Raw genomic sequence first — 72,089 nt, 5'->3', positions numbered from 1 at the left:
GAATGGAGAGAAGAAAGAAAAGAAATGGGAAAAAAGATAGAAAGACTGGAGAAAAGGGTGATAGAGTTGGAGGCAAGAATAGAGAAGAAAAGTAAAAAGGAAGAAAGAGAAAGAGAGGGGGGAGAAGGAGGGAGTAAGGGGTTAAGTGAGTCAATAATGGGGAAAATGAGAGACATAGGAAAGAAGTTAGAGTGGAAAGAGAGAGAAGAAAGAAGGAATAACATCGTGATAAGAAGAATAGAAGAAGGGAAGGAAGATATAAAAGAAAGAGTGGAGAAAATAATGAAAGAAATAGGAGCGGAAACGGAAATAGAATGGATAAGAAGGTTGAAAGGAAAGGAGGGAAAGGAAGGAGAAATGGTGGTTGTAAGACTAGGCAGCAGAGAACAAAAGAGACAGGTAATGGAAAAAAAGAGTCTGTTAAGAGGAAAGAGGGTGAGGATAGAGAACGACCTAACATGGGAGGAAAGAAAGATGAAATGGAGAATAATGGAAATTGCGGAGGAAGAAAAGAGGAAAGGGAACAAGGTGTGGACAAGCTACGGTAGGATAAAAATCAATGATGTTTGGTGGAAATGGGAAGAGGAAGAAAGAGTGCTCAAGAACTGGAAAGGAGAAATTAGAGAAGGAATGGAGAAAATGGAGGTGGAAGAGGGGGGCATGAAGACAAGAATGGAGGAAAAAAAGGGATAGAAGAAGGGAGAAGAGAAGAAGGAAGAAAAGGAGAAGGGAAGAAGAGTAGTAAGAAGAGAAAGGAGGAGGGAGAAAGGGAGACGGAGATAGAAAGAAGAAAGGAGCAAGAGAGAAAGGAAAAAGGAGAAGTAAGAGAGGAATGGAAGATAGGTTTTTGGAATGTGGCAGGGTTGAAAAACAAGGAAGAAAAATTCTGGAAGGAAATAGAGGATTGGGAGGTAGTGGTGATGATGGAAACATGGATAGAGGAAAAGGGGTGGGAGGCGATTAAAAAGAGGTTACCGAAAGGATATAGATGGAAGAAGCAAGCAGCAAAGAAGAGAAAGAAGAAAGGAAGACCGATGGGGGGAATGATCATGGGGGTAAAGGAGGAGAGGGGAAGGATAAAAGTATCAGGAATGGGAGAAAAGGCGGAGGGAATAATGATGGCGGATTTACAGGTAGGAAGAGAGAAGTGGAGGGTAATAGGTATATACATTAACGGGGACATGGAAAGGAAAATGGAGGAAATGAAGGAATGGATGGAAGAGAAAGAAGAAGACAAATGGACGATTTTAGGAGGAGATTTCAACGCAAGGACAGGTAGAAGGGGGGGAGTGATAGGAGGAGAGGAGGAAGAGGAAAGAAGATCGAAGGACAAGAAGGTAAATGAGGATGGGAGGAAGTTGATAAAAGAGCTAGAAGAAGTGGGATGGGGAATTTTTAACGGAGGGATTAGAGGGGATAGGGAGGGGGAGTACACATATACAGGAGGAAGAGGGGAATCGGTGATAGACTATGTGGTGGGAGAGGATAGAGTAAAGGAAAAGATAAAGAGAATGGAGGTGGGAGATAACATAGAGTCGGACCATCACCCTTTGATTGTAACGTTAGAAAGAAGAGGAGGTGCTGAAAAGGGGAAAAGGAAGGAAGGAAAAGGAATAAGAAAAAAGGGGAGATGGACGAAGAGGGGAGGAGAAAGAATAAGAGAGGAAATAGAATGGGGAGAGGGGTGGAAAGAGGGAATAGAAGAGGAGCTAGAGGAAAAAATAGGAAGGATAGAAGAGGAATTGAGAGAAGGAGAAAAAGAGAGTGGAGAAGGAAAAAAGAAAGGGTGGTGGGATGAGGAATGTGAGGAGAAGAGGAAAGAAGTGAGGAGAAAGCTAAGGGAATGGAGGAAGAAAGGAGGAGGAGGAGAAGGATACAGAAAAGAAAGGGCAGAATATAAGCTAATGTGTAAAGGAAAAAGGGAGGAGGAGAGGATAAGATGGTACAAGGAAGCGATAGAGGCAAGAACGGAAGGAGAGGTATGGAAAATTATAAACAGGGAAAGGAAGAAGAGAGAAGGAGTGAATGAGGAGATAAAAGCGGAGGAGTGGAAGGAATATTTCATGGACTTATTGGGAGGGGTAGAGGTTAAAGTTGTAAGAGGAGGAAAAGAGAAAAGGGAGAGGGGCAGGAGATAAGCAGGGGGGAAGTAAAGAGGATATTGGGAAAATTGAAGAAAGGAAAAGCAGCGGGGGAGGATGGGATACCGAGTGAGGTATGGAAATATGGAGGAGAGAGGGTAGAAGAGTGGGTATGGGAAATGTGCAACAGAGTCTGGAGAGGGGAAGGATGGCCGGAGAGGTGGAAAGAGGGGATAATAGTACCACTGTTAAAAAAGGGAACGGGGAATAGGGTGGAAAACTACAGAGGGGTGACTTTGATGCCAACGTTATATAAGGTGTATGTGGGGATTCTAACAGAAAGGTTAAAGGAGGAAATAGAGAGGGGGAATATGTTGCCGGAGAGTCAAACAGGCTTTAGGAAGGGAATGGGGGTGATTGACAGTATATATGTGCTAAACTACCTGATCAATAAAAAAGTGAAGAAGAAGGGAGGTAAGGTAGTAGCGGCCTTCATAGATCTGAAGGCGGCGTTTGACTCAGTGGATAGGGAGGTGTTAATGGAGGCGATGAGGAAGAGGGGGGTAAGAGAAGGGTTAAGTAGTAGGATAGAAGAGGTATACAAGGAAACGAGGAGTAAAGTAAGAGCGGGGAAGGAGGAAGGAGAAAACTTCTGGACGGCAAGGGGTGTGAGGCAAGGTTGTCCAATGAGCCCACACTTGTTCAATTTGTTGATAGCGGATATAGAGGAAGTGCTGAAAAAGGGAGGCTGGGGAGGAGTAAAGTTGGGAGGGGAAAAAGTGCACTGCTTGGCATATGCGGATGACATGGTGTTGTTGGCGGAGGAGGAGGAGGGGATGATACATATGTTGGGGAAAATGGAAAATTACATGGATAAAAAAAGGCTAGAGGTAAATGTGGATAAGACAAAAATAATGAGGTTTAGAAAGGGGGGAGGAAGAATGAGGAAAATGGAGTGGAGATGTAAAGGGAAAAAATTAGAGGAAGTGAAAGGGTTCAAGTATCTAGGATATAAGTTACAAAGGAATGGAGGACAGGAGGCGCATGTGAGGGACAGAGTGAGGAAAGCAGGAGCGGTGATGAGACAAGTATGGGGTATGGGAAAGAGAAGATTTGCAGGAGACTGGATGAAAAGAGTATGGTTAATGGAAAGGTTGGTGGGAACGGTGATGGAGTATGGGGCGGAAATATGGGGGTGGAAGGAGAGGAGAGAAGTAGAGGCAATGCAGGAAAGATGGATTAGGTGGACGTTAGGAGTAGATTGGTGTACGCCGGGGTATATGGTAAGAGAAGAGATAGGAAAGGATAAATTCAGGATAAGAGCAGGAAGAAGAGCGATAGGGTATGAGAGAAAATTAGAGGAGGGAATGGGAGGAAGTTTAGCGAGGAAATGCTATGAGGAGATGAAGGAGAGGGTAAAGGAAGGAAAGGAGAAAACGGTGTGGGAGGAAGAGAGGGCAAAATTTTTTGAAGGAAGGGGGATAGAAGAGAGGGAGATGGAGGAAAAAAGAGAAAGGGGGGAGGAAGTATATGAGGGATGGGAGCAGAAGGACAGAGAAAGGCAAAAGGAGGAAAGATGGGAGAAGATAAGAGAGTCGAGATACAATAGATGGTATGGAGAATGGAAGGAGGAGGGTTTACCGGAATACTTGAGAAAGGGATGGGGGGAAAGCAGATGGAGAAGGATAGTGAGGTATAGAATGAACAATGAAATGAGGGGGGCGAGATAGCTGGGAAGAGGAGGGGAAAAGAAGATGCAGACTATGTGGGATGGAAGATGAAACTTGGGAACATGTAATAGGAGAATGTGGGGGAGAGGGGAATAAGGGAAACTGGTGGGAAAAAATGAGGGAAATACTGCAAGAAGGAGGAGAGGGAGAAGGGTGGATGAGGGAATTAGAGAAAAAGAGGATGGAGGGGAGGGTGGAAGGGGAAGAGGAGGAAGGAGGTATGAGGAGAATGTGTGAAAGTATGAATGAGGTGTTGGGGAATGTATGGGGAACTGGAAGCCGAGGCGAAGCGAGGAATAGGTTAGGGACAGCTCTTTCTCTCTCTTAATTAGTAAATAGGTAGATTAAGTAGAGATAAGATAATTGTAAGATAGATGTAAGAGTAGAATGTAAGAGTAGTCTATAAGTTAAGATTGTAAGAAATTTGTAAGGTTTGGGTACGCTCCTCAAAAGCGCCTTTAATCCCTGAGGGGGCAAATAAAGTATTGAATTGAATTGAATGTAACATATATATTTTATTTTTTAATTCTACTATTTTATTTTATTTGTAAAACAGTTATAGTTTATTAATTATACACATATATTATAGTAAAATAATAAAATAAAATTATTACATTTATAAAACATAAATTAAATTATTACATAATTAAATAAAATAATTAAATTAATAAATAACACGAGAATTAATAAACATCGCAACCACATAAGATGGAATACCTCTAACCGTCATCACTGAGCATAGACTTGAATTTAATTATGAATTTGAATGGGAAAGGATACAGGTTTTGTACAAAGAAACTAATATCTGAAATGATACATATTAAGAGACAAAAAAATAGCTTGAATTTACAAACAGACACTGAATGCCTTCCTGACGAAGATTTAGATGTAATCAATAGATTATCAATAAACTGAAACAACATGTGTTCTTTTGTCATTAAGATTTATACTTGTATACAATGCCCTATAAACTAAACGTCGGCTTAATTTTTAACATTGCGCACAAAACATTCGTACAGACAAGTTAAGTCGGTTATATACCTTGGCAACGAACATCCCAGCTAACCATTTGCTTGTAGATTGTTAAAAATCGGGAAACAATTTTCTGCCAAATACAGCTGCAAATCCAAGGCTTATTGTGTCCTCAAGTGCGCCCCAATTGCAATCAAAAGTTGAAAGCATATCCTAACATTAAGTTGGGTGTAACGCCAAAGCAAATCTGTCACTAACAGTGCGACGACAGATTGTTGGAGAAAGACACGTGGAATTGAAAAACGACAAAATTAATTCTTTTTTCATTGAGGACTATAACCGGGATGAATTTGATTAGGAATCTTGATTTTTAGATCAAAGGGAGGAAGAAGGATTCTGTGATGATTCATGTGAATTGGAAGGAGAAGGAAGTTGTTCCCTAGATGTAGGGACAGGACGAGAGGGTACCCTTTTGGGCCAAATGTCGTTGTATTGTATGTTCGGATCCAAAAAGTTTATGGTTATTATTCGGGTCAATGACGTAATCATTGTTCCGGATCCTATACCGTACACCCGGTACACTTAACGCTGCGGGAGCTCCCGCAGAACTAGCCGGTATGTTTCTTGATTGCATATTTTGTGAGTGATTTGTAGACATGCTCGAGTTGTTCACTGAAAAAGGATCAATAATTATAAAATCAAAGTAAAGAATGAGTTTTTTATTATAAAATATTTCTTAAATTTGTCCCTATTTTGATTGTTTAATAGAGAGAAAAAGAAAGAAAGGAAAATGCATGCACGTTTATAAGTCCAAGAATTACTTCGGAAAATCGAGAAAATCGATAAGTATAGGATGTTCAGTTGACTTACTATTTATTTTGTGCGATAAAAAAATTGGTAAACAAAATTGGAAATTAATATGCTTGTTCTTATTTAGCTGGTTGAAAATTGACTCCGTTTGACAATTATTGCGATTCCATTCAATATTATTCTCGAAGATTCATATGTGGGTTCAACATTAGACTGGTAGCGAGTAGTTTGCGATGCATTTACAGACGAATAAAATATATTTGTTTTGAATTGAATGTGCCATAATAGCAGCCAGCATATCCATAATTTTTTTCACATCGAATGTTGCCTAATATAGTTAAGGAGTTTTAGATTGCAATATCTTAGAGCGCACCCAGTTTTTCTGAAAAATTTACATATTATAATGGAATAAATACATTAGTCTATAAAGTTAATATTATTATAATATATAATATATATTGAGAATTCTACAGTAGAGATAGTTTAAGCAAATTTTCAATTTCATCAATGAAGAAACAATATTTTACAAAATTTTTGGGCTCATTAATTATCTTATCAATACTATTTCTTAAATGTCGTTGTTGATCTAAATGAAATACATTCTTAAATAGTATTAAATTATCGAATGATTTATTGTGATAATGTTTATGAATGACTTAAGACACATAATCCGTAATTCTTTCAAACAATTTATGCCTGTGTCTATGAAGTTTATGTCTCTTTTATCTTTTTCTTCGTTCTGTTCAAAGTGTTTCTTGTTGTTTTGTCATACTATTTCTTATGAACATTCTTCGTAGAAGGTCATTTTGATGGAAAAAAGAACACATATATATCAATATATTGTTGAAAATCGTATTAAACATTGCCATTGCATATGTAATACATTTTCAGAGCAATAATTTTTTTTAAATTTATTATATTCAAAAATATTAAAAAAAATATATATATATATTTTGTTTTAATACAGAGAATATAACATATTGTATATATTTAATTTTAAATTATAATTAAATAATAAACATACAATACAATGGAGAAAACTATAATATTGACATTATAAATTTATTATTATGTAACTGTAACATTTTATTTAATTTATTAATATTTAATTTATTTCTATTTTTTATTTTATATTTGTATAAAACAGTTATAGTTTATCAATTATAAATTAATAAAATAATAAAATTAAGTTATTGCATTTATAAAATATATAACTAAAATCAAATATACATGCAAAATTACTAAATAATATATATACTATTTTTTTATTAAATATATATTGAAAGACTTTTATTCCTCTAATTCAGACTCGAATATGATAAAATTTAATTTGTATTTGGCATTTACTAACGTATAATTGAACACAAAGAATAAATGTGCGGAAACATCTTGTTTGCGAAATATTTAAATTTTAATTATCTGGTTTAAATATACATTTTTTAATATTTCTATTTAAGGGGAGGTTCTGGTCCAAAGGCCCGAAAATTAACGTAATTTCAGAAATTTTTTTTGAGCGAACGTAAATCTTTTTTGAAAAAACTGTTTGTGGCATTTATTAGTACATATTTGATAAATCATACAAAATTTTGTCGAGCAAAAATAATTAAAAATGATGGCTCCAGTCCTCACTGAAGAAAGCCGTGCGCGGCGATAGTGAATGTGCGCGAAGCACTCTACAGCCCTGTCAAGTGATTTGAAACGAAAAAACGAAAAATATTCTTAAACTAGATGAAATTCGGGGGGCCTTATAAATTTTCGATTTTTAAAAAACCCTTTAAAAAAAAATGGCGGCCATTTGAAAAAAAACCTGTTTTTCCTATTTTTTTTGGCTTTAACGTTAAAAAAAAATATTTAAAAATTTTTTTTTGAAAAAAACACTTCCTGAAAGCCCTCTAAATTGAATAAGCTTTAATTTGAGCCGTCAAACATCGAAATCGGTTCAGTCGTTGAAGCGGAATCGTGCTTCGCGCGCAAAAAAAAGGTGTTTCGAGAAAAACGCGTTTAAAGTTTGACGAAGAAAAATAAATAAATAAATAAATTAGATATAAAAATATCTTTTTGCCTACACATTTTCAAGACCCAAAGAATGAAAATAAAGCAACAAAAAAAAATTTTTTTTTGATCGATTTTGACCAGAACCTCCCCTTAAAAAGATATTAAAACCTTTTAAGAAATTTAAATTTTTAATTTAAAAATTTTTCTTATACTGCTTGTTATAAAATTTTTTCGTAAAATGCAAAAGCATATGAAATTAAAACAGAAAATATTACAATAAGCTTTTTAATCATATTAAATAGTTCTATTATATCAGTAACAAGTTTTCAGATGAATACATTTTTTTAAATTTCACATACTTAAAGTATTTGTCAAAATATCATAAATGTATAATATTTTACAAATTATAATTAAATTATATACTAACAATATTTAATAGCAAGTACAATTGACAAAACTGCATTTATTTATTCTTACAATTCAATTATAAAAAATACAATATTTAATGTTTATATTTTGTATTTAAAATACAATATAGTTTAACAAATTAAATAATAAAAAATTGCACATTGCTTCGCCATATTAATTCAATTATGGCTTTCTCATAGAGAAAGCTTAATTTGTGCACATTGATTGATCAAAATTTAATTTTACTCATTAAGATTCCTTATGAAGAAGCAAAATTATTATCCTCTTTCAATTATTGCTTCCTCATAGAGAAATCTTAATGAATGAAATTAAATTTTGATTAATCAATGTGCACACACACAAGTTAAGCTTCCTCTATGAGAAAGCTACATAATTGAATTAATATGGTGAAGAAGCAATGTGCAAATTTTAATTTGCACAATTTTTTTATTTAATGTTTTTTAATTATCTTAATTACGGAAATAATAAGCTCTAAATAAGTTAAAAAAATATGTAATCATAAAATATATTTTTTTAATGTTTGGTCAAATATTACCCCTTAATATGGAACCGTTTTGGTTTAAAAAATAAAATTAAAAATTTCGAAAATAATTAACATCTTTTGATCGGCTCAATCGATTTTAATAAAATTTTAATATATTGTAGATATCATTGACACACATTTATGGAAAATTCGGGAAAGGTTTCTGATGACAGAAACATTGATTTAAAAAATAAATAAATGTTCTTACTTTTTTCCTTGATTAATAAAAAGTGAGAACATTTATTTATTTTTTAAATCAATGTTTCTATCATCAGAAACCTTTCCCGAATTTTCTATAAATGTGTATCAATGATATCTTTTTGGTACAATTACGAAAAATGTTTTCTGAGAAAAATTTGCGAAATTTTGGTACCAATTATTTTAAGGCGTGTATGCGTGGGTGGGGATGTAAAACTTAAAAAAACCACTTATAGTAGCCATCCTTGAAAAATTTGCGAAATTTTGGTACCAATTTAATTAAGACGTGTATGCGTGGGTGGGGGTGTAAAACTTAAAAAAACCACTTATAGTAGCCATCCTCGAAAAATTTGCGAAATTTTTGTACCAATTCCGTGAAAATCTGCCAATAAATGTATAAATGCATGAGTGGGTGTGCGTGGGTAGATGAAAACTTGAAAAAACCACTCAGCAGCCACCCCCGAAAAATTTGCAACCATTTTGGTACCAGTTTCACGAAAATCGGTCCACAAATGCGGAAGTAGTTCGCGTACATACAGACAGACGAACGGTACTTATATATATAGATATAGATTTCTTTTCGTCTCAAATCACCTCTTAAAGTGCGGAGTAGAGAATTTTTCGGACACCCTGTATATTTCCGTATATATATATATATATATATATATATATTTATTGTTATATATATATATTATTGTTATATATATATATATATATTATTTGTTTTTTTACTCTCAATTTATATATATATATAAATATATAAATTGAGAGTAAAAAAACAAATAATAATCCTTAAGGTTCGCCAGTAATAAATAATAAAAATCTCTCCTCAAAGTTAAAAGTCGACCAGACTGGCAATCATTTATTATAAATAATTAGTTTAAATACAACGTTTCGGCTGTCATTGCAGCCCTTTTCAAGTAAATCTATAAAAAGTTACATAAATATAATTATAATTTTAATACACTTCATCGCTACACATAATTATACTTTCAAAAACCAAAAATATGCTACATACCAAATTAATACAGCTAATCAATTTCACTGCAAACCACCGACAATATTAAACATTGTTTAGATGAACAATGCAGAACTGACAGAAGTGAGCGCGAAATAAATAGATGTTAACAGTTAGCAAGAATCTTAGTCACTACGCGTTAAGAAAGTAGAGACAAACCTAATGTGTCTTTCGCTATTTAAAACGTCATAACAAAGTCAAATAAATAAATAAATAGGTAAGTATAAAAATAAAAATAAGTTAAATAGCGTCAAGAACACGATCATAAATCCCACTAAAATTCTCCGTATCTTTCTGTAAATTAATGCTTTTTACGTTGTTTTTTTATATAAAACATTTCTGCAATTTCTCTTTTTCTTGTTTGTTTTTCTTGATGCAAGATCACCGGAGAATCCCAACGGAACTCATGATTGTTGCAAGTCCGATGCAAACTAACGACTGAATGTAATGTCGTGTTTTTTTTTTTTTTTTTTTTTTGTGCTTACTTCTGTCAGTTTTGCATTGTTCATCAAAACAATGTTTAGTATTGTCGGTGGTTTGCAGTGAAATTGATTAGCTGTATTAATTTGGTATGTAGCATATTTTTGGTTTTTGAATGTATAATTATGTGTAGCGATGAAGTGTATTAAAATTATAATTATATTTATGTAACTTTTTATAGATTTACTTGAAAAGGGCTGCAATGACAGCCGAAACGTTGTATTTAAACTAATTATTTATAATAAATGATTGCCAGTCTGGTCGACTTTTAACTTTGAGGAGAAATTTTTATAAATTGAGAGTGTCAAACAGACAATAAGAGCCAAATCGCGGATGACAGTGCATTATCCCAACGAAACTAAATTTTTTTGTTAGGATTAAAAACCTGTGCACAAGGCACTAAATTTTACTTGGACACGGCCAAGATTTAAAATTGGAATAATCTCTACAAGAGATTTAATTCCATACATTCTCTGTTCCCCTCTTAAGGAAATAATCTTGGCCGTGTCCAAGTAAAATTTAGTACCTTGTGCACAGGTTTTTAATCCTAACGAAAAAATTTAGTTTCGTTGGGATAACGCACTGTCATCCACAATTTGGCTCTTATTGCCTGTTTGACACTCTCAATTTATATATATATTTATATTACAGAGCCTTGGTAAATTCTTAATATATATATATATATATATATATATATATATATATATATATACATATATATATATATATATGAATACTGTTGTCCGAGCGCAGCGGTAGCTGATTAACAAGACAATTATGAAACGGTTTAGAAATTATGTTTAAACATCTGGTATCTTTGTAACACTTTATGGCACTATATGAACATATAAAATTATATATGTGTGTGTATATAATAAGAAAAAAAAACTGCCAAAATTCAAATATTTCAAAATTTAATTATTACTAATTTAATTTTTTAAATATTGTATTTCATATATTTATTAAAAATTTTTTATTGTACGTACTATTCTGATTTCCAAAATATATTAACGAGGCGTTCTTATTGGTTTTCAGTAATTTGTGGCTATTAAATCGCAACGTGGACCAAGTCTTCTGGCCACACACCTTATAGAAATTTATCACTAGTAACGCCAATTTATCACTTATTTCGAGTACTTAATCAATTATTTCGAGTACTTAAATTATTGTATATCAGTATTTTAAGTACTCGAAATAAGTGATTAATTGGCGTTACTAGTGATAAATTTCTACAAAGGACTGTGATATATTATTAATAAAATTATTATTGCTTGGCCATATTTATAGTATATATCTGTACCAGATTATAATACAGAAATTAATTACTGCGAGAATATTTTTAATATGTAATAAATATATGACCACATTCGCAGCATAAAATAAGCCGTAATTATAACATATTATAATCTACATATAATAATTTACATTACTAGATAACACAAGCGCATGCTTCGCGTGCGCCAAATAAACATTTTCTTCGCAAGAATACATAATTTTAATTTGCTGTACATAACTTTAATTCTCGAATTTCTATTATGTACATATAATAGGACACATTATTTTTACATTACGAGGCACTCGAACGTTACGCACCTACCCTAACTACGAATATATCGCAACGTGCCAGCATCCAATCAGCATCGGAATAAAGAGGCTTCAACATTTCGATATATTCGAGTAATTGACTTAACATGCACTTTTTAAGGAAAGAAGGATTTATGTACATATATTCCACATTTCTGTCTTGCAAATTGCATGGTCCAAAGTTTAATTCGCCAAACATATATTCCTCGAGTGTATCTAATATCTACAATCCTTCAGTTTCGTTTCAATGATTTTCGTAGATAAAAATATTTTCCCAATAGGTAAAAGTTTCAGCGGGTGTCGAGAATATCAAATAATCCGGGTGTTTCTCTCTGGAACAATTCAGTATTTCTAGAGCGATATCATCTAATGATGAGAGCGATGCCATTATAGACGAATAACATACATTCCTTTCGTATTGAATCGCTTTTGCCATAATAATAGCTATCTTTTCCAAAATGTTCTCAGGATCTTCATATAACTTATTGTTTCTCATCAAATGTTCCCTCATATAGATAAGGAGTTTTAGATTGCAATATCTTTCAGTTAGATCGCAGCCAGTTTTTTTTGAAAAATTTGCATATTAACTGTGCAATAAATATTAGTCTATGAAGTTAATATTATTGTAAAATATAATATATATAGTTTATGAAGTTAATATTATTGTAATATATAATATATATTAAAAATACTACTGTAGAGATGATCTAAAAAAATTTTGAATCTTATTAATGAAGAAACAATATTTTAGAATATATTTGGGGTCATAAATTATTCTTTAAATGTTATTTTTTTAAATGTAGTTGTTTATCTAAATAAAACACATTCTCAAAAAGTATGCATATCGAATGGTTTATTGTCGTGATAATGTTTATGGATGATTTGAGACAGATAATCCCGCAATTTTTTCGAACAATTTATGCCTGTGTCTATGAAGTCTAATAAGTCTCTTTTATCTGTTTTTTTGTTCTCTTTAGAGTGCTTCTTGTTATTTTTGTCATGTTTGTAATGAACTTTCTTCGCAGAAAGCCATATTAATGGAAATTGAAATAAAAAATATATCAATGTATCGTTGAAAATCATATTAAACAGTGCTATTTCATATGTAATACTTTTTCAGGACAATCATTTTTTTAAAATTCATTATATTCAAAAATATTAAAGTATAAATATTTTCGTTTTAATTCAGAGAATATAAAATATATATCTTTAATTTTAAATTGTGTCTTTTATAAACTTAAATTGTATTATATTTAAATTTATAAAACAATCATGCAAAATTACTAACAAGGGACATGTCACAACTGTCCGGAACCGATTTGATTCTCCTTGAAATATGTTGTTAAATACACAAATCTAAAAGACACGTATTTTTTTATACGTGCGCAATTTGAGTTTTAAGGGGTGAAACACCCCTTTAAAGAATAACGGTATTTTTCTTTAGGATCAAATATCTGCTAAACTATAAGAGATATAAAGAAAAAACGTACAACAAATTTTAATGGCTTGAAGAGTACTTTAAAGTTATATGAACAAAATTTTTTTTTTTTTTTTTTTTTTTTAAAAAACCCTCACCACCTAATTTTTTTTTTCAAAATTAAAAATTTTGTTTTACCTAATTTAAAGCTTATTTTTTTCCAAATTCAACCATGTGTAATAAAGTTATGTTACGAAATATCATTTTCGAAAATTAATTATAAACGCTCCCGTATATACGCTCATCCGTGCTATGTGCGTAAGTAATTACCGTCGAACAATAAAATATATAAAAAATGTTTTTGTATAATTCTTATTTATGTTTTCTATGTATTTATAACTGCGTATTGTGTATATTTAGATTTAAAAAAAAATTTTTAAATATAATTAATAAGAATTTTTTAAATATACCCCCTGCTTTCTTATTATTTCTTTAATATTTAATTTCTTCTATAAAAATTAAAAACAATTATATTTTATAATAAAATTATTTTTTAATTGAATCTTGCGAATACCAATGTCGCAATATTTGGCATAAACAAATTTTATATCTTACGTTAAATGAATCATAAGATAAGATTATGTGTACGTGTTCCAGATAAGTTATAATTTTTACAATAAAATCTTTAATACGTTAAAATAAATAATAAAATAAGATTATGTGATGACGTATTTCTGATAAGTTAATATAAATTGTTCATGTAGCAGCATAATTCTCACAGTCGGTGTAGTCTTTTCGTTGTAATAATATCTGTGTAAACTGTTCTTTTATTGCAATAGAAAGCAAAATATAACATCTTTGAATATGATTATCAATCCGCTTAACGTTGTTAGACTTTTATTGGTGTCAATAAATTCAATATATTTAACAGAAACGCCAGTAACTGAAGCAGAAGTGGAATTAAAGGAAAACATTAAAAAAATATTACTGGATAGCGTTTTTCATTATAATGGGGTGGAAGTAACGGAAGAAATATATCTCGATTATGAAGAACCTTATAAATTACATAGTTTTGAAATAATTGAAGATGACGAAGAAGCATGGCATGAAGATAGTTTAAATTCTCATCCTCATTGTTCAAATGATGATACAAATTTTGATAGTTCTTATAAAAGACGAGCTGTTGAGTATTGGCGATTTCGGGACACTGATGAAAACAGTAATGACAGAAAAAGGAATCGTCCTCTAAGAGTAGTACAAAATAAATTTAGAAGAGTTTCATCTGAACGTCAGTTAAGGCGATGGGAAGAACAAATACAATCAGGTGGAAGTCGTACAGAAAAATTATCTTACATCTCCAAATTTACACATGATAAATTTACTGCAGCTGTCGAATCAGGATTCATGGTTCATGATATTGATTTAAAAAGATGGGCTTTACAAGCTCAAGAAGAAATAGGAAATTTAAATCCTATATTTAAAGCATCTCACAGTTGGATAGCAAGATTTAAGAAGTCTCACCGAATTGTTTCAAGAAAAGTTACGAAGTTTGTCACTAGAAGAACATTAGAAGATTCTGCTGATTTGCAAAATCAGCTGATGATTTTCTGGAAACAGTAAAACCTCTTATTGAACAGTTTGGATCTGAAAATATTTACAATTCAGATCAAAGTGGTTTCCAATTGGAACTTCACTCTGGAAGATCATTGTCTAACCAGGGAGAAAAGAAAGTAGAACGTGTCGTGCAATCCATATCATCAACAACCCATTCATATACGATACAACCAATAATATCCTGTAATGGCAATTTGTTGTCCCCTTTATTTATTGTATTAAAAGAAGCTAATGATAAATTTGGACCAAGAGTACAAGAAAATTTATTTAAAGCAGAAAATGTTATTGTAAAAGCATCGAAATCTGGTAAAATGACATCAGGTATTTTCCTTTTATAATTACTTTTTTTAACAACCTTATTTTATTTAACAATTTAATAAGAGTCATAAAAAAACTATTAAATTAACATTTATATTTTGTACAGATCATTTTAAAATGTGGTTAGAAGAAGCTTATTTCGCAAACATTGGTCCTAATAGCGTTCTTCTTATCGATTCATGGACTGGACATTGCCCCAATATGATTTCGGATTTAACACCTCCTGGAACACATATTACTACTATGATAATACCGAAAGGAACTACAGGGAAAATACAACCATTAGATGTTTATGGATTCAGAATTTGGAAAAATTTTGCTAAAAGATTTTCAGATGCGGTTTTACTGTTGGAAAGTAATATAAACTTACATGAACGAAATAATATAATAAAATTGCAATCTTTGATACATAATCAATTGTCATCCCCACGATATCAAAACTTATTTAAATATTCGTGGTTTAAAAGTGGTTATACGAATGAAAGACCAGACGAATTCGAAAATCCAGTACACTTTAGTTTAGACGAAACTTTAACAAAATGTGATATCGAAGGTTGCAATAATATAGCTGTAGTAAGATGTTCTTGGTGCAAGAAGTCATTATGTTTGAAACATTTTTTTGTCGAATATCATTATTGTAATGTGTATAATGAGTGAATAATATAAAATGCAAATACATTTTTAAAAAAATCTAAATATACACAATACACAGTTATAAATACATAGAAAACATAAATAAGAATTATACAAAAACATTTTTTATATATTTTATTGTTCGACGGTAATTACTTACGCACATAGCACGGATGAGCGTATATACGGGAGCGTTTATAATTAATTTTCGAAAATGATATTTCGTAACATAACTTTATTACACATGGTTGAATTTGGAAAAAAATAAGCTTTAAATTAGGTAAAACAAAATTTTTAATTTTGAAAAAAAAAATTAGGTGGTGAGGGTTTTTTAAAAAAAAAAAAAAAAAAAAAATTTTTGTTCATATAACTTTAAAGTACTCTTCAAGCCATTAAAATTTGTTGTACGTTTTTTCTTTATATCTCTTATAGTTTAGCAGATATTTGATCCTAAAGAAAAATACCGTTATTCTTTAAAGGGGTGTTTCACCCCTTAAAACTCAAATTGCGCACGTATAAAAAAATACGTGTCTTTTAGATTTGTGTATTTAACAACATATTTCAAGGAGAATCAAATCGGTTCCGGACAGTTGTGACATGTCCCTTGTAAGTAATAATTTTATATTTCTATTTAAAAAAAATTAAAATTTTTTAAAGAAATTTATGTGTGCCGCATTATGAATGCCGCATAGCATCTCTTAATTGGTTGAACGAGATTTTAAGACGATCTTAAATATAAGAACGGACTATAAATACCGCCCTGAAAAGTATTTGTCAAAATATCAATATTTTAATGCAGGAAATATTAAATATATAATAGCAAATGCAATGGACAAAACTGTATTTTATTTAATTTTTATATATTCAACAAATTAATAAAATAATAAAATATTGTAATTAAATTAATACTTTAAAAATAATTAAAAGAAATTAATATAAAAATAAAAAACAAAATTAATAATTTGTAATATATAATTATTTATTATATTATATTGTATTAAATTCGAAATAATTGTTGCGTTACTAATTAAAATATCTGTGCGACTAAGTGGAAGAAATCGCGGTAGATCGGAATTGGTAAGCATGTAAGATGACTTACATATTGTCTACCTTTCTTAACAAAGGTATTATCTGAGCGAAAGGTGAAGTTGTCCAGCGAGCGGCGAGCAGTGCTATCGTAGAAAAATATATGTTTTTGTTACTAAGAAACGTAAACAAATAAAGCTACTTGACTTTTCTTATCAGTTTGACTCAATATATATCATCACATTTCGGTTGATCAGTTAATAATATTTTTATATATTACAAATTTTTTATATATATTATGTTTAAATAAGTTAATATAAAATCCAAGGCGTACCAATGAAGATACAAGCAGTTGTTTAACAAAATTCAATTACCGAAGAAAACAAATTTTATTAAATTAAATTTTATTGAATAAATTGAACAATTGCAGGAAATGTTTTAAAGTTAAAGATACTTGCTCGCACTTTGTTTTTCTTCTGTCATATCTCTCATTTATCTGTCATACTCCTTCTTTTCCTACTTCTTTATTCAATATTTATTCAATATTAAAAATCATATTATTGATTATAGATTTTTATCTGTTTGTTTTATTACGTTATATTTTTAGCATATTTAATTTATTTTATTTTTTAGTAAAATATATTTTTTGCATAAGAGTAATTGATTCCGGCGGTTAGGGTAAGAACTTTACGCACATGAAAGATTACCTTTTTAAAAATATTTTTTCCCAAGGCTGGACATACTTGACAGTTGGATGGCATTTCTTCTATACAAATATGAAGCTAATAATATGATTAGTGCTGATGATATCACTGTAGCCGAGAATGATCTCTATTACAACATCACTTGGTAAACTCATTAACGTAGCCATTGCGATACACAAAAATATAACACAAGGAAGTAATATATATTAAAATAATCGCTAGAAACTATTCGCGTAATTAATTATCAACTTATAAATCTTATATCTCTTGTGACGTGGTCTTTTTGAGCCCGTCACAAGGGCGGACGCGCCCGGCCGGAAAGCGTCTGAGAGCGCTGTACTATTTTGTGTCTCGTGCGGGTGAGCAGCGACCTTTTCGCTAGCTCGCCCGCACTCTGTATCGGGATCGAGGTGGTAGGCCAGGAGAACGGCCATTGTTTTAGGGAGAAGAGGACCTGGACAGACGACGGAGGAACGACCTCGAAAGGGGAGGAGCGGAGACTGAGCGACCGGCCCGGTGAGTATTACGAACAATAACATATACGCGGTACCGAGAAAATAAGGGAAGCGATACTGCAGAGAAACTCGTTACAGCCTCGATGGGACGAACAGGAGCAGTCCAGAGCAGGGAGTAAAAGGCGCCTACATCCCCCGACAAGGATGATGCCCCTGAGGGGCCCGCCACCACGCCTCGAGAGAAACACGGAGATCTAACGGGATTGATCACCCCGGGACGACTTCCCTCAGCCAAGAAAGGTCGTTTGGAACATCAGCATACGGCCATACGAGGTGTGGACGGGACCGCCGAAAATGGACCTGCTGCATCGTCGCTCCCGAGGGCTGGGATTTGAATTTGGCGGCGGAAGTCCGCGACCAGCCGCGAGACACCGGAGTCGATACGAGGGTCGATTCCGGGTCCGGCGCGGGGCGCAACGCTGCCGCGAAACCTGGCAACCGGGCCGGGGTGGCGCGCATTGTCTTCCCCCTCCCCACCAGCGTACCTTCCGAGGTCCCGCCGGCCCGAAAGGAAATCACTGTTCGGCAAGCCGGTGTCCTGCGAGCACACACAAGGACGACGACCCACTACAGCCACCTGCGACGGCGAATAATTGTAAGGCCACCTCCTCGATCGTCCGGTAAGCGCGGAATTCGGCCGAGACCCGTGAGTTAATAGAGAAGTATAACGATACCGAGCAATTATGCTGTAAACAATTTAGTACCGAGAATTAGTTGAGAGACTCACGGGACTCGCGTCGATCTCCGCGTCATTAAGTTATTGCGTAAATCTTTGCCTTCTTCGCCTCTCCGAAGGGCACCGAAACGAGTCGACAGTCATATCGTAGTATATTATATTTGTAGCATTGTATCGAGTCATTAATTAACGAAATTTGAGAATAAGTTACGCTGGATTGGTATATGATCCATTCGATTCCGAGCCGGATACAAAGGGAGGAGAGTAACGATAATTAGAGATTTCGATAACACCCAGCGATCTCCCAACGGCTCGATAATAAAATTATAGCTACTTTGATTCACACCACTTATATACTATTAATTGAAAATATATTCTTATTTTATCCTATTTCTGAGTACAATCAATATCGAGATTTCCTCTCTCTCTCCGAGACTGCGATTCCGAATCTCCTTACGGAAAGAACCACGACACTCTACCCCCTGTTGATACCGAGCTACCGAGGCCGAGCCGTCGTGTCCGCTGATTATTAGTTGAGCTATTGTTGAGTGGTGCGGCCTGACCGCACCTGGCGCCCAAAAAGATACGATACCGAGCAATCAGTGATACCGAGCAAGTATTGAGAGAACGGAGAGCGGCACGACGAAGTTGCGCAGCAGTCCCTCTCGCACTCTCTCTCTTAGTTTGACGAGAGAGGACGGAGAGACGGTCGCACTCTATCAAATCATAAGAGCACAAAAGTGCGTGTATTTCACTGAACCATATACTATACTGGAATGCTCCCTCAATAATAAGCAGCCGATCACTCGAATCACTTCGGAAGGTTAATGGCAAACATATCTATATCCTTCTCCAAACATCTTCTGATTGGTAATTTAGCTCGAGTGGGGCTACGTCAGAAAAGGACTGATGATATACTCTTATCTCTTTTGTCCCGTTCCTCCCTTTGCGTGAGCATTCCAGTATATGGTATATACAAGGAGTCTTGTTTGAATTATAACAGGCTAATATCTTTTCGAAACAAGGTTTTAGAAAAATATTTTAGACAAAAGTTGTATGGTTTCGAGCAGGACATAAAATAAGATGATCAAAAGTAATAGTTTACAAGATATTTTTTTAATTAAAATGAAACACTTTACATAAGTCATTGAATTTATGTGTATAGTAGGTACATATGTTTTTCATATATCTAACCTTGATTTATCCCTTCCAAATCACATCCTTTGAAATTCCTGCTTAAATACATAAAGGTCTTAGAAACTATAACATTTTCGCGTCATGCGTGTCATGTGTACAAAAGGAAAAAGAAACTGAGAAAGTAACACATTTTGCATTTGATATACACGTTTAAGAAGAAAAAGAAATAGATGTTTGCAGAATAGCAGAACACACACATACACACACTCACACATGCACTCTCTGTGTGTGTGTGTGTGTGTGTGTGCGTGCGTGCGTGCGTGCGTGCGTGCGTGTGCGTGCGTGTGCGTGTGCGTGCGTGTGTGTGTGTGTATACACACAATATATATACATATATTACTCGTCCTGTTAGGTAAACAAATATATCTTGCTTGCTGTACACAAAAGCATGTTTTAAAAAAATTCTCTTATAATTTTAAGTAATATATATACACATATTATATATAATCGCTTTTGGGAATATCATTATATCCTTAATATAAAAAAACAACACATGTGTTATAATAATTAACTTTGACAAAATTAATTCTTTTTTCATTGAGGACTATGACCGGGATGAATTTGATTAGGAATCTTGATTTTCCTGGGAGGAAGAAGGATTCTGTGATGATTCATGTGAATTGGAAGGAGAGGGAAGTTGTTCCCTAGATGTAGGGACAGGACGAGAGGGTACCCTTTGGGGGCAAATGTCATTGTATCGTATATTTGGATTTAAAAAGTTATGATTGTTGTTCGGGTCAATGACATAATCATTGTTCCGGATCCTATATACACCCGGTACACTTAACGCTGCGGGAGCTCCCGCAGAACGAGCCGGCATGTTTCTTGATTCCCTCGTTGATTTCTGCATATTTTGTGAGTAATTTGTAGGCATGCTCGAGTTGTCCACTGAAAAAAATGAATAATTATAAAACCAATGTAGAGAACGAGGTTTTGTTATGAAATATTTCTTGAATTTGTTTCTATTTTGATTATTTCCCATGCAGCACCAAAAGATTTCAGAAACATTGCATACAGACTTTAACATTGAAAGATTGCAACATTACATGGAAGTTATGAAATGTTACTGCAACATTACTTCAAGCTTGCAACAATATTGAAATCCGCCCTTGGAAATATTGTAATGTGATGTACGATGCTATGTTTTTGAAATATTAAAACGCATTGCTTTAAATATGTAAACTACTTCAAATTTAATATAGAAGTAGGGATACTAGGAGAGTTCTAACCCGGGGGCAATGAGGGGGGGTGAGGGGCGGGGGGGAATCGGGGGCGAGGGGGGTGACGTCACGCGGGGGGAGGGGGTCTTATCAGTAGATAAGCTTAACTTTGTTTATAAACATATCAGATAACCTGATAAGGGGATCATGTTACCTGATAAGGGGATCATGTTACCTGATATATTTATAAACAAGATAAGATAAGGGGATCATGTTACTTGATATGTTCATAAACAAGATAAGATAAGATAAGCGGCGTCTTTGAGCGGTATCAAAGTTTTCATAAATTTTCTCCGAAAATCCAAGATAAGATAAGCTAAGTTTTCGAATCCAAGATAAGCGGCGTCTTTGTAAGGTATCAAGATAAGCGGCGTCTTTGTAAGGTATCAAAGATAAGCTTGAGCGGTATCAAAGTTTTCATAAATTTTCTCCGAAGATAAGATAAAAATTCTGCGAATGGCTGCCGCCGTTTTTTTAGGCTGAGCGCCGACAATCAAGGGGGTTGCGTTTCTTCATCTAAATTTGATAAGATAAAAATTCTGCGAATGGCTGCCGCCGTTTTTTTTTAGAATCCAAGCTTGGATCGAGCGCCGACAATCGGATATCTAAGTTTGATAAGATAATTCTGCGAATTACTAAGAACAAAAGGTTTGCCGACAATCAAGCGGGTTGATCCGTACAGGTTGCGACATGTTAATCCGATCCGACGTGTCAATCCAGGCTTGGATCCGACGGGGTGAAATTTATCTATGTATTTCTAAGAATTATCAGCGATATCTAAATTTTCTCCGAAGATATCACACAAATATTTCTCGCGAATTAACAATTGCATCATCATCCCCACGAACAAAGGGATGATCGGGATATATAATGAGGACCGATGTCACTGCCGTGTCATAGTACCACTGGCGAGCGCACGCTCTCTTCATTCAGAATGTTTGTAATACTATCAAGTGCTTCCGACATTCTCAGTTAAAGTGCCGAACAGTTGCAATATATTCCGAAGATTGTTTTACTGCAAAAGTGCGGATATTTCGTAAAGCATTTGTGGGAAAAACTGCCGGAGCACATTAAGACGGATCCGGAGGTTCAGACATATCGTCGCCGCCTCGAACACTACAATCGGCCGTGGATGCGAACGCATATTGACGGTCCTGCACCGATGATCAGGGATTGCAGCGAATGTCAGCGAAAATAGGCTGAGGTTAAAAGTGCGAATAAGTGATAGACATTGAAAAATGGAGAGCGCACCGCAAAATCATGCAGAGTGTCATGAGAAGGGGTGTTATAAGACTGCTGAGAGATGGTATAGACATCTCGAGGTATGCTGTCACAATGAAAAAAAAAAAATAACCCGGTTTGTAATAAACGTGAAGCGGTGACTTCAATTGTACAATATGTACGAAATCGCGAACTTGGTGTGCGAAAACCGCATACAAGACGTGTAGCCCAGTTCCTGGAAACGCATGAAGACATTGTAAGAGTGGCTGGTAATTTATCTAAATGCACCAGAACGTCTAAGCGACACAAGCGAGTCGCATGTTATCAACGTCGATACAAAAACTGTGTCGATTATTTCACTGTGGACAACTATGAATTTGGCTACATGGACATGCCTTCACCATCGGTGTCATGCAAAACACAATCATCCGAAAATGATTCTGACCAAGAAATGGAGGAGTCAGATAGGAGAGAACCATCGTCATCATCATCATCATCATCGCCAGATTTTTTGTCGGCAGCCTATTTATCTTTTCTGTGATAAAATAGGTGTACAACATATGTGATATCAACGTGTTCTGAGAGAGAGAGTAGATATGTCTTTGCGGAAGGTGTAAACATGTCGATAGACAACTACTGAGCAGCCGCTATTTTTTGTTTCGTCGGAGATCATCTTTCGGAGATAATTGCATCATTGCATGAACAAAGGGATGACCGGGATATATAATGAGGACCGATGTCACTGCCGGGTCATAGTACGGTGACATTTCAGCGCAATAAGTGACTCGAGAATCAATTGTTGTTGCAAAAAAATGGATAAAGACATGGAAGTAGTGATCTCCGACGATGAAGAGATGGAGGTGGTGGTCATCCCTAATGACGAGATGGAGGTGGTCGTCGTCCCGGATGACGAGATGGAAGTTATAACCATCTCCGACGACGACAGTGACAGTGATGGTGCGGTGTACGACCCTGTGTACGACAGGGAGGTGAATATCATCTTAGATGATATAGAAGAAATGGAGGGTGATGTCATACCCATTGTTGAGCAAGAAGAAACAGAAGAAGAAGAGGAGGAAGAAGATGTGCATGAGGATGGGTACAAAAGCGAAAACGCTGTTCGGGAGTCGTGCCACTCGCGTACGTTAGATGTACGAGCAGTTGCATCCCTCGACGAAGATACATGGGTATGCGTTATAACAGCATACGTCTCACCAGGAGGGTCAGTGAAAATCTGCATTCCCTGTTTCATGAGAAACAGGGAAAGATTCGCAGCAACTACACTAACGCACAGGCACGTGACGATGCGGTACAGGGATGTACCGCATCTTTATTGCATCGATTGTTTAGAAAAAGTGTTCGTACTCTTCCTGGCCAACTTGTGCCCAATCTGTCAAGGCTGTAAGTATATATATATATATATATATTAAAATACCAAAAAAAATCTATAAAATAGTATAATAATTTATTATATTTCTATGTGCAGATGCCGAGACAGTCTGACAGCGATGGTTAACGCGACCCCCTCTCTCGCAGTCGCAGCAGGCCCGCTGGCTCTCTCTCGCCGCTACCTCGAGCCGCCGGCTCTCTCTCTCGCTGCTCACTCGCCGTCACCGTATATTTTTTATATTTTATATTTTATATTTTTTATATTTTTATATTTTTATATTTTATATTTTTTATATTTTATATTTTTATATTTTTATATTTTTATATTTTTATATTTTTTTATATTTTACATATATTATTTTTTATTTTTTATTTACACACACAGTAGAGAGGGTTTGGAGTCATTAAATACCGCGGAAGTGACGAACCGCGGGGTCCTCATCTCTACTGCAACACATGTACAAGTACACACACGCATACACACATGCACATACTCTGACATATGAGGTGTAAATCCGACCGGCAACCTCCACGCGGTACACCTCGGGTAATGCTAATGCCGGCGGTAATATATTAAATAAAAAAAATATTAATATAATAAAATGTTTATTAATTTAAAAAATGTTTCCCTTCTTCTTTCCTTATAGAAAAAAATATGTAAAAACTAATGTAAAAAGTAATGAATAAAATATATATATATTTTATTAAAAAAATAAAAAAAAAAAAATGTTTTTTCCTCCTCTCCTTCACATCTCTCGCCGCAACATCTCTCTCTCGCAAAATCCAGGCTTGGATCTCTCTCGTTCGCCGTCGCATCTCTCACCGTCGCATCTCTCGCCGCATCTCTCGTTCACCGTCGCCTCTCTCGCCGCATCTCTCGTTCACCGTCGCATCTCTCTCGCCGCAGGCCCGAGCCGCCGAATCCAGGCTTGGATCTCTCTCTCTCGCCGCAGGCCCGAGCCGCCACATCAGCTTGGATCTCTCTCTCGCCGCAGGCCCGAGCCGGCCGAATCTCTCTCGCCGCAGCCGAGCCGCCGAATCTCTCTCGCCGCCGCGCGCTACCTCTCTCTCTCGCTCCGACGGGAGAGCTCGTATACTGCCGCGCGCTGAATCCAGGCTTGGATCTCTCTCACTCTTGAATGCATGCTGCAATCCAGGCTTGGATCTCTCTCTCTCTCTCTCTCTCTCTCTCTCTCTCGAAGGCGTGCGTCTCTCTTACTCTTAATGTCGCATGCGCCTCGTAAGATTAAAATTATCGATTCTGCCGCAGCATGGATGGTCTTATCTCGTAAGATAAAAATATCGATTTTTTTTCTCGCTGAATGCATTGTCCTTGACATAATAATTATATCTCGCAAAGTATGTAACGGGTGGCGCGCAAATAAAGTACACCATGATATATACATATAAGTATTTATTCGTCTTATATTTAATACATAATTATGTAGTTTTATTACATATTAAAAACTAAAGCCACCAGCTCGCAAATCGACAAGTTGGTGCATGTTGAAGGCATTGCTAGCGCGTATCGCATTCGACAATTCTCTCGCATTCGTTACAGTGGATGCAATATTGGAGAATTGAGTATATTTGATATCAACCGTTGCGACGAGCCTCGTCAATCGATCGTACATTATTTCGATACATGAATCGAGCTCGAACATACGATGTAACGTCGATTCGACCATCATCATGCGCACGTCCGCCGATTCGAGACTTATGAGCTTGGTGCCGTTTATCTTGTGAAATCGCACTGTTAGCGGCCCGACACTTATGCAATTATACACATCGTTGTTGGAGGAGGAGTCATTGTTCAGGTAATTGTGAATAGCGTGGCGTTGCTCGTAGAGTCCTTTCCACGTTTCGAGAGATAGTAATAGCTGTTTTCCCCGATGATCTCCTATGGCGATCTCCACGTAACTCGGCGGATCCACTCTGATGCCGATTTCGAGGAATTTGAATTCCGTTGCCGTCAATGCGTATCGTCTTCCAAGTATGCGAACCGCACGAGGCTCCAGCGAAACGCTGTAAAAGTTAGATGAAAATTAAAACTAAATTAGGAAAAAAGAAATTATAACTCATAAAAAAAATATAGAATATAAAAAAAATATATAAAATAAAATTAAAAATATAAAAGATACAAAAAAGTTATACTTACTCGTCGCATTTCTTCTCGCACGTTTCTTCATGTCTCGGCATGTAGTAATTCATGCTGCTGCTGCTTCTTTGAACCGAGGGTATTAAAAAGTGAACCGTCAGTTAGAACGGTCGACGAAAGACTGATTGTATAATAAGGTACTAATAATCGAGTAACGGTCATTTTTAAAATATTAGGAGAAGGGGATTCTTAGAAATATATCTGGAGGGAAAGAACAAAGAGAAATATTTAAAATATTAGGAGAGGGGGATTCTTAGAAATATATTCTGGAGGGAAAGACAAATTATTAAAAGTAGTGGGGGTAAAAGAAATTCTTAGAAATACGATTGCGTGAGAAATTTTTAAAAGTAGTGGGGGTAAAAGGAATTCTTAGAAATACGATTGCGTGAGAAATTTTTAAAAGTAGTGGGGGTAAAAGGAATTCTTAGAAATATATGGTTAGGAAAAATAATAAAGAGAATAGTATGTAAATAATATGTTTATTCAAAAAACGGATGATCGTCGCGATTAGCCGACCACCAATTGAATAATTTAAATACATTTTGTAACGCGCAATTTTTTACATGTTTATTACATCGTAGAGTATATGTGGGATCTAATTTATTTAATGCAGGCACATCTTCATATATGGCATCCAAGGTCTCAATCATGAAACCGCTGCACGCATCGTCCACTATTTCGGCAAGCCACTCTCGCTTTTCGAGTCCTTTTACATACACGAGAGAGGACTCTTCCTCCTCGTCTTGTTCATTTATGCCATTGATAGCTGCCGTGATCAAGCGCTGAGCCATGCAGTATGGAACATTTCCATCCTCCCATTGCAAGCTGTGATGATGCTGAGTTATCCATGAGGCCTGGCGCCTTTCCGACTTTATAAGCACGCTCCACGGCACAGGGCATGCGAAGAAATAGTGCGACATGATATATCCTCTTCTCAGGATTGCCGCTTCCTTCACGATAAATCGCTTGTTTAGGATAAATCCTTGCAGGTCGACAAACGTTGGTGCGGACATGATCTCTTCGATGTGAGTCAGTCGACAGGTATTACTTCACTAACATCAGACATCTCGCATTATCATGATTATGTATCCTCCTCCCCCTCCCTCACACGCGTAGTTGTGTAAACATTTTTTAGGTGATTTTGCGCACAATGTTAGTGTTAGCGACATGTTGACAAAACTGAGTTAAATAGCGCAATGTCAGTCTTTAAATTCGCTGCAAGTTGAACTAAAATTCAATCTCTCGGAGAAACTGCAAGCACAATTGTCCACAGATACTCTGATCATACGTTTGAAAAGAGGTGTAATTGTATTCCAATTTCGGCACGTTTAAATATCGCACCAATTCCTCGGGTGGTCGAAGATTGCCAAAACTGTCGAAATAGATTGCGCGATTTCCCCTTTTTGCATACGCCACCCAATGGGACCGTCTGTGCTGTCCAGATTGACGATACCGCTCTCATTTTCTCGCGCGCCATTTATCGGTAAATTATTGCGCATAAATACACCTTTAAAATATGGAATGTGCATACGTTTTGCAAGTTGTAGCAATTGCACATTTGTAGTTACACCTTGCGGCATTTTTAACGTTTTTTTGACGTTTTTTTTTTCCCCGCTCCTCGTCCATATTTGTAAGGGGCGAGATACAGTCCGCGGCCTTCCATGGCGCGATTGTGGCGTAGTATCTCTTGCAACTGACGTTGCGCGGCTTTATTGTCGTTTACCGCTTTTGCTACGCCAGCCGCTCCGCCGACCAGGGATCCGAGCGCGCCCAGCATTGGTAAAATCGGCAAAAATCCGCCTCGTTTTGCTGCCGAAAGTACCCTCCTCCTCCTCTTTTTCGTCCTCTTCTTCAAGCCCATGCCGAGCTTCGTCTTGGCCTTCATCGCTGTCCAGACAACTGCGGCCGCGGCTCTCTCACCGAGACTCGAGTTTTTCGCGACGATGCGAGTTTTCGCTTTCTCGGCGAGTACCTTATCCGCCGCGTGTCTCTCGGCGAGTTCGCTGCTCCGAGAGTACGCTATATCGTGTTCACGACACGCCGCGTCCAATGGGTTGACGCCTTGATCACCTCTAGCCAATCGCTTTTCCAAACGAGTTCCCGGGCCGCAAAATTGATAGCCGGGGATATGAAGCTCGACCGGAAGTGCGTTTATCGCACGATTTAATACACCTGTGCCTATTTTCGTTGACATCCGCCGCAATCTCTAGACGATACTGAGCAAAGCGCGAGTCCGCGCAGCTATAAATAGGCGGACGTTGGAGGTCAAATCGGGAGTGAGAAAATGAAATTCGTGCGACAACCTCTGACGATACGAGTGATGAATTACGACGACTAAGTACGCTGCACGATCGACGTGCTACCAAACAACAATGAGTGGTATCAGTGACCGACCCGGAAGCAGCAGTGACCGACCCGGAAACGGTGGTGAACGCGACCGCTACGATCGAGGTTACGATCATGTCAAACAGGGTTGCGAACGAGGCTACGAACAAGTCCTTAAAGGTTACATACAAGACTATCACCAACTCAGTAAGGGTTGCAAACAGGTCAGGGACGGTTACGATCGATTCAAAAGCGGCTGCGAACGGATCAGAAACGACTGCGAAAAAGGCTGCAAACGAGTCAAAGACGATTTTCGAATGGGTCAAGGACGGGAGTGAACAACGCTATAACGACTACCTAACCCGAAAGAACCCCGAAACAACGTGAACGAACCCCGAAACAACCCCGAAACAACGTGAACAAACCCCGAAACAACGTGAACGAACCCCGAAACAACGTGAACGAACCCCGAAACAACGTGAACGAACCCCGAAACAACCCCGAAACAACGTGAACGAACCTCGAAACAACGTGAACGAACCCCGAAACAACCCCGAAACAACGTGAACGAACCCCGAAACAACCCCGAAACAACGTGAATGAACCCCGAAACAACCCCGAAACAACGTGAACGAACCCCGAAACAACCCCGAAACAACGTGAACAAACCCCGAAACAATGTGAACGAACGTGAACGAACCCCGAAAGAACCCCGAAACAACGTGAACGAACCCCGAAACAACGTGAACGAACCCCGAAACAACGTGAACGAACGTGAACGAACGTGAACGAACCCCGAAAGAACCTCGAAACAACGTGAATGAACCCCGAAACAACGTGAACGAACGTGAACAAACCCCGAAACAACCCCGAAACAACGTGAACGAACGTGAACAAACGTGAACGAACCCCGAAAGAACCTCGAAACAACGTGAACGAACCCCGAAACAACGTGAACGAACGTGAACAAACCCCGAAACAACCCCGAAACAACGTGAACGAACGTGAACGAACGTGAACGAACCCCGAAAGAACTTCGAAACAACGTGAACGAACCCCGAAACAACGTGAACGAACGTGAACAAACCTCGAAACAACCCCGAAACAACGTGAACGAACGAGAATGAATAGTGAAAATAACAACGAGCAACATAGTTTGGAGAGAAGGCAGTTGGTAAACGAGTTGCACGCGTCAGCGAGAAAAAATTTCCCTCGAAGGCATGTCATAGTGCGAGGATACGATGATCTGTGGCAAGCCGACATTGTCGAGATGCGTCCGTACTCCCGTTTCAACAGAGGTTACCACTACATACTCACCGTCATCGATGTGTTGAGCAAGTATGCGTGGGCTGTACCACTCAAGAGTAAAGGAGGAAGCGAGACAGCTGACGCAATCGCTGAGATAGTTCGAGATAGCAAGAGATGTCCGAAAAACATGCAAACCGATAACGGGAAGGAATTTTACAATGCCGATGTGCAACGACTTATGCGAAAACATGACATTAATCACTATTCGACATATTCGATATTGAAGGCGTCGGTCGTCGAGCGATTCAATCGCACGCTAAAGAACGACATGTGGAAGATGTTTACGCTGAATGGCACTTACAAGTGGTTCGACATACTGCCACGCCTCGTATCAGATTACAACGGACGCAAGCATCGAACGATTGGTATGCGACCCGCCGACGTTACCCCCGCGATCGCCGAAAGACTCTTGGCTACCGTGTACAATCGTGTAAAAATCGCGGGCCCGGCAAAGTTCAAAGTAGGTGATCAAGTACGCGTCAGCAAGTACAAACAACTTTTCGAGAAGGGTTACACACCAAATTGGACAACCGAGGTGTTTAAGATTGTTAAAGTGCAGCATACTAATCCTGTAACATATCTACTCGAGGATTATCGCAAGACATCTATCGCTGGAGCGTTTTACGAGCACGAGCTGCATCGCGCAAATTGTCCGGAAGTGTACCTCGTGGAGAAAATACTGCGCAGGAGGGGTGATGAGGTTTACGTGAAATGGCTGGGATTCGACAGTTCGCACAATTCTTGGATACATAAAAACAATGTTATTTAATGTATTTTATTCAATCATTGTATAACATAATATATATTATACCATATATATAAAAATATATAAAAATATATAACAAAAAATATATACTTCTCATTAATACATCCTCACAATATAATAAATATAATAAATATAATAAATATAATTTACAACGGTATTCTATAATGTCCCCACGGCAAGGTGTCGGTCGACTCAGGTACGACATACCGTTTGTCGTCGTAGGGACTTAGAGCAATTTTTGTCTCGCTGATGGTATACACTTTATGCAATTTCGATCTTATGCATGACTGCTGACGCGTCATTTCAATTTCGTCATTAAGGCAACGTGATAATCGTCGAATGTTATACTACGCGCTACGACGTTACTTTTGACGCCTTTTGCCTTTTTAGTGTTCTTTTTACCATCCACCCGCAAAGCATACATTTTTGCTCTAAGCCCGACGAATTCGGTCATTATCGCGCCGTTATTCTCATCTTTCATCAGACCTGGCACCTTTTTATTCGCGAGTGGTATACCGTACGCATTATTCGCGGCGTAGTCGCTGGTATCGAATCGAGCGATATCGCGTTTCAAATTTTCATAGACATCCTGACATTTAATTTGATAAATTAAACTGTCCGTGTCGGTGTACATTACTCTACAATTGTCACGATAGAGCGGTGACATGTATTCGTGATGAAATTCATAAAGACATACTTTTGATATGTCGAGTATGCACATGCCGACGTAGATTGGTTTGTAGATTTTAACTTCGAGTTTGCGTAATTCAATTGCAACTAATTTTTCCGAAAATACGCTAGTACTATGAAAATTTGGTTTCGCGATCATTGCCTCCGCACCGTACCGTCCGTCCCATTTTGTTAATAATTTTACATCAACATGATTGCGCACATTTTCCATCGTCTTGCCAAATACCGCATTATTCATCAATTTATATAAATTTTTTTCAAAATCGTTTTTCGCATGTGTTCTAAACTGTGTATTGAGTTCGATGTATTTTTGCAGCCACGCTGACTGCGTGAATTGTAGTATGCGGTATATTTTTGTTATGCGTAGCCCGTGGCGCGTGCACTGCTGTAGATTACGATAGTGTATCACGTAGCGCTTCTTATCGCAAAGCGTTGCGAGGAGTTTATACTCCCGCTTGCCGGGCGGCTTATCGCGCGTCGGACAAAACGGTAGGTCAATGTGCGCGTCATGAAGATGCCGCGGATACTCTAAATCTACTTCGAGAACATAGCCTATAGGCGAATCGAACGCGATAGATGATACGTCAAAATTCGATATATCGTCGACCCACCGAAAATCGGCATACGGCAATGGTTGACACATTGCCCATCCGTACAAATTATTTACATCGAAATACATGAGGTACGATGAGGGTTTCGATGGGTCGTCCGATTGCATGTACTTGTTATTAGCCTGTGCGTATCGGCCTGAACATTGACTAAGGCCGCCGCGTATACCTCGTTCGACAAACATTACCATGTCAATGTCTGTTAATAATTCAAATTTTATATTTGTATGTTTTAACATGGCGTCCCATGTATATCCGGGGAGAGTATAATAATACGCGGGATCGAGTCCGTAACTTTTTATACAACTATCGCGAAAATTCTCAAATATATCGGCCAATAACAAGACATCAATTTTTAAATATAAATCGCTATATTCGCCTAGCGTTCGAAGGGAGAATCGGCTCCAGACGGTCTCGGCGTGCGCGTAATCACTCTCGGATACTGTGTCGCCGGTTAAGGAACTGTAAAATGAGTCGCGCGGCGGTAAACGTGTGTCTTGTAATCTGTCCACGCAGTCAATGTATTCGTACGGAAAGACGCCCTTTCGTGTCAATAAATTGAATTTTTCACTAGTTAAATTTTGATATTCCGAATGTAAAATTTTTAGTTTTTCTTTATCCAAAAATGACGCTAATTTGTCGAGACTAGCACTGAGAAACTTGTACGAATCGATAAACCGTAATTTGATATAATTTTTCGAATTATTATCTTGTGTCAATCTAACAGTCTTCGAGAATGAAATGTATTTTTCCTTTGTTATCGGCAGTAATTCCATTTCCCCTTCGAACGCTGTGGCTATGTCCTCGATAATAAAATGCGCGTCGTAGCCGGACAGATTGTGAAAGACTATAGGAATACAAAATGATTCTTTGTAATTTAAGTTACAATTTGAATGCGCAGGACCCCTGTACCGCCCGGTGAGGTGGCAATGATCGCGGACGCGTGTATTGTCTTCGTCAAACGGTTTTTCACAAATGTGACAATGCGTCGCGGTGCGAAATTTTAACCACTCGTCAGGCGTTAAATTTACCATGGGGACATTGGTCGTTAAAATATTTTTTACGCGGATTGCTAAATTTTTAAGCTGTTCGGCGAACCATGCGACGCAATCGACACTACGGCGGGAATTGTACGCGGACAACGAACTGTCGTACGAACACTGTACATAGTATGCGATGCTGAACACTTGATGGTGTTGATGATTTTTGGCATCTTCGGTCTTTGCCAAAACACACTCGAGGTCGGCGTACACTACAAACGGCAGCCGCTCCTTCCTCGTGTAGTTGTCGAAGCTGAGCCACTTGTCATTCTCGCTCGGCAACCGAATAGCGCAGTCGTTCAGTTTCCCGCAATTTTCCATATGCGCCTGCAATTTATCCACCGCTCCGAAATAATGTAGGCATCTGTAAAAAAATAAAAAATAAAAAATTTAATTAGAAATATTTTAAATATAATTTAAGTTTACTATATACTTACCGATCGCAAATAAATTTTTGACCATTGTGTTTGCTCAGTTGCGAGTTCACGAGACGAGACAGATTTTTTATGCACGCGAAATGTCCAACGCTGTTTTCGTCCTCCACGTACAGCAGATTGACGTGCCTGTCCTTCTTTTTTTCCGAAAGACGCAACGGGACGATGTTCTCGTTCTCGATGATGTACACATTCACGGAGATGTCGTTTGCAAGTTCAAACTTTTTAATTTGATTCACAGTCACTGGAAACTCAATGTTTTGGAGATTCAGCACTGTTGTGTAATGCGGATAGGAGGATTCTCGTTCCATATGTCTTTCAGCGGGGTACAGAGCGGCCATCACCGACCATGCGAAACACGCATTGTCCGCTGATCGCACATTAACCACCGCTCTCTTTGTTACAATTTTTTGCGGTAATTTGACATGACATCCCGCGCGCATTGGATTGTACTTATTTACATTCACTGTCAAATCTATTATCCGCGACAATGCCCAACCGCTATCGCGTTCCTGGAACTCTTCTAGCGATGCTAGCGTGGGCTCGATTACGCGGCGCTCGTACCACTCGCGTACATCGGACGTGCGAAAGAGTTCAAAGTTTCTCGTGTTAATACTTTTATTGGCACGTTTGTCACCGGACACAAATTCGCCGTTGAAAACAGTGTTCACTTTTACACTGGCGTGTCTTTGTAGCACATTCTCCACGTTCTCGACTACAATGTCTTTGGCATTTTCCAAAAACTGACGCGGTTCGATGTGGTCTGCGTTAATTACCGCGCCGGTCAGTATACGGCTATCGAACGCCGTATCGATTTCGCGCCAAACGAGTCTTTGCGCGTTATTGCCGCCGCCACTGAATCCGCCGCCACTAGGCATGGATTCACCGACATACCGTCTCTGCAAGCGCACCTTCGCACCCTCGAGTCGCGCTATTCTCGCCACGAGAGATTGTCTATGTCCAATCGAGAGACGTGGACGCTTGGCACGGCTGCGTTCTTCCAGCTCTTCGATAAATTCTTCGCACTCTTGCAGCCATCCGAAATATTCGCCCAAGTTAGCAACTTGGCGGGAACGCTCCAACAGGTCGCGCTCAACGTTCTCCATTTTTTGTAAAAAATTCACTTTTTTCACACTTATTACAAAAAAACTTCTTTGCACACTAAACTTTTTTTCTTGCACCTCGAATGAAGCGTGCGCTCGCCAGTGGTACTATGGCCCGGCAGCTGCATCGGTCCTCATTATATATCCCGATCATCCCTTTGTTCGTGGGGATGATGATGCAATTGTTAATTCGCGAGAAATATTTGTGTGATATCTTCGGAGAAAATTTAGATATCGCTGATAATTCTTAGAAATACATAGATAAATTTCACCCCGTCGGATCCAAGCCTGGATTGACACGTCGGATCGGATTAACATGTCGCAACCTGTACGGATCAACCCGCTTGATTGTCGGCAAACCTTTTGTTCTTAGTAATTTGCAGAATTATCTTATCAAACTTAGATATCCGATTGTCGGCGCTCGATCCAAGCTTGGATTCTAAAAAAAAACGGCGGCAGCCATTCGCAGAATTTTTATCTTATCAAATTTAGATGAAGAAACGCAACCCCCTTGATTGTCGGCGCTCAGCCTAAAAAAACGGCGGCAGCCATTCGCAGAATTTTTATCTTATCTTCGGAGAAAATTTATGAAAACTTTGATACCGCTCAAGCTTATCTTTGATACCTTACAAAGACGCCGCTTATCTTTGATACCTTACAAAGACGCCGCTTATCTTGGATTCGAAAACTTAGCTTATCTTATCTTGGATTTTCGGAGAAAATTTATGAAAACTTTGATACCGCTCAAAGACGCCGCTTATCTTATCTTATCTTGTTTATGAACATATCAAGTAACATGATCCCCTTATCTTATCTTGTTTATAAATATATCAGGTAACATGATCCCCTTATCAGGTAACATGATCCCCTTATCAGGTTATCTGATATGTTTATAAACAAAGATAAGCTTATCTACTGATAAGACCCCCTCCCCCCGCGTGACGTCACCCCCCTCGCCACCGATTCCCCCCCGCCCCTCACCCCCCCTCATTGCCCCCGGGTTAGAACTCTCCTAGTATCCCTACTTATAGATAAACTATTGTGTTTGAGAATATACAAAGAGATATTTATGTTTTTGAAGCGTTCTACATGTTAGAAAATTATTATAAAGTTTTTCATTTTGTAAAAACTAACAGACTTTTATTTTATAACATTTATAAGTTTTTATGACAAAACAACTTAATTCAATATAATTAAGTAAATAAAAATTATATAATAAAATTTAATTAATTTACTTTATAAAATAAAAAATTTTATTTTGAAAATAAGTATATAAAGTACAATAAACATTCATTCGAGTTCATCGAATATTTATCTGTCCGATTTCTAAGAAATCAGTTCAGTGTGTACTTTAATATCTGAATTTCCTGTGTTAGGATTGAGTAAAAAAAATTAAATTGATAATAGTATCTTATGTGACAAGTGCGGAAAATAACGAATTACATCGCGCATGAAGTTGCCGCATGAGCCGAAGGCTTATGATGCATTCACATGAGTACTCGTGCTATACATAAGCTAAGCAGGCGAATGCGGCAACTTTACGTGCGATGTATTCGTTGTTCTCCGCACATGTCACATACAATATTTTTTGTAATGCCTATCGCGAAAGTTCGGTTTGAGATGTTTTACTCATGTACTTATCTCTTGATTTTTTTGGTAATAAACTCAGATTCAGCTGCTTCTATAAATTCTAACGGCGTGGACGGTCTTGAATACTCGTTTCTTTTATCTATTTAATCCTTTTTGAATAGTGAAGGTTATAACAAATTGACGTTTTGTCTCACGTGAATTTCGTTACGTTCAAGTTTATTATGTCAATCGAGAAGAAAGATGATTTTTTTCCGCACTAGTACGGTAAAGTGTAACCATAGTAACACATTACCGCATTAATGAGGTAAAGTAAGGCATACATTGAATCGTTGAGAAATAAGCCATTTTCCGCACACTAAACAGCAATCGAAAATCAAACTTTCGCAACAGGCGTTGCAAAAAGATATAAGTATGATACTTTCAGTCTTATTGTTAGTGTTAATTTTACCAACCTTTATGTAATTCTACATAAAATTTAAATGCGAGATAGATAGAGCATCAATGGTCGCATAGTAGTAGATGAAGAAACTAAATAATGCTTTTTATAATCTTTATGGAATGTTGTTGTAACATTCTCATGAAATATTATATTTGTACCCAGTATATAATTTATTGGATGTGATTGTTAATGGATGTTCAAGTTAAGTTAATTCAATGATTGATGTAATAATGCTTCACTTTCACTTTATTAGTTCGTCAAGATTATAATTGCTAATAGTCGTTTCGGCGTACAGATTACAACTGAACTGATTTCTTCGGTGTCGGCTTATGCCCTACCACAAAATTTCGCATTCCCCACCTTCTCGCTACTTTCGTACATGTGCCTGTCACGTGTAAACGGTCCTAATCAAATCTATACATCCCGCTCACCAATTAATGTTAATTAATTTCGTCAATTGTCATCAGAAATCGGTAACTTACACAATTTGCCAATAGCTCTCTTATATGTTCCGTTTGCAGTTTTTAATGTAACTACGCGTACGTTGTTGTCCAGGCCTGGATGGGTTTCTATTACCCTACCTAATTTCCAATTTAATGGCGCGGCATTGTTGTCTTGAATTAAAACAATATCGTTCACTACTATGTTCGACCTTTCACTTCTCCACTTGCTTCTACTTTATAAGGAAGTTAAATATTCCTTACTCCATCGACTCCAAAAATCTCGCGTGATTTTTTGCACTAGCTGCCAACGATCAAGACGGTTGATCGGCACGTCACTTGTGTCAATGTCTACAAGATTAGTTAACGGTTCTCCGATAAGAAAGTGCCCTGGTGTGAGCGGCTGGAGATCTGCGGGTGTGGAAGGCAATTGGCAAATAGGGCGCGAATTTAAGCATGCCTCGATTTGAATTAACGCTGTCGATAATTCTTCAAATGTTAATAGCTTTTCACCGATTGATGCGTTTCAAGTGAAATTTACAAGACTTCACGCCTGCTTCCCAAATTCCCCCCATATGAGGTGACGATGGTGGGATAAATTTCCACTCAATATTGTTAGGATTGCATATTTCCGTATTTATGTCTCGAGCTCTTTCTTTTATGAATTGTTGCATTTCGTTAATTTCATTTTTTGCACCCACAAAATTTGTCGCGTTGTCACTATAAATGCGTTGTGGACAACCTCGACGACCGACAAATCGTCTGAGTGCTGCGATGAACGATGCAGAGCTCAAATCACTAACTGCCTCCAAATGTATTGCCTTTGTTGTGAAGCAAATAAATAATGATATATAGGATTTGATAGTTTTCCTATCGCGACCCTTATTAATTAAAGTTATAATTGGCCCAGCAAAATCGACTCCGGTCACTAAGAATGGACGCTTCGGAATTACGCGATCTGCGGGTAACTGTCCCATCAATTGTGATAATGCCCTTGGTTTATTCCGAAAGCAGATCACGCAATTGTGGACAGTTTTCTTCGCGACATTCTTCCCTCCAATCGTCCAATACTTTTGACGAGTGGAATATAGTAATGCTTGTGGGCCAGCATGTAGCAATCTGAGATGCTCACGTTGGAATAGCAATTTCGTGAAGTTGTCCTTTGAAGGCAATAGGATAGGATGCTTTTTATTAAAAGTTATTAACGCGTTTTTGAGTCTGCCGCCCACCCTGAGAATACCCTTTTCGTCAAAAAACGGGTCAAGTGGAAGCAGTCGACTATTTGATTCAACACGTCTTCCCTTTGTTATACTTGATAATTCATTTGCAAAATGAATTTGTTGTATTGATATAATTAAAGCTCGATGAGCATTGCAAATCTCACCTATCGTCAAATAGCCACGTTTACGTTCCGTGTGATTACTCAATTTCGCGTTAAAAACAAATCGGAAAATCCATGCTACTATGCGTTCAATTGTTGATAGTGAGGAATGATTATTCAGTAACGTCTGAATTGTTTTTCTTGAATTACTCGTATGCAACGTTACTCGTGATTCCGACCGTTCTTCGGAGTGAATGACCGCTATTTCTTCCGGCGAAAGGTTTGCCAATTGCGTTCCACACAGTGAATAATTATTAATATTTGATAACCATTCAGGGCCTTCCCACCAGAGCTTACATAGTTTTAAATTATTTAGTCCCGCACCGCGTGAAATTAAATCGGCCGGGTTTTCGGCGCCACTGACATGACGCCATTGGATAGCGGGAACGACGGACTGAATCTCGGCCGTTCTATTTGAGACGAATGTTTTTTGGCGCGACGGATCGCCAGAAACCCATGCAAGAGTTATTGTAGAGTCGCTCCATGCGTATATTCCATCTAATTCAATTTTTAAAGCTTGTATAACGTTTTTTATTAATCGAGTCAAGATTACGGCTCCGCAAAGCTCTAATTTTGGTATTGTAATCGTCTTATTTTTCACGGGTGCCACTCGCGATTTTGAACACAATAGATGTGACACACAGTTATTGTCATTATCAATAGTTTGTAGGTAGACGCATGCTCCGTATGCTTTCAACGAGGCGTCGCAGAATGCATGTAAATAGAATTGATTCGCATTGGAGGACGAGATGACTCTACGCGGGATTTCAATTGCATGTATTTCCTTTAGATCGTCCGCATACGCATCCCATGCTTGTTGGATCTCGTGCGTCAGCTGATCATCCCAATTTAAGTTCGAGGACCATGTCCCTTGCATGATCAACTTAGCACGAATTGAAATAGGACTAATTAAACCTAACGGATCGAACAGTTTTGAGATTGCTGATAGTACTTCGCGTTTTGTTTTAATAGAATTGTTTATCAGTTGACTGGAAAAGTGAAAGATATCGCGTTCAGGATTCCAATTTAATCCCAATGTTTTTATGGTATCTACAGTGATCTTGACCGACGATGACTTTTCGTCCGAATCAATCGTTGCAAATTTATTTACGATTTCTTTGCAATTCGAATGTAATTTATGAAGTTCGAATCCGCCGCTATTTAGCAAATTCTTTAACTGTGTAATTAAATTGATTGCGTCATTCGTGCACTTGACGCCTGTCAAAATATCGTCAACATATAAATCATTTAACAGTACATACGACGCTTCGCTAAAGTCGCTGATTGCATCGCCAGCTAATTGTTTAACGCACCGTATCGCTAAAAAAGGCGCGCACACTAGTCCGTACGTTACGGTGTTTAATTGAAATTCTTGTATAGGATCGCGCGAAGAGAATCGCCACACAATTCTTTGATAGTTTCTGTCTTTTTCGTGTACTAAAATTTGTCTATACATTTTTTTAAGATCGGCTGTGATTGCTATTGCGTGCAATCTAAATCGTAAAATTATGTCGATTATATTGTCTTGCAAAGTTGCTCCCACCATTAGTGTATCATTTAATGAAATTCCTGATGTAGTTTTGGCTGATCCGTCAAAAACTACTCGCAATTTAGTTGTAATGCTCGTTTCGCGAAGCACGCCATGATGTGGCAGATATGTCGGTAAACTCGTATCGCAACAATCGGTAATCCTCGACATATGATTCAGTTTGATATATTCTCGCATGAAATTTGAATATTGTTTGTGAAATTCCTTATCGCGTTGGAATTTGCGTTCTAAATAACATAATCGCTTTATTGCTATTTCTCGCGACTCGCCTAATTGAGCCTTGTTTGTTCGGAAAGGCAGTCTAACGATAAATCGTCCTGACGTGTCTCGACTTTGTGTATTTATGAAATGATTTTCACACGCTTGCTCTTCTGTTGACAATTTTGTATTCTGATTACCTTGATATTCCTCTAACTCCCAGAATTTAAGCAGCGTATTATTGATGTTTTCATTCCTGACAAATAAACACGTATGGGCATTCGAAGGCTGACGATTTATCGATCGACCAACAACAAAATTCTCCGATATTGAACCTGATATAATCCAACCTAATTTGCTGTTTTGTAGCGTTGGCAGATCTTTACCGAGCTCAATTTTTCCGTTTTGCAATAGAGACATGAAAAATTCTGCACCTATTAATGCGTCGATCTTGCCGGGACTGGCAAAGAACGGATCCGCCAATTTAACATTTTCAGGAATTGATAATTGCGCCGTTTGAATAGAAAATGATGGTAAATTTTTTGTTATTTTGGGAACAACTAAGCAACATACATTTACATTAAAATTCGACGTTCGCGATTGTATCTGTAATCTGCAACCGTGTTTTATTACGCAATTCATGTCGTTCAAACCATTAATAAACTCATGAATATCTTCTAATTTTAAATTCAATTTTTTACACGCTTCCATCGTTATAAAGTTAGTTTCGCTCGCGCTATCTAATAAAATTCGTAATTGTCCTTTACTTTCTCGAACGTTTACAATCGCAGTCGACATTAAAACTTCCTTACGTCTGTTCTCGCTCAATAAATGATACACGGACGCACCACTCGTTGAATCGCTGACCCTCGCCTCTCGATCAGACCTGACCGCTCCACCTGCAGCGCTCGATGACTTCTCCGCATTTCCCATCGCTTTCTTGGTTGTATTCGTTGTGGAACTCGTGCCTTCGCTGATCGGATGACATAGCGTATTGTGTCGCTCTCCGCATTTACGACACGAACTCGCCTTGCACTCCTTGACGAAATGGTCGTTTCGAAGGCAATTGATGCATAATTTCTTCCGTCTCACTTCTTGAAGTCTGTCTTCGGCAGGCAAGCGCAAAAACTCGCTGCACGTGTAAATCAGATGTTGTCCCTGGCACCAATAACACCTTCCTCCTTGAATCGTTGTCGATAACGAGGTTTTAGGCTGTAATTTTGCATGGAACAAACCTCGTTTATTTCCGTCGTTCCTCTCGTGACCATGAGTCTTCCTGATCGTCAAGTCTTTGACTTCGTTCAACGATGCCCGCTTTAACACTTGACATCGTCGTTGTAAAAAGTCTGTCATTGTAGTCGTTGTAACCTCCGTCAATTCTTCGATGTGTTCCTCCCAACGTCCCCTTGTGCTGCTGTCCAAATTTTTCTCAATTAAATGGATTATTAGTTCTCCCCAAGCTTCCGTCGGAAGTTTCATTGATTGCAGAACTCGTAAATGCTTGTGAACGTGATCCAACAATTCTTGAATTGCAGTAGCTGATTCTCGATGAACTCGTGGTAATTCAAATAAGCATTGAATATGCCGCTTGCGAATCGCTCTCTCGTCTTCGTATCGTTTCTTCAGTAACTCCCAGGCAATCTCATAATTCTGGTCGGATATATCAATCGACTCGATTATTTTTGCTGCAGGACCGCTCAACGATCCGACTAAGTATTGATGTTTCTGTACATTGGATAATTCGCTCTCGTGTATCAAGTTTTTGAATGTATCAGCGTACCGTTTCCATTCTTCGATGGTTCCGTCGAATGTCGGTAACTTGATTATTGGCAATTTAACGTGAGTTTCTCGCACCGAACCTGATTGCACACTCAAACGCTCCAAAATTCGCATTTGTTGTTCTAATATCTGTGAGAGCGTACTTCCACCACTCGTCTCATTAGATCGTTCCGACAACTGTCTTATAATAGTGGCTTGCTGATCCAAGACCTGTGATAGCGTACCATCGTTTTCTTGATTTCCATTGCTGGATGTCGATGCGGGAGACACTGAATTCAATTTCTCGATGACTTGCAACAGCGATGCCTTGACGGAAAAATATCGCTCGTCAAAATCCGTTTTCTCTGTCAAATCTCTAGTTTCATAATCTTCTTCCGGCACTATCACAATCAATTGTTGTACAATAGCCTGAAATTTTACGTACGCTTCCTCCAAATTCCGAAGACGTGATTCGACTTCTTCTCGCGTCGTGAGTTCTGCATCCCCGGCAATTCGATGTACGAAATTAATTGCTGCTGTTAATTTCGCCTTTACTTGTCCTCGTTGTCTTCGCAATTGTTTTGCACTCATTTTGTCCACTAATTAATGCTTCATCACGCTCACAATCGTTAAATTGAATTTCGATATCGAAATGATCAAAAAAAACGGCTCAACAACACAAACTTTAGTCTTATCTCAATAGACTGAGGAATGTCAAGGATACGATAACACCAACGGTCGTCGCTCAATGTTTTGCTGATTTGTATCGAATGGAATGTTTCAGCGATCAATAGAATGAATTATTATTGCAAATCAGCTAACAAATAGTATGATAGCACAAATAGTTTATTGTTAATAGCGATTGTTAATAGCACAGAATTGTCTCAATATTAATCACGCGAACACGCGTGATCCGGCTCGAAGGACCAATATATAATTTATTGGATGTGATTGTTAATGGATGTTCAAGTTAAGTTAATTCAATGATTGATGTAATAATGCTTCACTTTCACTTTATTAGTTCGTCAAGATTATAATTGCTAATAGTCGATTCGGCGTACAGATTACAACTGAACTGATTTCTTCGGTGTCGGCTTATGCCCTACCACAAAATTTCGCATTCCCCACCTTCTCGCTACTTTCGTACATGTGCCTGTCACGTGTAAACGGTCCTAATCAAATCTATACACCCAGTAAGCAAGAAATATTTAATCAACATTTTATAATGTTGATTTTATATAAATTTTCTAAATGTTATAATATAATGTTTTATAAATATTATTTATTTTTATTAATATATGACCAAACTGGCTATGTGCTGCTATATACGACCAAACTAACCATAATCAGTTTGGTCGTATATTAATAAAAATAAATAATTTTTATCATCACTGGCGATTCAAACCTTTTATTGAATTATTTTCTAAATATGTTTAAAATGTTATTAATAAATATTAAAAAAATATTTTAACTGATGTTTTATAAATATTTTAAAAATATTATTTAATAACATATTGGTCTCAAAATATTAATAAAATATTTTAAAAACGTTAATTTCCACATTACCGAAACCTCTAAATCGATGTCAAGTTTGTTCATAATGATGTTGCATACAATGTTAAAAACTACATACTTAACATCAATATAATGACGTTGTAGCAAAGATTTTTTGCTTACTGGGTATGTGCTTGTAATATCTCTATAATGTTACATTGCAACTTGCAAGATTACAACATTGATGCAATGTAATTGGAATGTTCTGTGCTGTATGGGTTAATAAAGAGAAAAAGAAAAAAAAAAGAAAATGCATTTACGCTTATAAGTTCAAGAATTACTTCGGAGAATCAAGAATAAGTGTAGGATTTAAATGTTCAGTTTACTTACTACTTATTGTGTGCGATGAAAAATCGGTAAACAAAACTAATCTGGTAAAACCAATATAGTCGTTCTTATTTAGCTGGTTGAAACTGCGACAATTATTGCGACACGATCAGTAATACTCTCGGAGATTTATCTGACAATGAATGCAACAGTACACTAGTAGCGAGTGGCTTGAGCGAGACTTAAATGTCTCCTTCCATAAGAAAATTCTTGATTTTATATCCTGCTTTTTGGTTCACGCCTTCCGTTTCGTCTTCTTGATAGAATTCTACCAATAGAAATTCGTAATCGCGTTTTTCAATATTTTTTACGTACCACTTGAGGGGGTGAGTCCAATGAAGAACAAGTTTAGTGTGGGTGTCTGCGAATCGGAAATGTCAATTTCCAAAAATGGGTGGTCTTAAGATTTTTTCGATATTCAGCAACGACGTTTGTTGTTAAAAGCAGCAGGATATTTCTATAGAATTGAAAGACATGGAAGGAGAAAAAGATCAATTGTGTTTATAAAGTGGAACAAATTATGGTTCTATCTCATATATTTTTTTTTGATAAAAATGTCTAACCTCAAGTAAAAATACTCATGAAGATTTTTCTTAACAAGTTAATTAATAATAATTATATTTTATTTACAAAGCGTTTCCTCTATTCCTTTTTTCGATAATTAAGATAATTGCTAAATTAGTTTTATAGTATTCTTACTGATTAAAAACTTAAGTTAAGATCTATAATTGCAAAATTAGTTTTATAGTATTCTTATTGATTAAAAATTTAAGATCTTTAAGAAACATCTATGAATTTTTTCAGAATTTTCGTTTTAGATAGTTCAATAAATTGCGCATACGCAAACGATCTATGTGCATGATTAGAGGGTGCCGGAAAAGTATGTACGTTCCAGTGTTTATGTTAAAAATGTATTTTAAACGTAAATTTAACAATATATTCCTTAATTTTAAACAATTAATAATTTCTTTGGTTTAGCCTTTATTTAATTTTATTTTACTTTATGTACTTATGAATAATTGTTTTTATTTTAATGTTTTATTAATTATCGTTTCTTTTAGTTATATTAATAAAATGTTTTATTCTATTTTTATTATTTTTTGTTTATGCGTTCAAATATTATAACAAAATAATGTAGAAAATTTATAAAAATGTATTTTTATCCATAAAAAATTTATTTTATTTTAATCTAATTTTTTTTATTCTAATCCAATTTTCCTTCTTTCATCATCTTACTCATTATTCAAATACTCACATATAAAAAGCTGACAAAATTAATGTCTTTATAAAAAAATCAAAATTTTTAATAATTCTAATTTATTTATCAATATTTCAATTTTACAAATAATAAGAAAGATCTTAGTGAGTATGAAAAATAAATCTGTATTTTTACTTCATTGTAGAAATTTAGAAAAGTGGATAAACATTAAAATTTTTGATTTATTGGCATTCTCTTAACGCTTTCTCATAGTGTTAAGAACAATACATATTTAAGAACAAAACTCTGGTTTTTATTGCCTGAGAGATTTTTTATTGCCCTTCGAGTTTCAAAGAAATTTTTTTGTTACAAGAAGAAAGGAAATTCTTTAAAGAAAAACAATATTCTAAACGTTATAAATAAAAGAAAGATCTTAGGTAGTCTCTGAAAAATAAATCATTATTTTGACTTCATTGTACTTTTTTATTTCTAAAATAAAAAAATTCTTTGAAAAGAAAACTACATTCGAAAACGTTATATACACAGGATGTTTCTGGACTTACAATTATATTGCCAAAACTGGTACTGTGATTTTAGTATATGAAAATAAATAAAAAATATCTAATAAACATATAGCCGAATCCAAATGATTTAAGAATTATAGAATTATTTAGAAAATATAGGCTAATTATAGAAAAACATGCTTTTGTGATTACAAAAAAATTTGAAAGTTTGTTCAAAATAAAATTAAAAAAATATCCCTTAACATCTCTTTGTAAAAAAATTGAATAAATACATATTATAATACTATAAACTCGAATATATATATATATATATATATATATATTTTTTTTTTTTTTCACAGTTATTAGCTGATTTCCGTCAACAAAATTAAATGTGCATAAAGTCCTAAAGCATTAAAACATATTATTTGAAACATTATATTATTTCAATATTTTAAGATATTAAAATTTAATTAACATATTATTATTTCATATATTATTAATTCATATACATATTTAACATATTATTTTTAAGATATTTTAAAATTTAATTAATACATCAACGCTTTATTAATATTTTTTTATAAAAATCAACTATAATTAAAATGCTAATTTGCTAATAAAATTTTAAAATAATAGTATGTAATAAAAATTAAAATAATAACATTTTTTAAATAATATGTTATAGTATTTTAAACTTGATTATTATTTTTGAAAGTTATCAGCTGATTTCTGTCAAGAAATATGCAATCCTCGATTCAGTGACTTTCGGACCGATATATTTTTCTCGCCTACATCACTTCAGGGGGGTCAAAGGGGAACATAGGAATTTAATATCTTGAATTGAGATTTTTTTCTAAAATAAGTCTTAGCATTGTGTTAAGCAAATTTCTTGCCTCGTACATAATTATAAGACAGCGAAAGACTTAAATTTTCGCGATCTTAACGCATATGCATCCGTGGTCAGCTCTCATAGCCTTTCTACTTTCAAATATTATACGAGTTTAAAATATTATAATATTTTATTTACAAGATTATTATTTTAATTCTTATAATTCAAATTTATTTTAAATTTCATTAGCAAATTAATGCTTTAACCAGCTGATTTCTGTCAAAAAACATTAATCGAGTGTAAATAAACTTTATATTATTTTCTTTAAATATCATTCTTTGTAATATTAAATCGAAGAATAGCTCGCGCACAGTGTGCGCTTGTGTTGTTTTAATCTAAAATAAAATCGATTAAGACACGATGTTTTATTCAGTCAAATTTTTCTTGATAACAACAAGAATTTTTTTGTAGTTTAAGATTCAATCTATCCCAAGGAACCCATACAGCACAGATTATTGCAATTATATTGCAGCAACGTTGCAATGTTGCAAGTTGCAATGCAACATTATAAAGATATTGCAGAGATATAGGTGCACAAAATTCCAGCACACTTGTAGCAACATGATATTAATATTTCGGAAATATTGCATGTAATCCAAATTCTATAATTTATATATTGTAATATATATACATATACCCAGCAAACACCAAGTTACAGCTATATAATTGTTAGTTGTAATTTCCCACTCAAAAATATAATACGTGTATTATAACAATTATATTGTTGAGTGGAAAATTACAACTAACAATTATATAACTGTAACTTGGTATTTACTGGGTATAATACTGTAATAAAATAATTTTTTGCAATATTGTACAATAAAAGATGTTGACGATAATCAATAATTTTATTATCTTCCAAAAAGCGGACATTTTAACATTGCTGCAATTCAACAGCAATGATGTAACAACATTTTGCAGTAAATTTGCAATATTGCAATATTGCGGTGAAAGATTGTTGTAATGTTTTTGCAATCTAACGGTGCTGTATGGGAATGTCGATAATATAAATAGAAATGTATTGTATGGACGTAACCATATGTTTAGAATTATTATTCCATATTGTTATATGTATTTCACGAATTTGTACGATGGTTGGACATGTATCTACTGGAATGTGCTGGTCGAGACAAGAGACATTGTTTTCCTTTTATATATACATACACGCATCATTATCTCACTTTGTTTTGGTCCTATCACGTGAACGAAGAAACGGTCAATCACGTGAACATGAACGGTTTAAATTTCGATCGCGGGATTTCGGGATGTATCGGACAACAAAGGCCTGCCTGTGCGGCCCGAGAGAAATTCGCACAGGTCACTTGCTAATCTTTGTCTCGAGAAGCGCATCGCAATACATAATCGCGCATAATCTTAATAAATCAGTATTATACAAGGATCAAGTCATTCCAGTTTATTTCAATCAGACTCTCTCATACCATCGCGCCCGTACTGCTGCATTAAATAAAAACTAAAAGCCTGTGCTTCAGCTTGCGTCGCCCGTGGAGATTCGAAATTATACCCGGGACTTTACACGCGAGAAAATTCACAAAACACCATAAATTTAAACATTCTTAAATTTTAAATAGTTAATTATTATTTTTGTTTTGTATTTTTAATTTTAATCCATATTATTTTACTCATAAATAACATCGCGTGTGGCTCTATTGGCTGAGAGGAATGGAGTGTAGATCGTGTTTTAAAAATTAAGGAGCTGACTTAATATTCTTATTTTAAGTTTAATTCAAAAAGTACTTATGTCAAAACTCTTAAAGTATATTATTGACATGTAAGGGAGAATCGAAGATATATATGTATTTTTCTTATTAATTTTTTTTTAATTTTAAAGGAAAACAATTCACGTTTTTCTTTTAAATTGATAATAATAATGATAGTCTTTATTTAAGATAAAAAATTGAAAAAATGTTTTTTATTTAAGTATTAAATTAATTCTGTTTGAAAGAAAAATTATTATCAGTAAAAATTTTTAAATAATGTAATAGTAATATATTAATATTATTTACTTAAATATATATATATATATATTTAAAAATATATATATATATATAGTTTTAAATAAATGTATAGATATATACAGTTTTTAGTTATATACAAATTTCAGTTATTAAATTTCACGTACCTCTTTTCAGTACTTTAATAATATTTATAAATTATAATAATATTTACAAATACAGCATAGAATATCCTATAAATATTTTTTAGAATATTCATGAATAATCTGTAATTATTCTTAGAATGTACATAGAACGTTTACTGTCTCGCATTGAATATTCTATAAATATTTTTGAATAATTTATAAATGTCCTGTGAATATTCTTGAATATATTAAGTAAAATATCTATATTCCCAGAATATTTTAAAAATATTCGCGAATATCCTATAAACATTTTATAAATGTACATAGAATGTGAGGTTCCGCTTCAAATGTTTCTACAAATATCTATAAATGTTATATTCATTCATTGCTTTATTTTTCCCCTTGAGGATTAAAGGCGCTTTTAAGGAGCGTACCCAAACCTTACATACCTCTTACAAAATTAATTTACAACTACTCTTACATCTACTCTTATATCTAACTTACAATTATCTTAATTTTAACTTAATCTACTTATCTAACTAAATAAGAGAGAGAAAGAGTCGTCCCTATCTATTATCTCGCTTCGCCTCGGCTTCCAGTTCCCCATACATTCCCCACCACCTCATTCATATTTCCACTCATTCTCCTCATATTTCCTTTCTTCTCTATCCCTCCCTCTTCTTCTCCTCCCGTTCTCCCCTCCTCCCTCTTTTTCTCTAATTCTCTCATCCATCCTTCCCCTTCTCCTCCTTCCTGCAGTATTTCCTTCATTCTTTCCCACCAGTTTCCCTTATTCCCCTCTCCTCCACATTCTCTTACTACATGTTCCCATGTTTCATCTTCCATCCTACATAGTCTACATCTTCTTTTCTCCTCCTCTTCCCAGTATCTCGCTCCTCTCATCTCATTGTTCATTCTAAACCTCACTATCCTTCTTTATCTACTTTCCCCTTATCCCTTTCTCAGATATTCCGGCAATCCCTCCGCCTTCCATTCTCCATACCATCTATTATATCTCGACTCTCTTATCCTCTCCCATCTTTCCTCCTTCTGCATTTCTCTGTCCTTCTGTTCCCATCCCTCGTATACTTCCTCTCCCCTTCCTCTTTTTTCTTTTATCTCCCTCCCTTCTTTTCCTCTTTCTTCAAAGAATTTTGCCCTCTCTTCCTCTCATACCGTTCTCTCTTTTCCTCCTCTTACCCTCTCTTTCATAACCTCATAGCATTTCCTCGCTAACCTTCCTCCGCTTCCTTCTTCCAATTTCTTCTCATACCCTACCGCTCTTCTTCCTGCTCTTATCCTAAATTTATCTTTTCCTATCTCTTCTCTTATCATATACCCCGGCGTACACCAGTCTACTCCTAACGTCCATTTGATCCATCTTTCCTGCATTGCCTCTACCTCTCTCCTCTCCTTCCACCCCCATATTTTCACCCATATTCCATCACCGTTCCCACCAACCTTTCCATTAACCATGTTCTTTTCATCCAGTCTCTTGCAAATCTTCTTTTCCCCATTCCCCACACCTGTCTTATCACCGCTCCTGCCTTCCTTACTCTGTCCTTTATCTGCGCCTCCTGTCCCCCATTCCTTTGCAGCTTATATCCTAAATACGTGAATTCTTTCACTTCCTCTAATCTTTTCCTTTTCCACCTCTGTTCCACTTTCTTCATTCTTCCTCCTCCCTTTTTGAACCTCATTACTTTTGTCTTCTCCACATTCACCTCTAACCTTTTCTTCTCCATATAATTTTCCATTTTCCCTAACATGTGTATCATCCCTTCCTCATCCTCTGCCAACAGCACCATGTCATCTGCATATGCCAAGCAATGTACTTTTTTCCCTCCCAGTTTCACCCCTCCCAACCTCCTTTTTTCAGCACTTCCTCCACATCCGCTATCAACAAATTAAATAAGTGTGGGCTCATTGGACAACCTTGCCTCACTCCCCTTGCCGTCCAGAAGCTTTTTCCCTCCTCTTTCCCCACCCTTACTTTACTCCTCGTTTCTCTATACACCTCCTCTATCCTATTCCTTAATCCCTCTCTTACCCCCCTATTTCTCATTGACTCCATTAGCACCTCCCTATCCACTGACAAAGAAAGGGTCGGAAGTGTCTCCCTCCGATTTTAATGAGCTTTGAATATGTTGTAGTCTAGATCAAAATAGAAGACACGTATTTTTTTATAAGTGCTAATTTGGCCGTTAAGGGGGTGAAACACCTTCTTGAAAAAAATTGATTTTTTCATTTTTCAGCAAATACCGTCGAAGCGATAAGAGATATAAAGAAAAGTTTCAAATAAAAGTTTTATGGTTTTTAATGTACTTCAAAATCATGTAATCAGATTTGTCGAAAATGTCATATTTTTCGAAATCCCCCCCCCCCTCCCTTTCAATGTTTGAAAATTTTTAAATTTGTCTCATAACAAAACTTATAGCTCATTTAACGACAAATTCAATCATATATAATAAAGTTGTATTCCGAAGTCGCATTTTTCAGAAATAAATTAAAATTATCCCTATACTCTACTATACGCCCGCTTTATCCGCCTCATGACGCTCGTTATTCACAGCGACAGTTATTTTTCTTCGTAAACTCACAGAGGCAACCATAAATTAGCAATAAATAATTTATGAGAATATATTTTTATAAATTATAGAAATTATATTTATAAATATAATTTATAATTATATAATATATATAATTATAATATATATATTATGTGACAATAAATATACATATAATTTATATGGAAAAGTAATGTTTTTAATGCATGAAAAATAAAACTAGTCGGACAAGGAAAATTATTGATCAGATGCCAAGGTTAATAGATCCAATTTTATGAATAAACTTGAATTTTAAGAAAAATAGTCGTTTTTTATAATAAAGTAAACAAATTTTAAATGATAAAGAACGTTTTTATGCAAATATACATTTTTTTTGTTAAAAGTTTTATAAATAAAACATATTTATATGTTACTATATTTTAATTTATACATTTTTGCAGATAACATCCTTGCTCATATACAACATACATTACATACTTGAAAGAAATAGAATATTTTACTAATCAAAATATTCTGTTTTATAATATTTAATTTCTTAAAGTATAAAGTAAATGTAATACACATTGTCTTACATTATTAAGTCATTATATATATGTATGGTATATGGAAATATTACATAAAATACCGTACATAATTACTGCATACAAGAATAAAAAATATTCATGGTTGATATCGGTTACAAAGATGATGATCATGAAAGAAATGATTTATACAAAGGGATTTTTTACACCATGCGCAAGAAATTACAGCAATTTCACCGCAAATATCACATGTTGGTTTTAAATTAATTTTGAAACAAAAATCTACTGGTGTATCAAATTCTTCTGGTTTCTTTTCTAAATAACCACTTTTATACCATGCATATTTGAATAAATTTTTAAACTTTGGTGATGAAAATTGATTATGTGTTAATGATTGTAATTTTAAAATATTGTTTCTTGAATGAAGCTTGACGTCAAGATCTAAAAGCATGATGGTATCTGAAAAATGTCTAACAAAATTTTTCCATAAACAAAAACCGAATACATCTAAAGATTGTATTTTTTCCGTTGCTCCAGCTGGTATAGTTAACAAATTAATATTGTCTATAAAATCTGGTTTGTTTCTTTGAATTATATCAGGACAATGACCAGTCCAAGAATCTAATAATAACACTGATTTTGGTCCAACATTTGGAAAAAACACTTCTTTTATCCAGATCTCAAAATGATGCGATGTTAATTTTCCAGATTTTGATGCCATGACAAAGATATTATTATCTTTAAACATTGTTTCTTTTACTATTGGACCAAATGTTCCAGTAGGTTCTTTTAAAACAATAAACAGAGGCGATAATAATCTACCATCAGCTGAAACAATAGGTTGTATAGTATAACTATGTGTAGTTGCTGATATGGATTGTACTATGCGCTCTACTTTTTTAATACCAATAGGTGATAGTGAACGACCGGAATGAAATTCTAATTGAAATCCACTTTGGTCCGAATTATATACATTTTCAATTCCATATTGTATAATAAAAGATTTAACATTTTCGATAAATGACTTGCTTCGTGCTTCTAAATCTTTGTCTGACGCTAAATGTTTTTTTGTTATAAATTTTGTAATTTTTCTAGATACGATATTATGTGCAAGCTTAAACCTTTTTACCCATGATAATGATGCTGTAAACCCAAGTAGATTTACTTGCTTCTGTGCGCGAATACCCCATCGAACAATATCAATGTCATGAATAATTATTCCCTTTTCAATACCTTCATGGAATTTATTTAACGTATATGTTGAAATTTCTTTCAGTTTATCAAATCTGCTGCCACCTTGATTTACTTGCTGCTCCCATCTTCTTAATTGACGTAATGACGTGACTTTCCGAAATCTATTTCTTATAGTTGCAAGAGTTCTTGACTTTTTTGTTCCACTTCTCCAAAACTCTACTGCATTTCTTTTATATTCTATTGGTACAGAATCCGCAACACATTCAATTTCTTTTACAAAATATGTGTCACCTTCTCTTTCTTCATCAATTACAGGTTCTACTTCAGGTATATCAAATTTGTTTTGAAAATCTAATGTTGATTCTTCATAAACTTCAAACGCTTCTTTATACATTGATCGAAGTGTATTTTCCATCATGTTTTTTGTTTCATTTTCATCTGTTGTAACAGGACTTTCTGGGAATTCCCCAGTCATATACAGTGCAGTGTATAGCAGTACTGCTACATTTCTTGGATTAAACATTATCTAAAAAAATTATTAACATTATGTATATTTGTTTTATAAATATTAGCAAAAAAATACTTATTAGCAACAAAAATATTTTATTATTTAATGCGTATTAATAATTTGTTATGTTTTCCGAGTTTCATGAAAAATAGAACACTGTTTTATCACATAATTTATAATAACTTAAATAAAGTAATAAAATATTAATTATAATTTAAATACATTAAAACAAAACAGATAAACCGCAATTTTGAATAAAGTGTATGTAAAAGCAAAAAACTATAAAAGTTTTAAAAATCGAAAAAGTACGTACATACTGTATTGTTGTGTGCGTGGGACACAATTGTTTTTTCAGGATAACGGCTAGTCTTGTTAATTAATTCGAGCACTTGTTAATTATTTGATAACTGATTTGTGACTGTCCGCTTCTAGGCGGTGATTTTTAGATCGCGCGGTGGCATGACGCGGTGGAATAAAATCATCAGTTATTTTTAAAGTGGCGTGATCAAAATGCAAGCGAAGGAAGTCCAAAGACTTCCTTCCTCGCATTTTATTGCAATTCAGCGCTATTTCGAGAGTGATTTCTTTCTCTATTTGATGACTTGGCCGTGTGATACTGGCTGTATCAGCACTTCGGGCAACTGACCTTATCCCGACGCATTTTTTCGCTCGCTTTATAAGTTATAATCCTTTTAATTATTTTATTATATATATAAATATATTTACTATCGCGCTCGCGTATATTCGATAGACGCTTTAATAGTAATATGTGTTCCACTGCATGCAGTTGTTAATAAAATAATATACGAGTATTGCACCAACTCATTTCGCGAATGCGACATCTGTTTATTCATAGAATTGAATCTATTAACCTCGGCATCTGATCAATAATTTTCCTTGTCCGACTAGTTTTATTTTTCATGCATTAAAAACATTTCTTTTCCATATAAATTATATGTATATTTATTGTCACATAATATATATATTATAATTATATATATTATATAATTATAAATTATATTTATAAATATAATTTCTATAATTTATAAAAATATATTCTCATAAATTATTTATTGCTAAATTATGGTTGCCTCTGTGAGTTTGCGAAGAAAAATAACTGTCGCTGTGAATAACGAGCGTCATGAGGCGGATAAAGCGGGCGTATAGTATTGTATAGGGATATTTTTAATTTATTTCTGAAAAATGCGACTTCGGAATACAACTTTATTATATATGATTGAATTTGTCGTTAAATGAGCTATAAGTTTTGTTATGAGACAAATTTAAAAATTTTCAAACATTGAAAGGGAGGGGGGGGATTTCGAAAAATATGACATTTTTGACAAATCTGATTACATGATTTTGAAGTACATTAAAAACCATAAAACTTTTATTTGAAACTTTTCTTTATATCTCTTATCGCTTCGACGGTATTTGCTGAGAAATGAAAAAATCGATTTTTTTCAAGAAGGTGTTTCACCCCCTTAACGGCCAAATTAGCACTTATAAAAAAATACGTGTCTTCTATTTTGATCTAGACTACAACATATTCAAAGCTCATTAAAATCGGAGGGGGACACTTCCGACCCTTTCCTTGTGAGTCAAATGCCGCCTTCAGATCCATGAAGGCCGCTACTACTTTATCTCTCTTCCTATTCACTTTTTTATTCACCAGGTAGTTGAGTACATAGATACTATCTATTACCCCCATTCCCTTCCTAAAACCTGTTTGACTTTCCGGTATTATATTCTCCTTTTCTATTTCCTCCTTTAATCTTTCTGTTAAAATCCCCACGTATATCTTGTATAACGTTAGCATCAATGTTACCCCTCTGTAATCTTCCACCTTATTCCCCTTCCCCTTTTTTATCAGTGGCACTATTATCCCTTCTTTCCATCTCTCCGGCCATCCTTCCCCTCTCCAAACTCTGTTGCACATTTCCCATACCCATTCCTCTACCTTCTCCCCTCCATATTTCCATACTTCACTCGGTATCCCATCCTCCCCCGCTGCTTTTCCTTTCTTCATTTTTCCCATTATCCTCTTTACTTCCACCCTGCTTATCTTCTGTTCTTCATCCCTCCCCCTTTTTTCTTTTCCTCTTCTTACAACTTTCCCCTCCACCCCTCCCAATAAGTCCATGAAGTATTTCTTCCACTCCCTCGCCTTTATCTCCTCATTCACCCCTTCTCTTTTTTTCCTTTCCCTGTTTATAATTTTCCATACCTCTCCTTCCGTTCTTGCCTCTATCGCCTCCTTGTACCATCTTATCCTCTCCTCCTCCCTTTTTCCTTTACACATTAGCTTATATTCCGCCCTTACTTTTCTGTATCCTTCTTCTCCTCCTCCTCTTTTCCTCCATTCCCTTAACTTTTTCCTCACCTCTTTCCTCTTCTCTTCACATTCCTCCCCCATCCCATCACCCTTTCTTTTTCCCTTCCCCACTCTCTTTTTCTCCTTCTCTCAATTCCTCTTCTATCCTTCCTATTTTTTCCTCTAGCTCCTCTTCTATTCCCTCTTTCCACCCTTCTCCCCATTCTATTTCCTCTCTTACTCTTTCTCCTCCCCTCTCCGTCCATCTCCCTCTTTTTCTTATTCCTTTTCTCTCCTTCCTTTTTTTTCAACCCCTTCTCTTCTTTCTAACGTCACGATCAATGGATGATGATCCGATTCTATGTTATCTCTCACCTCCATCCTCCTTATCTTTTCCTTTACTCTATTCTCTTCCACCACGTAATCGATCACCGATTCCCCTCTTTCTCCTGTGTACGTATACTCCCTTTTCCTATCCCCTCTTATCTCTCTATTAAAAATTCCCCAACCCACCTCTTCTAGCTCTTTTATCAGCTTCTTTTCCTCCTCATTGACTTTCTTGTCCTTCGATCTTCTTTCCTCTTTTTCCTCTCCTCCTATCACTCCCCCCTTCTCCCTGTTCTTGCATTGAAATCTCCTCCTACGATCGTCCATTTATTTTCTTCTCTCTCTTCCATCCATTCCTTCATTTCCTCCATTTTCCTCTCCATGTCCCCGTTTATGTATATACCTATTACCCTCCACTTCTCTCTTTCTACTTCTATATCCGCCATCCTGTCCATACCTTATTCCCTCCCCCTTTTCTCCCATTCTTGTTACCTCGATCTTTCCCCTCTTCTCCTTTACTCCCATGATCATTCCCCTCATTGGTCTTTTCTTCTTCTTTCTCTTCTTTGCTGCTTGCATCTCCCATTTATATCCTTTCGGTAACTTCTTTTTAATCGCCTTTCACCCTCTTTCCTCTATCCATGTTTCCATCATTACCACCACCTCCCAACCTTTTATTTCCTTCCAGAATTTTCCTTCCTTGCTTTTCAGCCCTGCCACATTCCAGAAACCTATTTTCCATTCCTTCCTTATTTCTTCTTTTTTTCCTTTCTCTCCTCTTTCTTTCTCATTCCTGTCTCTATCTCCCCTCCTCCTTCCTTCTTTCTCTTCTTACTATCCCTCTCTCCTTTCCTTCTTTCTTTTTCCCTCCCCTCTACTAGCCCTTTTTTTCCTCCATTCCTTTTTTTTTGTCTTCCTACCCCCTTTTTCCTCCTCCATTTTCTCTATTCCTTTTCTAATTTCTCCTTTCCAGTTCTTAAGTACCCCTTCTTCCTCTTCCAATCTCCACCAGACTTCATTGATTTTAATCCTTTCGTAACTTGTCCATACCTTGTTTCCTTTCCTCTTCTCTTCCTCCGCAATCTCCATTAGTCTCCATTTCATCTTTCTTTCTTCCCATGTTAGGTCCTCCTCTATCCTCACCCTCTTTCCTCTTAACAGCTTCTTCCTCTCCATTACTTGTCTTTTTTGTTCTCTACTGCCTAGCTTCACTACCACCATTTCTTTCTCCTTTCCCTCCTTTTCTTTCAGCTTTCTTATCCATTCGATCTCCGTTTTTGCTCCTATTTCTTTCATTATTTTCTCCACTCTTTCCCTTATATCTTCCTTCCCTTCTTCCATTCTTCTTATTACTATGTTATTTCTTCTTTCTTTTCTCTCTTTCCATTCTATTTCTTTCCTATGTCTTTCATTTTCCCCATTATCGTCTCATTTGTCTTCTTACTCCTTCCTTCACCCCCTCTCTTTCTCTTTCTTCCTTCCTTTCTCTTTCTTCTGTTCTTGCTTCCAAATCTATCACTCTTTTCTCCAAGCTTTCTATCTTTTTCTCATCTCTCTTCTTTTTTCTCTCCATTCCCCCTCCTTTTTCCAAAATTCTATCTTCAATTTCCTTATTTCCTCACCTACCTTCTCTGTCATCTTCTCTCCTATCTCTTCCATCATCCTCCTTAACTCTTCTTTTTCTATCCCCCCTACTTCTCTATTCAGTCTTTCTGTCTTTTTACTTCTCCTTAGTCCTCTTTCTTCTTCATCCTTATCCTCCTCTCCTCCTTCCTCTCTTTTTCTTTTCAAAAATTTATCGATACATCCCATACTACTCCTCCTCTCTTTCGCTAACTCATCTACTTTCCTATAAATGATATATGAATATTCCTAAATATTTAAAAAAATATGAAATATTCGGAAATATTTATAAAACATTTGTAGGATTATTCAAGAATAATTATAGAAGTTTCTAGGAACATTCAAAGCGGGACATCGCACATTCCTTGCACATTCATAGAACATTCAAAAAATATTCCATGCTGTATGGGCGACGTCACAGTATTATATAAAACTATTATAATCCTATAAATGTATTATTTATAATTAAATATAATTAATTTCTACATAAAAATGTTTAAAATGTGCGAATATATCCTAAATTTTTTAATGTAATATATGAATTATTGATTGTGCCTTATTTCATTAATTATAGCAATATCAGATGGATAAGCTTTTGCTAGCATTTTATTAGGCATAAAATAATTACCTTCATAACTACAAAAATATTTTCCTATCTCATTGTCGTCGTCGAAGATCCAATGTGGTGAGTTATATTTTGATACATTCTCTGAAAAAAAATTTAATATTTTATACTGTCCTAATATAAAAGATTGTAGAATATGTAATTTATAAGAATTTTTTGATAATTTTGTTAAACGTTTAATTAACTTTTTTTATTGCCTATATTTTATGCAGAGTATTTTGTAATAATATAATAATATAATAATCCTCCCACCTTTTGTGTAAAATCCATTTTCAATATTTTACAACGATACCATGCTTCATATATTTAATACTGTATAGTCTTAAACTGATATATAATATATACCTTGTTTTATATAACGGTACATCCTATGACAATAGTTCTTGTCACCATGACATAAAATTACGTAGTATGGATTATGTATCTGACACGTAGTATCTGCACATTGCAAATTTCTGCATAACGTTGAATCAAGTGTGAGATTAATGTTTAATGATGATGGATTATAATAAGGATTCCAACCAATTATAATCCCAATGTGATTTGCATTACATGTACACTTATACGTTACTATTTGTTCCAATCACAAATTTTATTTTTGCCGACCTTTCTTCTGGAATTGTTTTTATTAGACTATCATAAAACCACTGTAAGAACAACACAATATTATAATTCAATTATTAATATTTGTCTTTTTAAGTAATTTGTAAATTTATTTTTGTTTAGCGATTAAATTTTCTGATTATATATGATCAATATAACAGTATATGCAATAGATATAGTAGTGTAAGTTACCATTGTGCTTGCGATAGCTATCTTTTCTCCATTTATCATACGTTTCAATATTAATACATCGTCGACATTTGACTTGTCTCTCAAACAATCTATTAATTTCTCTATTATCTAGAACAAAAATACATATTAAATATATCTTTAAAAATTGAATAAAAGATGTATTATTTAAAAAATAATTTTATAAAATTTGAGATAATAGAATATGAGAAAAACTATATTTTTGACAGAGCACATACAATGTATTACTTATTAAAATCAATAAAGTCATATACATGTATAAATGTTGACTAACCAGAGAAAAATTTGTTTCATCAATACTGCAATCATTCGTCCTTGTAACATAGTCCAAAGAGAATTTGTCGTAATTTAGTTTACAACACATATACCCATCTTTATTTGTTGTATTACTTAAACAGTAAAACATTAAAAAAATAAAAAGGTATACACAGACAATACATGTACACATAATCAATGATAATTACTTAAAAAGAAGCAATAATGCGGATAATAATTAAGACATTTATGCTTTATAAATAAATTAAGTGTATAGGATAAAGAAATTTGGAAGACAAATATATAAATTATTTAATTTATATTCAAATTATAATCATGTTTATTATATGCAAATTATAATTATAGAATTTGTGCATGTGTATGTGAAAAGAATAAAATTAGAAAAATTGAGATGGTTATCTCTCTTTCTCTCCCCCTTCTCTTTCCCACCCTTTCTGTCCCCTCTCTCCCTTTCTCTCAAATTAAATTTATACTTACTATTTCGGTTTCAAATATATTCGAAGCTCTGTCTCTGTAATTACAATTGAGTATATCCCAAATCTGCGTATTATACTGTGACATATTGTTAGCAAAAATATACTTTGACTGCCTGCTTTAATCTATAACAAAAATAAGAATGAAAAATTTAATTATATTTTAAAATACATACCTACATATGTAGTTATAGCATATACTACAATAAAATTTAGCATAGTGCGTTATAATTTATTATATGTAATAACTTACATAATATAAGAAATAATACTTACATTATTTACATCATTTATTAAGAATGAATCAAACCATAACTGATTTAATTTATGAAAATATGAATCTGAAAATATAATTCTTTCGATTGTAACAAAAATTTGCCGTATTTCTTTCTCATTCCAATAACTGTAATTTATATTATTGTTTTCCCACGAATTATAATTCTCATTAGCTCTCGTGAATATTGCATGCATTGCATTTCGTTCCCCAAAAGCTTGCAATATATTTTGTGCAATCTTATCTAATAAAGTTTTTAGGTATAGATAAGAAATATATTTTTCAGGTCTGAGCAATTGCACCGCAATATTAATTATTCGTTCTAAAAATTGTTGGTCCTTGGGTTCATTTTTAAATTGCTTACATTTGCTCTTGATACGATTATATTTTAGTATTGGAATAAAGTATAGACTGTAATATCTTTGTGTTAAATTTTGGCCAGGTTTCCTGAAAAATTTACATATTGTTAAATATTTAAATTGTTTAAATATATAGCTATATATTATAAATATAGATTTATAATATTATATGTTACGTATATGTATAAATATCAGTATAAAAAGTTCATTAAGTTAATTCGGCAGTAATCACGACGGAAATCGCGGATTCTTGTGGAAAAGAAATTTCTGAAGGCAGATCGCGGGCGCGAAGCGGGAGCGAGGCGCACGTGGTCGCGAGGCACGGCGCGTTTCCAATACGCGTATTCTCACGCGGGGGTGATCTCGCGGCGAGAATGAATGTGAGAGCGAGAGCGAGGCTGGGAACTGGCCCCGACATTATCTTGGGAGAGACGGAGCGCGCTTCTATCTCTTGCCGGTGACAGGATTGATTTCCGAATTGACGGTATCTTGTCAGAGTGATGCGATTTCTCAGCAGAGGCAGAGTACCTTTCTACCTCGTACTCTGAGTACCGGTCCGGAGATCTGGCTTATTCAGAATCAGAAAATGGATCTCTCGCCTAGAATCTAATCTCGCTTTTCATGCCGCCGGAGATAGATCTGCGGCGAATTTCAACGTGACGGCGGCGTTCAGCCGACTTCGTTAGCCGTTGGGTGCGTTCGGCTCCGAGCTGTATAACGGTATACTAAGCCGTTTTTACGTCTATTATGATAAAAGATTATAGGGCGCTTTTGCGCTTGCTGCATTGCCCGACCGGTGGTTGCCGGGTGCAACCTTCCGATGGTCAATTGGGAACGATGGGAGGTGGCATCATTACAATATTATATTACGTATATGCATAAATATTAGTTCATTAAAGTAGTAAAGATTTTATTAAGTTATACCATGCAGGTTGTGAAAACATTCTTTTAGATTTATCTAGAATAAGATAATATTTTCTTGAAGACACGTTTGCTAAAAGTAATTTTGAAATCAAGTCTTCCTTAACATTGTTGTTGTTTTCATCTATGTATATTTGAAATATCAATTCCCACATTTCTTTCCAATGTTTTATATTTGCTTTTAATTGTTCCTTAAAAATTAGTCGACTATGATCTTCACTATTTATGCTGTTATAAATATTCTTTAAAACAGGCCACCTAAAATTTAAAATAAAAACACAATAAATATTTTCTATGATTCTTTAGGAGTTACATGGACATAATACTGGAATTAACAATAATATATACACTGGTAAAAAAAATTAGAAGAGCCCTTAAATATCCATTTCTAAAAAAGGCATGCTAAGTCGATTCTCGAAAGTCTCAAATGCATTGTTACCACTTTTCTGCGATGCTGATTGGTTCTGTCACAGCGTTTACTTTGTGAGCGACTGTCATTGCATATTTTGACAGTTGTACACGTATCGAGAGGTTATAGTGTAGTGACAGTATATAATGTATATTAAAGGATTTGGTGTATCTAATAGTTAAAATCTGATAAATTAGTGTTTATTAATTTTGTGATTGAGTGGTTTCGATTACACAGTTTCTCAGTTTCTTAGAAAAGGAAATAGAAATTCGGTAAATTAAAATTATGTATATATAGAAATTCGGGTAATTTAGATTTTTAGATTATGTACATATTTCCATTATAAGATATAATACCGAATTTGAAATCAATATATTTACTAACATTACAGATGTATTATCTATGTTAAATATAACAACAAAGGAAATCGATAACTGTAATACTGACAACAAGATTTTGAAGGAGACGATTGAAAATTTAAATAATAAACTCTTAATTTAAATAATAAATATAGAAATAATGAAAGATTCAAACACAAAATCGCTATGTACGATTAGCAATAATATTAATACTGAAGACAGTTATATTCCAAAAGAAGTTTATAAAACGCTTGATACTTATTTAACAAAACTTGTAGAAAGAGATGGAATGTACAATTCTGGAATTCAGTCATCATGTCAAATCAATTTTTCTTTCAAGAGTAATAACTGTTTCGTGAATTCTCTCGCGTGTAAAGTCCCGGGTATAATTTTGCATCTCCACGGGCGACGCGAGCCGAAGCACAGGCTTCTAGTTTTTATTTAATGCAGCAGTACGGGCGCGATGGTATGAGAGAGTTTGATTGAAATAAACTGTAATGACTTGATCCTCGTATAATATTGATTTATTAAGATTATGCGCGACTATGTATTGCGATGCGCTCCTCGAGACATGAAGATTAGCAAGTGACCTGTGCGAATTTATTTCAGGCCGCACAGGTAAGCCTTCGTTGTCGATCCGAAAAAGCCCGATACATCCCGGAATCCCGCGATTGATATTTTGACCGTTCATGTTTATGTGATTGACCGTTCTTCGTTCACGTGATAAGACCAAAACAAAGTGAGACAATGATGCGTATATATATATATATATATATATATATAAAAGAAAACCGTGTCTCTCTTGTCTCGACCAGCACATCCCAACAGATACATGTCCAAACATCGTGCAAATTCGTGAAATATAATAACATGGAATAATAATTCTAAACACCGGCCGCCTTGGAAGACGTCGTCTTACAATAATAATAAATAAACTCGGGTTCACATACATGCGGCAGGCATACAATATGATTGATACGCTTCGTCAAATAACAGTACAATAAATATGTATATTAAATAATATGTTTTGTAACGCAAAGAAAATAAATAATATATAATGAGTAAAGTGTAGTATAAATGATAAGAGTCGTCCTCAATTCAAATATCTAAAGCGATTTAAATAATTTTGTCATTAACGCTATTTGATTATTCAGCGCGGTCAAACTTTATAACTAATTGCAAAAGAAACATCCTGTTTTTTTTTGTTTTTTTTTTGCATTCATATAGCACGTTCATGTTATGAATGTAGTACAATTGATTGTCAAGAAACAAAAAACAATATATATATTTTTTACAAATGCTAATCTTCTAGAGGCAAAATTGATAATTTTGAAAGAGGCCTGACAAATGATCCCTTGGCCGTGATTATTGTGGCTGTACGGGCGATGCCATCAGTTCCAGGATGAATTTCCTTCACGCGGCCAAGCGCCCACTGCAGAGGCGGAAGGCCCGGTTGCATGACTAGCACCATCTTGCCAACGCCCATCTGCTCTCCCTTGTTGCTAGTCCATTTCTGCCGCTGCTGCAATTGATTTAAGTATTCGCGGCTCCAACGACTCCAAAAATGCTGGCGGAGCTGCTCGACTCTCTGCCATCGCATCAATCGACCTTCCTTAATATCAGTAAGGTCATGGCATGGAAAATCACTCAATACCCTCGCCAACCAGAAAATGCCCCGGCGTAAGATAGGCTAAATCATTAGGATCAGAGCTCAGCGGCGTCAACGGACGCGAATTTAATACAGCCTCTATTTTGCACAACGTTGTCTGCAACTCCTCGAAAGTCAGGTGTGAGTCGTCCCGCAACACGCTGTAGGTGATATTTCGCAGATTTTACCGCGGACTCCCAGAGCCCGCCAAAGTGCGGCGCTCCAGGTGGAATAAAACTCCATGATATTCTGGAGTCGCGACAAAACTGTTCTATTTTTTCTTTGGTTGATGACGCGCCACGAAACGCGTACAACTGTGCCAATTGGCGCGAGGCCCCCTTAAAATTAGTTCCATTATCGGAAAATATAGAAGTCGGGCACCCCCGCCGAGAAATGAAACGCTTTAAGGCCGCTAGAAAAGCGTCCGTCGTCAAGTCACTGACTACTTCAATGTGTACTGCTTTCGTAGCGAAGCACACAAATATACAAACATAAGCCTTACTATTTCGAGCATTTCGCCGCTTGCCTTCTCTTATAATGAGAGGCCCCGCGTAATCGATGCCGCAATTAGAGAACGGCCGCGAAGGTGTCACACGGGGCGCAGGTAACACCGCTATTTTCGCTTCCGATATCGCCGGCCTGCATCTAAAACAAACGAGGCACTGTCTAATAACCTTTCGTGTGGTCGAGCGAACCGAGAGAAGCCAAAATTTTTGTCGCACCGCAGCCATAGTGCCCTGTAATCCAGCGTGCAAATTGCGTGTATGTTCTTTCTTTATTACGAGCTGAGTGAGCCGATGATTCTTTGGGAGCAAAATTGGGTGGCGGGCATTGTACCCTAATTGTGATTTTTCGAGCCTCCCACCGACGCGAATCAGACCCTGTTTATCCAAGAACGGCGATAATGATTTTAATGAGTTAGCGGAAGTGAGAGCGTTTCCCTTCTTTAATTGCCCGAACTCGTGTGAAAAAACTTCCCCTTGCACCAGCTTGCAAATGTTTTCCAATGCGGCCGAGATTTCCACGTGCGAGACGTGAACGCCCACGTCTCCCTCGGATCGCAGACGCGGTCCAATAAATCGCCTGCAATATGCAACAATTCGGCACAATTTATCTAGACTCGAACATCTAACTATAAGCTCCGAAAAAGGGTTCGGTGCCACCACGCCAGCGACAGCAGCAACTATCCGCCGCCTCTCCGGCATCTCGGACTCCGGGACATATTCGCCAACGCTTGGCCACGACTCCTCGCTGCTCTTTAAGAACACGGGACCTCGCCACCAGAGCGCGGCATTCCCGATGTCATGCGGGTGGACGCCCCGAGATAGCAAATCCGCAGGATTTTCGGTTGTCGGCACGTGCCGCCAATCCAAACCGGAAGTTAACCGCTGTATTTCTCCAACGCGATTTGACACAAAAACCGACCATTTTCTCGAGCACGACGAAATCCATCTCAGCGCGATCGTGGAATCCGACCACAAAGTATACCGCACGTCCTTTATGTCAATAGATGAACGCACTTTGTCCAACAATTGTGCCAGCAATAATGCCGCGCAAAGCTCGAGTCGCGGAATCGAAATCACTCTGAGTGGGGCTACTCTTGTTTTAGAGCACAACAGATCAATCTGCACTTTGTTCTCATCTACTTGTCTTCGAATATACAAACACGCGCCATACGCCCGCTGGCTGGCGTCACAAAACCCGTGTATCTGAACGCAAGCCCCCTCTTGATTTCCCCCTATAAACCTTGGGACGCTTAAATCATTTAATTCTCTTAATTGTCTCTTAAACGCGGACCACCTTGCATGCATATCCAGCGGAATCGATTCATCCCACTGTATTTTTAATTGCCAAATCTCCTGTAACAGCATTTTTGGTATGATAATAACCGGACCGATTAATCCCAACGGGTCAAATAATCTTGATATCTCCGACAATATTACGCGCTTCGTTATCTTGTGTGAGTCAGTCGGCAATTCAATCGCGAACCGAAAGGCATCTATCGACGGATTCCAAAGAATTCTGAGAATGCGTGACGTCGCGTCTCTATCAATTTGAACCTCGGCGTTATGTTTATCATACATATCATTTATCAATACTGATTCGTTTGAATGCCACTTGCTCAGTTGAAATCCGCCGCGGTTCAGAATCTTTACGATCTGGTTTTTCAACGCTAATGCTTCCTCGATTGTGTCCGCTCTCGTTAGCAGGTCATCAACGTAAAAATCGCGTTTCACTCGCCGGGATCCCGCGGGAAATTCCTCCGCGTACATCTCGGCCAAAAATTGCAGCGCTCTAGTAGCTAAATATGACGCGGCCGCTGTACCGTATGTCAACGTTATTAATTCGTATGTTCGCACGCTCTTGGTGGCCTCATCTCGCCACAGAACACGCTGCAGTCGCGTCTGCTGCGGATCGACCAATATCTGCCGGTACATCTTGGCGATGTCTGCGGAGAATACGAATCGAAAAATTCGAAACCTCGATACAATGGAAAATAAATCCTGCTGCACCGTCGGCCCGATCATAAGAGCGTCGTTCAAAGAAACCCCTGTTTAACTCTTGCATGAAGCATCGAAAACCACCCTGATTTTAGTCGTTTCATTTGACGTCTTTAATATACAATGATGCGGCAAATAGTACGTCGGCAATCCCTTGTCTTTGTCATTTTCCTCCCTTACTAATTTCATATGCCCAAGGGCCAAGTACTCGCGCATAAATGCCGCGTATTGCGATTTTAATCCCGGATCGCGATTCAGCCGTCTTTCCAGCCCGCAAAAACGCCGCATTGCTATGTCTCGCGTTTCCCCGAGATTCTCTAATTTCTGTTTAATAATCGGAAGCGTGACTATTATCCGACCCTCTTCATTTCTCTTAGTATTATCGAGAAAGTGTCTCTCGCAAAAACGCTCCGCGCTAGTGTACAAATCCGACGGCCGAAAATCTTTCTCGATCTGCCAGAATTTGGCTAATTGATTTTGCAAGGCGGCATCCGCCACCGAAATGTGAAACGCTCTCACCTCGCGCCCGCGGGCGTCACGAGCAGTGACCTCTACACGGCCGGCGACAATCCATCCGAAAAGCGTTTTTTGTAGCGTGGGATGCGATCGGGAACACTTCAATCTCCCCACACAAAGCAGCTGCCAAAATATATCGGCGTCTATCAATATATCGATATCGGAGCATTTATGAAATTCCGGATCAGTTAATTTAATCCCATTAGGTATATGTATCCTTTCTCGATTAATAGGTGCCGCAGGTATCCGATCGGTTATGCGGTTCGTCAAAACGCACTCCAAACTCGCGCAGAAGCCGCTCAAACGCGAATGTAATTTTACTTTCACGATCTCGTTGGCGTCGCTTGTCATGCCATTTATTCCGGTGATTCTAACACTACCCGTCGATGGCTTTAAGTTTAATCTCTCGACGCAATCTTGCGTTATAAAATTCGCTTGCGAGCCGCTGTCCAGCAAAACCCGACATGATTGTCTCGTTCCAGTAGCATCTATTATATACACAATTGCCGTTGAAAGCAATACATGCGCGTTCCACGCGAAAGACACCTGAGTCATAACTATTTTTTCTTTTATCGTCTCCGGAGACGGCTCATCTTCGGCCTTTCCCTTTTCAGTAATGTCGCTCGAATCCGCCTGAAGATGAAGCATCGAATTATGTTTGGCTTCGCATGTTTTACACGCGCCCATTTTACATTTTGCGGCATAATGATTGCCCCCGCGAAGACAATTTGCGCATAGCTTGCGCTTCCGTATTTCCGCGATTCGTCGAGCGACCGGCAGTTTAATAAACTCACGACAATAATAAATGAGATGTTTTCCCTGGCAATATCCACACGACAAAGAGGCAGTCGCGACGTGAGCTGCCAAACGCTTTCCGGCGGGCTGAGTTTGTAAATTTCCGCGATTCAACGATTCTAGCAAATTGCATCTGTGCTCCAAAAATTCCGAGAGCTGCTTGAACGCGGGTAACTCTGTTCCGGTCAACGACGCCCGCCACTCTCTATCAGTAATCGGATCGAATTTAGACGAAACTAAGTATATAAGCAGCGTGTCCCAATGCTCCGTGGGGCAATGCAGTGCCTTCAATGCTTGTATGTGTTTCGCGGCATTGTCCGCCACCCTACGCAGCTCAACAGCATTTTCTTTCGCGATATTCGGCAGCTCGAACAGGGCGCGTAGATGCGTATGCACTATAGCGCGTTTGTTATCATATCTCTGTTTTAATAAATCCCAAGCTACTTGATAATTTGAATCAGTCAATTCCAGCGATTGAATTATAATTGCTGCCTCGCCTGTTATAGATGCTCTCAAATATTGAAATTTTTGGAAGCCGCTCAAGGACGAATTATCATTTATTATGGAGTTAAACATTTCATAAAAAGGAAACCAATCCTCGTATTTTCCCGCGAATTTTGGTAGATCTAATTTCGGTAATCGCACTCCGCATGCAGAGGTGCCCGACTCGCCGACGGATACCGGGGTAGACACTGCGGAGCGGCTATTGGAAGGCACGCGATTATATCCCGCAATCTTGCAGCGCAACGCTGCCATCAATCCGAAAAACATTTCTTCAAACGCCTCGCGATCTCCTTCCTCACCGTCGCAGATTGCCTCTATCTCAGATTGCCAGTCATTATACTCCTTCCAATAGCTAGCTAATTTATCTTTTCTTTCCTCTAAATTTGCTACCGTTTCCGGCGTCAATTGAGTCACCGAATCCGCGTATGTTTTTATTCGGGTACACGCAGCCTTTATCGACGTACGCTTTTTCTTTAGTGCTAAGATCTGATCCGAATGAGCCATAATCCACGCAATATATCGCTATCGCGCACAATATATCGCCACAATAACAGTTTACCCGAAATGCGAAACGGAAATGAACACCCCGATTGGCAAGTGAGTAATTTTCCTACCTTGACCGTCAATTTGATCGCTCAGCTAATGCCTCATTGACCGCCTTTGGTTGTTCGTCCGCCAGTTTCTCTGCATCATGGATCGTCACACGGGCTCCTCCGGGTTGGCAGCTCCTTATCTCATTTATTTCAGCGGCCACTGATTGTATGCTTCAGGGATGTCCTCTCGATGGACGATAATCATTGCTCTTTGACCCTCTCGATGCAACTCCAAAACGGCTCGTACCGTTAAATAATGTTGCGGATCTGACAAATTTCAGTTTGTCGCAAAGAATCCGGCTCGAAGGACCAAAATGTTTCGTGAATTCTCTCGCGTGTAAAGTCCCGGGTATAATTTTGAATCTCCACGGGCGACGCGAGCCGAAGCACAAGCTTCTAGTTTTTATTTAATGCAGCAGTACGGGCGCGATGGTATGAGAGAGTTTGATTGAAATAAACTGTAATGACTTGATCCTCGTATAATATTGATTTATTAAGATTATGCGCGACTATGTATTGCGATGCGCTCCTCGAGACATGAAGATTAGCAAGTGACCTGTGCGAATTTATTTCAGGCCGCACAGGTAAGCCTTCGTTGTCGATCCGAAAAAGCTCGATACATCCCGGAATCCCGCGATTGATATTTTGACCGTTCATGTTCATGTGATTGACCGTTTCTTCGTTCACGTGATAAGACCAAAACAAAGTGAGACAATGATGCGTGTATATATATATATATATAAAAGAAAACCGTGTCTCTTGTCTCAACCAGCACATCCCAACAGATACATGTCCAAACATTGTGCAAATTCGTGAAATATAATAACATGGAATAATAATTCTAAACAATAACGAAAATGATAGATTTGTAAATTTAGAAAATAAGTTGAATACCACTAAATTTCGTATTATATGCAAATTGCATAATTGTTAGAAGCGAATTGATATAAATTGTCAAATCAATTTAATACATAGTATACATACGCTTCGATTTACTAAGTCTTCTTCAGTGTGAGTTAAACAATAAAATAAAAACATAATTAAATTAAAATTCGCAATAACATAAGCGCACATTCAATGATTTAATGTTAATATTACAATGAATTCGTGTTGAGTGTCATCGAAATCGTAAAGTGAACAATATAATTATGCTTGAGATGTACTATACTAGAAGTTTTCAACAGTATCAAAAAGCAATTTTGTCGTGTGATGGCGAGAAGCTGAACTTTTTTTGTTGTTAACTATACAAAATTAGGATATTCCTGAATTAAATTCTATTACCGTTAGTTATTAGGTATAAATGTAAAATTGGTCTAACTTACAATCCTCCTAAAATCGTGGTGGTAACTTTCAAGTTCACGAAACAAATGTCAGTATATTAGCAAAGATCGTTAACTTGTTTAATGTTTTGTTGTTAACTATACAAAATTAGGAAATTCCTGAATTAAATTCTATTACCGTTAGTTATTAGGTATAAATGTAAAATTGGTCTAACTTACAATCCGCCTAAAATCGTGGTGGTAACTTTCAAGTTCACGAAACAAATGTCAGTATATTAGCAAAGATCGTTAACTTGTTTAATGTTTACTCTTGGCAAGTTCATCTAGGATGTCAAAATATGTGTTGTCAAGCAATTCGGTGTCTGTGTTTAAGTTTATTCCATTTTTTTGTTCTCTAATATGAATCATCTCTGATATTAATCTTTTGTGGAAATTATTTTCAATGTCAAGGATTTTTACATTATTCCAATTGAACATATGATTTGAGTTAATTATATGTCCTGTAACCACTGAATGCTTAGATGAATCTGACTTAATATTTTTGGCATGTTCTTTAATTCTAGTCTGTAATTTTCGTTTAGTTTGACCTACATATGCCGCATCACAATTGTTACAGCTAATTTTGTATATAACATTATTATTATCTTCCCAGTAAACACGAAGGGATCATTTACGAAACAATTACATAATATTCTATATGTATATGTTATAGATCGGCGAAACGAAACTATGACGTATATATCGTTTATGTCAATAACGTAATGAATCTATAATTATTACATAAAATTGTTATGCAATTTTGGCGTTACTTTGTTATGTAACATTTATGTATTTTAGTTAATGTAAATGTGTATACTCTAAAAGTTTCGTAAATACTACGTTATTTTAATGACATAATTGTAACGTTATATTAAATACACAACATTTATGTATTTTAATTAATGTAAATGTGTATACTCTAAAAGTTTCGTAAATACTACGTAATTTTAATGACATAATTGTAACGTTATGTTAAATATGTAACATTTATGTATTTTGGTTAATGTAAATGTGTTTACTCTAAAAGTTTTGTAAATGCTACGTAATTTTTATGACATAATTGTAATGTTATGTTAAATATGTAACATTTATGTATTTTGGTTAATATAATTGTATATACACTAAAAGTTTTATAAATGCTGCGTAATTTTAATGACATAATTATTGTAACGTTATGTTAAATACGTAACATTAACATTATTTTGTTGACGTCAATGTATACATTCTGTAAAAACTTTATTATAATCATTACATACAGTATATTTTATAGGCTGAAAGATGCGTTTTGTTAACTCATTTTTTGAATTCGTTAAATTTCGTTTTGGGATAGAAAATGTTAAATTATTCAAATCTTGGATCAAATTTCGCAAAATAATTATTATTAACAAATTAAGAATTAATTTTTTGCGTAACTGTCTGAAATATGATGTCACTCCGCCGCATATTAGTTGTTTATTGAATAACTATGTGAATAATTTTACGAGCCGCAAATCAACACGTAATTATGAACTCTCAAAAAGAACATTTTTTAAGAGACTGATACGCTTGGAGATTGATGATAGTTATAACATAGTTAACAGAACTTATGGTAGAATATTTGATTTGTGTTTTGACATGTACAAGAATTTACCTATCTCTCTTTACACATCGTTCTTTAATAAATAATCTGGCCCACTTTTCTCTTTTTATATTAAAGAGCGAGACAGACTTGAGAGGAAGTTCGGATATCTTTTACAGAAACATTTAAATAATTTCAATATCAAACCGGTTCATTATTTTTATCACCAATCGTTATCTACTAAAAACGATATAGAACCACGTCTTTATTCTTTCTCAAAAAATAAACAATCCGCTGAAAACCGAGAAACAAATACACCGAGGAACAGTAATAGGATTGGAAATATTGATATTGTTATTAAACCTACTTCCTTTCTCAATATTAAACTTAACATTCTGACTAAGAATGATAAATGGTTTATAAATTTGTCCTCCATACACATACCGGATGACATCAGATGTCTATTACAATTAGGAGAGAACTTTAGTTTACCTAATACCAGTAATATTGATCTAACTGTACATTTTATCAAAAATAGATTATTCTCAAAATAATCTAAAAAAACTTCCAATTGCTGATCGCAAGACCATCATTGCAAGGTCTAATAACATCCTTAAATCTATTCGTATCCTAATAGTGAAACTAACAAAAAATTAATATTTTTAAATACTATTACAAATAACTTCCTTAAAGAAAATGATAATTTAATACTAACAAGAGCAGACAAGGGTAACATAACTGTGGCTTTAGATAGAGATAAATACATTGAAAGGATTGAAGGAGATAAATACATGACTTACTCATTAGATGGAAAAATAACAATTTCATTTCGTTGCAGACATATTGTTCATTGTCATTTAGTGAGGGAACATTACCGAGAGCATATGGTTTACCAAAAATCCACAAAGAAAATTGTCTATTTAAACTAATTGTATCCTCTTTAAATACTCCTTTATATCAATTAGCACTTTACTTACACCAAA

At 36.1% G+C, this 72,089-nt stretch overlaps 4 protein-coding genes and 1 long non-coding RNA gene across 6 annotated transcripts; 1 reads left to right on the top strand and 4 right to left on the bottom strand.

Annotated features, from left to right (window-relative positions):
• The first annotated feature begins 13,952 nt into the window (after window positions 1-13,952).
• Window positions 13,953-15,847, top strand: LOC146720267 (uncharacterized). The gene is made up of 2 exons (XR_014926149.1): window positions 13,953-15,172; window positions 15,276-15,847. It is a non-coding gene; the product is annotated as an uncharacterized LOC146720267 (long non-coding RNA).
• Window positions 15,848-25,210: 9,363 nt separating this feature from the next.
• LOC146720266 (uncharacterized) lies at window positions 25,211-26,185 on the bottom strand. Its single transcript, XM_085488863.1, has 2 exons — window positions 25,909-26,185; window positions 25,211-25,775 (listed from the first exon to the last, which is right to left on the bottom strand). The coding sequence occupies exons 1-2, from the start codon at window positions 25,959-25,961 to the stop codon at window positions 25,211-25,213; spliced, it is 618 nt and encodes a 205-aa protein (XP_085344989.1). The 5' UTR covers window positions 25,962-26,185.
• A 6,051-nt stretch (window positions 26,186-32,236) lies between these two features.
• LOC146720265 (uncharacterized) lies at window positions 32,237-34,219 on the bottom strand. The gene is made up of 3 exons (XM_085488862.1): window positions 33,083-34,219; window positions 32,518-33,009; window positions 32,237-32,264 (listed from the first exon to the last, which is right to left on the bottom strand). The coding sequence occupies exons 1-3, from the start codon at window positions 34,183-34,185 to the stop codon at window positions 32,237-32,239; spliced, it is 1,623 nt and encodes a 540-aa protein (XP_085344988.1). The 5' UTR covers window positions 34,186-34,219.
• A 2,670-nt stretch (window positions 34,220-36,889) lies between these two features.
• LOC114928760 (uncharacterized) lies at window positions 36,890-42,128 on the bottom strand. Its single transcript, XM_029300093.2, has 2 exons — window positions 38,675-42,128; window positions 36,890-37,128 (listed from the first exon to the last, which is right to left on the bottom strand). The coding sequence occupies exons 1-2, from the start codon at window positions 42,126-42,128 to the stop codon at window positions 36,890-36,892; spliced, it is 3,693 nt and encodes a 1,230-aa protein (XP_029155926.2).
• Window positions 42,129-51,187: 9,059 nt separating this feature from the next.
• Window positions 51,188-53,300, bottom strand: LOC146720264 (uncharacterized). 2 transcript variants are annotated; one of them, XM_085488857.1, is made up of 2 exons: window positions 53,213-53,300; window positions 51,188-52,917 (listed from the first exon to the last, which is right to left on the bottom strand). In XM_085488857.1, the coding sequence occupies exon 2, from the start codon at window positions 52,912-52,914 to the stop codon at window positions 51,337-51,339; it is 1,578 nt and encodes a 525-aa protein (XP_085344983.1). In that variant the 5' UTR covers window positions 52,915-52,917; window positions 53,213-53,300; the 3' UTR covers window positions 51,188-51,336. The 2 variants fall into 2 exon arrangements, with proteins under 2 accessions (XP_085344983.1, XP_085344984.1); XM_085488858.1 differs by having other exon boundaries at window positions 53,217-53,300.
• Between the last annotated feature and the right edge of the window lie 18,789 nt (window positions 53,301-72,089).

The sequence above is a fragment of the Nylanderia fulva genome, unplaced genomic scaffold (genome assembly GCF_048542155.1).
Source record: "Nylanderia fulva isolate GAGA-0341 unplaced genomic scaffold, ASM4854215v1 Scaffold73, whole genome shotgun sequence".
In the NCBI taxonomy this organism is placed as follows: domain Eukaryota; kingdom Metazoa; phylum Arthropoda; class Insecta; order Hymenoptera; family Formicidae; genus Nylanderia; species Nylanderia fulva.
The sequence above is the reverse complement of the archived record's forward strand: the minus strand, read 5'-3'. Positions and strand labels throughout refer to the sequence as shown.

What these genes read in the sequence shown, in the direction of transcription:
- LOC146720266 (XM_085488863.1), bottom strand. Translation starts at nt 25,961, where the DNA reads ATGAATTACTACATGCCGAGACATGAAGAAACGTGCGAGAAGAAATGC. An exon ending in TGCGAGAAGAAATGCGACGA is followed by an intron (nt 25,776 to 25,908) that starts GTAAGTATAACT and finishes TAACTTTTACAG; the next exon opens with CGTTTCGCTGGAGCCTCGTG.
- LOC146720265 (XM_085488862.1), bottom strand. Translation starts at nt 34,185, where the DNA reads ATGGAGAACGTTGAGCGCGACCTGTTGGAGCGTTCCCGCCAAGTTGCT. An exon ending in CAAAAATTTATTTGCGATCG is followed by an intron (nt 33,010 to 33,082) that starts GTAAGTATATAG and finishes ATTTTTTTACAG; the next exon opens with ATGCCTACATTATTTCGGAG. An exon ending in CATTGCCACCTCACCGGGCG is followed by an intron (nt 32,265 to 32,517) that starts GTACAGGGGTCC and finishes GATTCGTACAAG; the next exon opens with TTTCTCAGTGCTAGTCTCGA.
- LOC114928760 (XM_029300093.2), bottom strand. Translation starts at nt 42,128, where the DNA reads ATGAGTGCAAAACAATTGCGAAGACAACGAGGACAAGTAAAGGCGAAA. An exon ending in TATTGATAATGACAATAACT is followed by an intron (nt 37,129 to 38,674) that starts GTGTGTCACATC and finishes AATTATCGACAG; the next exon opens with CGTTAATTCAAATCGAGGCA.
- LOC146720264 (XM_085488857.1), bottom strand. Translation starts at nt 52,914, where the DNA reads ATGTTTAATCCAAGAAATGTAGCAGTACTGCTATACACTGCACTGTAT.